The 60948-nt window shown below is 48.0% G+C and overlaps 24 protein-coding genes across 24 annotated transcripts, besides 10 other annotated features; 12 read left to right on the top strand and 12 right to left on the bottom strand.

Moving 5' to 3' along the window:
- The first annotated feature begins 37 nt into the window (after window positions 1-37).
- Window positions 38-212: a microsatellite.
- Window positions 213-1104: 892 nt separating this feature from the next.
- Window positions 1105-1162: a microsatellite.
- Window positions 1163-1775: 613 nt separating this feature from the next.
- On the bottom strand, window positions 1776-2163 carry ACLA_088070 (U4/U6-U5 snRNP complex subunit LSM6; the record flags this gene model as incomplete). The annotated part of the gene is made up of 2 exons (XM_001272543.1): window positions 1776-1999; window positions 2061-2163. 2 exons carry the CDS (start codon window positions 2161-2163, stop codon window positions 1776-1778), a joined length of 327 nt encoding a protein of 108 aa, XP_001272544.1.
- Window positions 2164-2689: 526 nt separating this feature from the next.
- Window positions 2690-3880, top strand: ACLA_088080 (small ubiquitin-related modifier domain-containing protein; the record flags this gene model as incomplete). Its single annotated transcript, XM_001272544.1, has 1 exon — window positions 2690-3880. One exon carries the CDS (start codon window positions 2690-2692, stop codon window positions 3878-3880), a length of 1191 nt encoding a protein of 396 aa, XP_001272545.1.
- A 435-nt stretch (window positions 3881-4315) lies between these two features.
- ACLA_088090 (RNA methylation protein TRM112) lies at window positions 4316-4811 on the top strand (the record flags this gene model as incomplete). Its single annotated transcript, XM_001272545.1, has 2 exons — window positions 4316-4501; window positions 4560-4811. 2 exons carry the CDS (start codon window positions 4316-4318, stop codon window positions 4809-4811), a joined length of 438 nt encoding a protein of 145 aa, XP_001272546.1.
- A 512-nt stretch (window positions 4812-5323) lies between these two features.
- set1 (histone methyltransferase SET1) lies at window positions 5324-9083 on the bottom strand (the record flags this gene model as incomplete). Its single annotated transcript, XM_001272546.1, has 2 exons — window positions 5324-5427; window positions 5489-9083. 2 exons carry the CDS (start codon window positions 9081-9083, stop codon window positions 5324-5326), a joined length of 3699 nt encoding a protein of 1232 aa, XP_001272547.1.
- Window positions 9084-12673: 3590 nt separating this feature from the next.
- Window positions 12674-15129, top strand: gfa1 (glutamine--fructose-6-phosphate transaminase (isomerizing) GFA1; the record flags this gene model as incomplete). The annotated part of the gene is made up of 6 exons (XM_001272547.1): window positions 12674-12678; window positions 12744-12814; window positions 12881-13112; window positions 13201-14594; window positions 14689-14850; window positions 14909-15129. 6 exons carry the CDS (start codon window positions 12674-12676, stop codon window positions 15127-15129), a joined length of 2085 nt encoding a protein of 694 aa, XP_001272548.1.
- Window positions 15130-15640: 511 nt separating this feature from the next.
- ACLA_088120 (lumazine synthase RIB4) lies at window positions 15641-16425 on the top strand (the record flags this gene model as incomplete). Its single annotated transcript, XM_001272548.1, has 2 exons — window positions 15641-15906; window positions 16008-16425. The coding sequence occupies 2 exons, from the start codon at window positions 15641-15643 to the stop codon at window positions 16423-16425; spliced, it is 684 nt and encodes a 227-aa protein (XP_001272549.1).
- Window positions 16426-16614: 189 nt separating this feature from the next.
- Window positions 16615-17755, bottom strand: ACLA_088130 (proteasome core particle subunit alpha 7; the record flags this gene model as incomplete). The annotated part of the gene is made up of 5 exons (XM_001272549.1): window positions 16615-16956; window positions 17011-17337; window positions 17412-17570; window positions 17624-17689; window positions 17753-17755. 5 exons carry the CDS (start codon window positions 17753-17755, stop codon window positions 16615-16617), a joined length of 897 nt encoding a protein of 298 aa, XP_001272550.1.
- A 2775-nt stretch (window positions 17756-20530) lies between these two features.
- Window positions 20531-20848, bottom strand: ACLA_088140 (mating alpha-pheromone PpgA; the record flags this gene model as incomplete). The annotated part of the gene is made up of 1 exon (XM_001272550.1): window positions 20531-20848. One exon carries the CDS (start codon window positions 20846-20848, stop codon window positions 20531-20533), a length of 318 nt encoding a protein of 105 aa, XP_001272551.1.
- Window positions 20849-22668: 1820 nt separating this feature from the next.
- ACLA_088150 (isocitrate dehydrogenase (NAD(+)) IDH1) lies at window positions 22669-24291 on the top strand (the record flags this gene model as incomplete). The annotated part of the gene is made up of 5 exons (XM_001272551.1): window positions 22669-22701; window positions 22944-23004; window positions 23075-23149; window positions 23231-24134; window positions 24204-24291. The coding sequence occupies 5 exons, from the start codon at window positions 22669-22671 to the stop codon at window positions 24289-24291; spliced, it is 1161 nt and encodes a 386-aa protein (XP_001272552.1).
- Window positions 24292-24982: 691 nt separating this feature from the next.
- Window positions 24983-25915, bottom strand: ACLA_088160 (18S rRNA methyltransferase BUD23; the record flags this gene model as incomplete). The annotated part of the gene is made up of 2 exons (XM_001272552.1): window positions 24983-25799; window positions 25893-25915. The coding sequence occupies 2 exons, from the start codon at window positions 25913-25915 to the stop codon at window positions 24983-24985; spliced, it is 840 nt and encodes a 279-aa protein (XP_001272553.1).
- Window positions 25916-26508: 593 nt separating this feature from the next.
- ACLA_088170 (uncharacterized protein) lies at window positions 26509-27358 on the top strand (the record flags this gene model as incomplete). The annotated part of the gene is made up of 2 exons (XM_001272553.1): window positions 26509-26578; window positions 26721-27358. 2 exons carry the CDS (start codon window positions 26509-26511, stop codon window positions 27356-27358), a joined length of 708 nt encoding a protein of 235 aa, XP_001272554.1.
- Window positions 27359-28182: 824 nt separating this feature from the next.
- ACLA_088180 (GTPase-activating protein BEM3) lies at window positions 28183-32123 on the bottom strand (the record flags this gene model as incomplete). Its single annotated transcript, XM_001272554.1, has 2 exons — window positions 28183-28784; window positions 28856-32123. The coding sequence occupies 2 exons, from the start codon at window positions 32121-32123 to the stop codon at window positions 28183-28185; spliced, it is 3870 nt and encodes a 1289-aa protein (XP_001272555.1).
- Window positions 32124-33788: 1665 nt separating this feature from the next.
- Window positions 33789-33822: a microsatellite.
- Window positions 33789-33823: a microsatellite.
- Window positions 33824-33844: 21 nt separating this feature from the next.
- Window positions 33845-35554, bottom strand: ACLA_088190 (mitochondrial distribution and morphology protein; the record flags this gene model as incomplete). Its single annotated transcript, XM_001272555.1, has 3 exons — window positions 33845-33976; window positions 34030-35255; window positions 35317-35554. The coding sequence occupies 3 exons, from the start codon at window positions 35552-35554 to the stop codon at window positions 33845-33847; spliced, it is 1596 nt and encodes a 531-aa protein (XP_001272556.1).
- Window positions 35555-36481: 927 nt separating this feature from the next.
- ACLA_088200 (pre-rRNA-processing protein PNO1) lies at window positions 36482-37368 on the top strand (the record flags this gene model as incomplete). The annotated part of the gene is made up of 3 exons (XM_001272556.1): window positions 36482-36560; window positions 36612-37258; window positions 37312-37368. 3 exons carry the CDS (start codon window positions 36482-36484, stop codon window positions 37366-37368), a joined length of 783 nt encoding a protein of 260 aa, XP_001272557.1.
- Window positions 37369-37613: 245 nt separating this feature from the next.
- prs3 (proteasome core particle subunit beta 6) lies at window positions 37614-38455 on the bottom strand (the record flags this gene model as incomplete). The annotated part of the gene is made up of 2 exons (XM_001272557.1): window positions 37614-38301; window positions 38358-38455. 2 exons carry the CDS (start codon window positions 38453-38455, stop codon window positions 37614-37616), a joined length of 786 nt encoding a protein of 261 aa, XP_001272558.1.
- A 1846-nt stretch (window positions 38456-40301) lies between these two features.
- pre4 (proteasome core particle subunit beta 7) lies at window positions 40302-41208 on the top strand (the record flags this gene model as incomplete). Its single annotated transcript, XM_001272558.1, has 3 exons — window positions 40302-40331; window positions 40394-40541; window positions 40604-41208. 3 exons carry the CDS (start codon window positions 40302-40304, stop codon window positions 41206-41208), a joined length of 783 nt encoding a protein of 260 aa, XP_001272559.1.
- A 219-nt stretch (window positions 41209-41427) lies between these two features.
- On the bottom strand, window positions 41428-42503 carry ACLA_088230 (fumarylacetoacetate hydrolase family protein; the record flags this gene model as incomplete). The annotated part of the gene is made up of 3 exons (XM_001272559.1): window positions 41428-41560; window positions 41648-42369; window positions 42489-42503. The coding sequence occupies 3 exons, from the start codon at window positions 42501-42503 to the stop codon at window positions 41428-41430; spliced, it is 870 nt and encodes a 289-aa protein (XP_001272560.1).
- A 1654-nt stretch (window positions 42504-44157) lies between these two features.
- ACLA_088240 (Hsp20/alpha crystallin family protein) lies at window positions 44158-44739 on the top strand (the record flags this gene model as incomplete). The annotated part of the gene is made up of 1 exon (XM_001272560.1): window positions 44158-44739. One exon carries the CDS (start codon window positions 44158-44160, stop codon window positions 44737-44739), a length of 582 nt encoding a protein of 193 aa, XP_001272561.1.
- Window positions 44740-45296: 557 nt separating this feature from the next.
- Window positions 45297-45320: a microsatellite.
- A 1032-nt stretch (window positions 45321-46352) lies between these two features.
- ACLA_088250 (uncharacterized protein) lies at window positions 46353-48452 on the bottom strand (the record flags this gene model as incomplete). Its single annotated transcript, XM_001272561.1, has 1 exon — window positions 46353-48452. The coding sequence occupies one exon, from the start codon at window positions 48450-48452 to the stop codon at window positions 46353-46355; it is 2100 nt and encodes a 699-aa protein (XP_001272562.1).
- A 1062-nt stretch (window positions 48453-49514) lies between these two features.
- Window positions 49515-49540: a microsatellite.
- A 466-nt stretch (window positions 49541-50006) lies between these two features.
- Window positions 50007-50030: a microsatellite.
- A 1077-nt stretch (window positions 50031-51107) lies between these two features.
- ACLA_088260 (uncharacterized protein) lies at window positions 51108-51516 on the top strand (the record flags this gene model as incomplete). Its single annotated transcript, XM_001272562.1, has 2 exons — window positions 51108-51260; window positions 51442-51516. 2 exons carry the CDS (start codon window positions 51108-51110, stop codon window positions 51514-51516), a joined length of 228 nt encoding a protein of 75 aa, XP_001272563.1.
- Window positions 51339-51372: a microsatellite.
- Window positions 51339-51373: a microsatellite.
- A 665-nt stretch (window positions 51517-52181) lies between the features above and the next one.
- Window positions 52182-52882, bottom strand: ACLA_088270 (U2 snRNP complex subunit MSL1; the record flags this gene model as incomplete). The annotated part of the gene is made up of 3 exons (XM_001272563.1): window positions 52182-52478; window positions 52536-52749; window positions 52809-52882. The coding sequence occupies 3 exons, from the start codon at window positions 52880-52882 to the stop codon at window positions 52182-52184; spliced, it is 585 nt and encodes a 194-aa protein (XP_001272564.1).
- Window positions 52883-53216: 334 nt separating this feature from the next.
- On the top strand, window positions 53217-54506 carry ACLA_088280 (WD40 repeat domain-containing protein; the record flags this gene model as incomplete). Its single annotated transcript, XM_001272564.1, has 4 exons — window positions 53217-53439; window positions 53508-54094; window positions 54159-54399; window positions 54466-54506. 4 exons carry the CDS (start codon window positions 53217-53219, stop codon window positions 54504-54506), a joined length of 1092 nt encoding a protein of 363 aa, XP_001272565.1.
- Window positions 54507-55065: 559 nt separating this feature from the next.
- On the top strand, window positions 55066-56342 carry ACLA_088290 (lipase family protein; the record flags this gene model as incomplete). The annotated part of the gene is made up of 2 exons (XM_001272565.1): window positions 55066-55314; window positions 55380-56342. The coding sequence occupies 2 exons, from the start codon at window positions 55066-55068 to the stop codon at window positions 56340-56342; spliced, it is 1212 nt and encodes a 403-aa protein (XP_001272566.1).
- Window positions 56343-56958: 616 nt separating this feature from the next.
- On the bottom strand, window positions 56959-60730 carry ACLA_088300 (WW domain protein; the record flags this gene model as incomplete). The annotated part of the gene is made up of 3 exons (XM_001272566.1): window positions 56959-57501; window positions 57569-58175; window positions 58230-60730. The coding sequence occupies 3 exons, from the start codon at window positions 60728-60730 to the stop codon at window positions 56959-56961; spliced, it is 3651 nt and encodes a 1216-aa protein (XP_001272567.1).
- Window positions 59836-59865: a microsatellite.
- Window positions 60731-60948: the final 218 nt, after the last annotated feature.

The raw sequence follows: 60948 nt of genomic DNA on the forward strand, positions 1-60948 counted from the left end.
GGGGAGGAAGGCCCCTATAGGCATAAGGGAGAGAGAGGTAGGAGGAGCTATAGTAATAGTAGTAGTAGTGGCAGCAGTGGCAGCAGCAGTAATAGGGGCAGCGGCAGGCCTAGTAGGGGTAGTAGTAGCAGGCCTAGCAGCAGGCAGCGCAGTGGCAGTAGTGGCAGTGATGGGTATGGGGGGGAAGGGTATAGCAGGTAGTAGTAGTAGTATAAAGGCTGCCCCCTCCTCCTTTTATAAGGACTATTAGCAAGAGTAACCCAGACTTATAAGCCTTTACTTACCTCTAAGAGGTTAGAGGGGACAGGTGATAGTAGGAATATAGGGGAGGAGGCATAGGAGGATATTTTTCTGAAAATATCTTATAATATATTAATTACCTCTCACCTGAACATTATAAATTATGGAGGGTCCCTTACCAAAACTTTTATAATAAAAACTAGGGAAAATACAGAAGATAGAGTAGAAAAAAGATTATATACTCTGCAAAAATTATTACTGCCCTAAACCCTACTCTATAGAGATTTTATATAATAAGGCTATTAAGGGATTTTTAGGAGCATCATGAGAATAAGTAATATAAACCTAAAACATAGTATAAGAAGATTTTAATAGTGATAAAGATATTATAGTTAAAGGGATCCACCCATGACTAAGCCTTTATAAGAAGATGAATAAAACATATTAAAAGAAGAGGGTAGCAAACCTTTTCTATTATTTATGGTTTTCCCTTCACAAAGAGGGTTTTTACTAAATAAAGGTTTTTACTAGTGCACCCTATCACAAATAAGGAACCTCAGACAGACCTTAGAGGCTAAGGTCTTCCTAAGGGGGGGGTAGTTATAAGGATTATAAAGGTCCTTTATATACTATAGTAAAGTTACCTTTGCAGAGGAGCCTACCTGGAGGGAGGATCCTTATAAGAGGTCATGTGAATAGTCATATAATATATAAAGATAATAACCCCACCCACAACCACTGAACTCTGAAGTTCAGTGATAATCTCTTTAAATAAGGACACCTATATTTAAACCTATTTATAAACATTCTTCTTTCACACTAGTTTCCAACTCTCACGGATCATAGATCCTTATACCATGCCCGGCTTCTGATGATCTCCCTATATCTAGCTTCTAATGATCTCCCCATCCCTAGCTTCTAATTATTTTCTTATTTCTACTTTATAATGCTCTTAATTACAATATCCTAAATTATTATTTTATGTCTCCTAGCTTATTACTCATTCTTAGCTTATCCATCCTATACTTAACTCTCTTCTTATCTAGACTCTATCTTTACTGAATAGGAATATTATGACAGTCTTACTATATTATGATGGTCTTACCATCCAGGGCACTAGATTATATGACCTATCATGTAATGTAGTAAGATATCTCTGACATGGAGGTACCATCTTACAATTTATCTTTCTATCCATCACCATATCAACCCCTACCTTTCAGGTAGAACCGTAGATGTGCCGTAACACCTCTGGCATGGCCTAGCTCAGTGCTGAAACAGAGCAAGGAACCAATCAATCAATTAATTGACCAGCTATAGTTACACCACCATATAAATCAGACAATACAGTGCTAAACTGGACCACTCAACAGACAAACAGTGAAGGATTTTAATAAAACCCAGTGCGTTCTTCTTCATATACTCCTGACTTTAGTTGCATAGTTAGATACCTTCTTGCAAGTCATAGCGAACACTCTCAAAAGCCTGCATCCTGGTAGAGGGTACCCTACACAAGCAAAACCCGAGCATTCCAGTCAAAAAGCCGAAGAACAACTACATTCTATGCTGCGATATACAACACTAAGTCCATGAGTCAGAAAGGAACAAGAAAAGGGGCATATGTATAACAGAGAGTGATACAAACCATTATTTCCACGAATGAAGGCATCACCGTAGCTGCGCCTTAATTTTCCATCCATAAATTCTTTAGACTGCTCCAGGGCAATGTTCATGTAACCATCTACTGACTGAAGTTCACCTAAGTCATGTTTAGCTTATGCCATGGATATATGATATGAGCATTTATAGATATTAATTACCTTTGTAGACAACCCCAGAGTTTAATTTAACAGTAACTGGGGCTCCAATGATTTCACTGAGGAATGCTGATGGGTCTCTGCCCTCTGAAGAGATATTTTCCATTGCTCTTGCTTTTACACTGGCAGGAACAATCCAACTCGATAATAATGTGAAAAGTAGTTGCTATTTATAAGGAGCGGTTGGTCATATAAAGTATGAATATGAGATAGACTATAAAAATTCACAGGTGAATGGACACACCTGTACGTGATGCCAAGAAGCGCATGAGTAATCAACAAAAAGAAGGGAATCAGTGAGCCTTGATACATCATTTGACCCTCATTGGCAAATCACCTTGACAGCTGCATAGACCAAAAGTCAAAGATGCACAAGAGGGGGGAAAAGTAACAGATAGGCAGGTGAGTTACCAAAAGTTGAATCGTATGTTCATGTTCCTAATATTGCTGATCCACAAGGGCAATTATCCGTCATCGAACGGGAGCCTATGACAATAATCAGCAACAACTGCTCCATACTTCATCCCTAATGCCAGTTCGCTCAGGAACATTTGAGGCCCTCCGACATCTGCCAAACCAACACCGACATTATCTGTTAAGCAGTCACGTACAACAGAGAAGGACTGAAGCCGATGCGGTCATTTTTTAAGAAACCTTCATGGGCAAGCCGCGGGGACGAAAACTCAACATCCGAATTTTACCGTCGCGCTGGACAAGTCTACGAGGACATAATCATTGCGAACAAAGAGGCCAGGGAAAACTCGATCCGTTGCAGCAGTGAAACTTTTACAAATCGCGGTCGGGCAAAGAAACGCCGTCGTCTTTCGGATGAGGGAATCCCCCAGGGAAACACACCCCCAGAATCTGATGACCAACCGAGACATATTCCCGAGCCTAGAGACGGGCAAGAAGTGGTATTGTTGACATACCGAACCCACTCATCGGGTGTCTCAGGGGAGGGAAGCAGTGGCAGCGAGCAACAAGTGGGGAAGAAAGCTACTCGTGATGCTAGCACTACTAACCAGGCTAATCACACTGGATTAGAATGTGAACGTGTGCTGGTCTCACCATGCCTCCAGGAGCTGGATATAGGATCCCCTTCTTGTATTGGATCCTGTATTAGCGCTGGAAGATCAGTCCAGCAGTATGGAGACAACCTGCAGATGACCCCCAAATCTGATTCTGCGCAATGCTCCGATCCCAAGGACAAAGATGTGATTGTGCAGATTCTCATCACTTCACAGCTAGCAAAGACAAAACCACTTATCATACACAGAAGAATGTCACAGTCTTTGCGCGATGTCCGCTTGGCATGGTGTAAACACCAAAATTTGTCAGCAGAAGTACAAGCATCCATTTATCTCACCTGGAAGGGTAGAAGACTATTTGATGTTACAACGTGTAAGAGTCTTGGACTCACCACGGAAACAAATCCATTTGAGGGCGATGATGAGATGAGCGATTGTATACCAATTGATAGCAGACACATGCGGGTCCATATGGAGGCTATCACGGAAGAGCTTGTCGCCCAAAATGTCCGATCTCTTTCGACCATGGCGCACTCGCAATTGATGGAGCCCACCCCCGGACAAGCGAGTTTGACCAGAATTATCATGAAGTGTCCTGGCTACGAGAATTTGGAGATGGAAGTCGATTCAAATGCGCGCGTCTCGCAGCTCATGAAAGCATTTCGCCATGCGAATAGTATTGCCGCAGAGCAAGATATCTATCTAGTATTCGACGGAGATCGACTCAGTCCTGATTCAAGACTGGCAGATTATGAAATCACAGATGATGATTTAATAGACGTTCTAATTCGATAACCGGGCGTCTGGTCCTGTTTCAAGTGGAAGAAATAAAATCTTGATTAGTATCTTTCCACGTCCATCTGATGCATCGGCAATATAAAGAAATGGTTCTCTTCATTTTGAGCGAATACCGCTTAAGAGTCATTTCTCAATGGTGGTGAAGGATTTTGGTCAATTGTTAAAAGATAAATGCTACTTTGTCATCTTAAATGAATGCATACTGTGTATAATGCAAGTCCCGTCATCTTGGCTGCGGAGTGTGGATACATATGGGGACTGGTCACTGGTGAGACCAAATGACCCAGAAACCAAGACCCACCCTATTAGATGGGTAGTCCAGAATCTCGATTTCAGCTATCTTATCGCGTGGCAGAAGTTTTGAACTTTCTTCTGTTTGATTTTCCACTTCATCTTCATTTCCAGTCCGTTTCATTAAAAAAAAAAATTAAGATGAAGCTAATGACTGCGAACTTTTTGACATGCGCTGTCAAAGGATGCAAGACATCACCAGCATCCTTCCCGCTTCATTTTCGCGATGCCGAGCTTGAACTTCAGGAACTTGACTTTCAACAAGATTTCATACGCAATATCGTCCCTCGTGTTGACTGGGATGGCCTTCGAGTAACAGCGAACGAAGTAGGTGAAGACTTTCTTAGAGCCAGTATAGCACGCTTATTCTCTTGACATTTCCCAGCTCGGATTTTCGCATTTACCAGAGAAGAGGCCTGAGGGTGAGGCTCTCAATGATGAACAGACATTAAAGGATTTGCACCGACTACTACTGGAGACCCATATCCTTGAAGGGAAATTGGTGTGTGGAAACTGCGGTCACGAATATATGATCAAAGAGGGCATTGCAAATTTTCTTCTACCGAGTCACTTGGGTCTGAAATACTCTTGCTTTCCTGCATTATATGCTCCTGCTAATATCCAAATTTCAGTCTAACATGCTTATTCATCCGTTGTCGTTGCTCCTACGCTTTTTGCTGGGTTCATAGTTTGCCGTCTAGCCATGATGGTATTTAAATATGAATTTTCCCATACCCGGACGGCGCGGGACAAGCCGCGGCTCTCTGCGCATCAGGCTCGGTTGCACAAGGTGGCAACAAGGATCTCATACGCCAGGTCTACTCTCGGGCTACGCCATGTAAACCCAGCACCTGCTGTTTCATTAACGGCGGATGGATTACGATGGTCCCTAAACTTTCTTTCACATGGCATCTGTAGTGATTCAAGTCCCCATCGGTAAGGGATAACTGCTCAATAAGCATCATGAAAAGATCAATAATACATGTGTATGTGTACTTGCGCAATCACCAATGAAAACGCCACCATGCCAGATGTTGGAAGCCAGCCAACTGCTCGTAGAGCCAAGATGTGGTAAGCGGGAACTGAAAAGAGCCTGTTGTCCCAGATGAAGTCAAGTCTCAGGGCAGGACTTGAGCTCTCGAGATGACCCTAATTAAGAAATCCTTTACAACCAGTTGAACCGCAAAGACATGGGATTCTGTCATCACTATCCCATTCTCTTTCAAACTTGTAGTCATAGGTTAGCTCCTCATCTGTGTATGAATGTCAGCTTGTGGAGTCAATGCGCATCTAATTTGCACGAGTGTCAGTTACCTCTTTCGATGTCCCTAAGAGCATATATGACAATCCTTTTACTACCATCGACCTTGATGATCTTGGCAGTGCAGTTAGGGGTACAGCTATGGTTGATGAACCTAGCAATACCTCCTCTTTTCGTGGCATCTATAACAGTGTTCTCGTCAATCCGGAAAAGGTAACTGCTACCAATCCCGCTTTTCAAGTACTGTCTTTCTCTCATGTCTGCAACCTGTTGCCGCACCTTTTCGCCCACATACTCTATAATCATATCATTTGCCGAGATGTTCTCTTCCGCATAAAGGCCCCAGTTGTGAATTGCTGACCTGGCGAAGCGCACCGGCTTCTTCCGTTTCTTCAACTGGTTGAATCGAAGAGCATCGCCATCTCCGCTTTGCATGGGAAGAGCCTGTTTTTGAGCATTGATGTCTGCGACCAGTCTGCGATTATTAACCCTGGTTGATCTTGAAGTAGATTTGGATATGGTCTTTGCTGCGGTGATTCTGGCAGCTTCAGCAGCTGTGGCATGGGGATCACTCCTCGCCTTAGCCTCGCGTTCCTCACGAGCCTTTTGAACCCTGATACGGTGGGGTAGATATTTGGATTTCTCGGACTCCAGGATTCTCTTTCTTCCCTCAGTTCGAGCAGCACCGGTAAAGTTGCAGACGTAGTAACCCGATATCTTAATTTCTTCATGGACAGGCCCAGTTTCATTGGGGCGACTGAGGGCCTTGATTTCCTTTTGCCGCCATGCCCATGCCGACAAATTGTCGACCTTAGACCATGGCAGTCCAGATAATACATCACGAAGAAAGCACAAGTCCTCTTCGTCTTTAACCAGAGCCTGCCAGCCATCTAAATCCATGACAATCGTTTCATCATCATCGACCGTTGAGCGGGGTTCATTATTCGATACGCCCCATTCAACCTCCGTTCTCATACCGTCATGTCTCTCTGCATTGTCATGCTCATCTGGTGATTGCAATTTCACTTCGATACCAGCATTTTGTATAATGGAATCGATATCAGGTGTACCATCCGAAGTCTGCTCGTGATCCTCGTGCGCCTGTATTGTTTTGTCGCTTACTTGGATTGAATGTTTCTGGTAGTCGTCAATGTGATCGACCGACCCTAAAACATCATGATCAACCCTTAGGGTTGACAGATCAAGAGCAGTTTCGGCAGGCAGATTCCTATTGAGATGCTCGCATTCATCTTCTTTAAGCCTCTTCCGCGCTTCAACATCCTCAGCAGGCCGCTTCCTTTTGCAGGTCAAAGACGAGTCCGGTGTATCCTTGTGTGGATATTGATCTATCGTATGTTCAGTCACGGGGGTTTGTAATACGTCCATTCCATGCTTGGCTTGTGCTGAAACAAAGCCATCCAAGGCCTCCGGGGCGGATTCGCCGTCATCAGAATCTGAAGATCTCGAACTCATTCGACTGGGAGGACGACTGTCCTGTTCATCAGGATCCACTGTGAACGGAGTGCGCGACTCGTCATCCGAATCGTCAACACTGTGTAATTGCTGCAGTCTGTGGTAGAGAGGCCGAACTTCTTTTTTCCGCATCGGTTGTTTGCGCCTTTCATCCACGAAGGCAGCATCTGCGCTGTTCAGTCGATGTGATTTCCTGATACGTGGTAGGGCAAGTATATTTAGGCCATAAGGGCTGAATGTATGTCGGCCATCTGAAAGAACGGACCGAGACTGACCAGGTCCCAGGGATGCTTCCACATCAATCCGAAAGGCAGGTTTCTTGATTCCTTCTGGATCCCGGAGACCCAACTGTTGTCTCTTAAGGGCATGTCGCTCCGGATCAAGGTAGTCGTACAAGGCTGGGGCCGCAATGCGCGATTTCACATCCTCGAGAAGTTTATCTTTCAGATCACGAACAATGAGAGCTAGGACTTCCCTACACGGGTCCATATTGATTGCCCTCTGTTGTTTTTCTTCTTCAATATCCAAATCTGCCTCCCTTTTCACCCGTTCCCTTTCAGACTTTTCTCTCCGCTCTGCCTGAAGACGCTCTGGGCTTGGGCTTCGCTCATAGTTTGGATTTCCATAAGGCTGGCTTTCCATATTCATGATGTAAGTGAAAAGAGGTTTCATGTGGCATACCTTGAAACAACGCTGAGTTTCCTCTTCGCCACGTCTGGAGTTTTCAAAGATAATATAGTACCCAGTTTTGTCGCAACGAATGTCTTTCCAGTCGAACAGTTTGAGTCTTTTCTTCAAATGGGGAACGGTCGTGCTAAGAACCGGCACGTAGCAATGTGCGATAAAAATGTAGGGCTCCCGCTTGATTTGACTCAATATAGGGGTTTCCTCGACTAACGATGGTACGGCTGGCTTGACAAAGCTCGCCCTGGGCCCTTCGGGTATGGCGAGCCCGGGGCGTGTGGAGGATCGTGAAGGACCTTTAGGCGCTGTCGGAGGCGGTTCGCTCCTCTTTAGTCGTGGTTCGAGTTTTGCTTCTTCCAACACAGTATTTTTCCTATGTCCCATCCGCTGAGACTCAATGGTCTTTGCAACAATTTTATCTGATACTGCCCCATCGCGATCAAGTTCCACTCTGATCCTCCGTGTCCCAATTCGTTGTTCTTTCTTGCACTCTAAAAAAGCTCGCCTTGCAGCAGTTGCAGCAGGAATTGACTCAGCACCCCTAAACGAATTACTGTCCTTGTACCTGACTGAGCATACTCCGAGAAATCGACCAGTAATGGGATCTGTGCGATTATTTATCTCTGAAACTTCACCGAAGCTTGAGAATAGTGCGCTTATTGGAGCAATCGGGGTTAGGGGATCAAATCCAGTGACCACTATCTGAATAGGTGGTCCTGGTCCGAGTGTTGTTGAAGCATCGTATGGCCATTGTTTCAATCTATAAGGAGCTGGCCGGTATTTCGTTTTCTGCTTGCATCCGGCTCCACGTGTGTAATTCGATATGCTCAGTCGCGGATCCGCTGGACAGCTCTTTGGGTCACTGACCACAAAATCCACGTACTGTGGTTTGCGACGCTTCTCTTTCGATGATCGTTTATCAATATCGGGATCATAAATCAACTTGCTGCCTTTGATGTCGCCGCCGCGCGGAGTTTGCGATTGTGGGGTTGGAGGTGTATGAAGAGGGGTGACAACAAGTTTCGCCTCTTCAGTCACGAAGTTGCTGGGCTTATTGTATTCTGCAATCCCACCTGCCGACTTTGACTGACATGGGCTAGACCTCTGAGGCGGAGATGACCCTGCATTAGTGAGGGGTGTTAGAGTGTCAATCTGTAATTCCTTCAACTGCGCAAGGCTAGATTGGGCAAGCGTTGAGCTCAGAATTGATGACCCCGTACTTGTTGTGTCCAGATTGATCCTCCCGGTTTCTCTGGATTGCGTCTTCTCTTGGCCCGTATGTATCGTTGTTATCGGAAATTCGAGTGTGCTGCTGTTCGTTGAGATATTGGCTATGGTGTTTTCCGGAGATGGCAGTTGCCCATCTTTTGGCTCGCTCCCAGGGCGATCTTTGATTAGGGAATGATCCCGTGGTGCTTTGATTCTCCTTTGTTGAAGAACAGATGGAGCGGTGGGGAAAAAGTCCGCATAGCCGGCTGAAGTGCGTGACATAATGAGAGAAGGCTTACAAGCCGAAAATTGACAAGCTGGAACCAAAACGCAGCATCCTTAACCGCAGTCTATCAACTGATGTGATGACTCACGGCCAGTGATCTTCTAATAATATAACCCAGGTTTCGCAGCTTGCCGAGAATGAGCAACGATAATCGCGTAGAAATCTTTATTCTCTGGAAAGAGAAAGAACAAGACGAAGCGCAGAGGACTTGCGAGGAGGGAGTCGGCAAAGAAGGCGCGTCGAGGGATATCAATGACAGAAGCCGTAGGTTCTCTCAAAAAAGCAGAGGATGGCAGCTGGAAATAAGGTGCCCCTACCAGGGCGATCAAACTGGTGGCCAAAAACTGCACGCAGCAAATCACGGCAAGAGCTTTGTGGGGTGAAATCTATGAAAGAGTCAACAGAATAAAGGACATGTGCACTCAATTTCAGGAAAAGAAAAGAGGTCAGTATAATACTGTGCGCACATGTCTAAAACTATTTGTCGTTTTCTTTTATGGTTCAGAGACTAAGTAGCATCATCACAGAAATGATGTACAAATTCCTCTGCAGACATCTCTAGTCTATCGGCAGGGATGGCTGACTACTCCATTTCCCCATTTTCACCGAACCACTTGCATACCTACCCAAGTACCCATACATATATTGCAATGTCCCCGTCATGCGAATTTTGCTGCGCACCCTACTAAATCTATCAATTTAAGTCAACGACCTTATAATTACCATCACTCGAAGCTGTCCAAGGAAAATGGAACTGGCGCGAAGTCCATTACCAGACATCTTCGCAATAGGGCATTGTGGTCAAATCTGGTCTTGATCGAGATTTTGATGATGTTGACATGTCCTCTCCTCTTTTAGGCATTATATCTCGGACTCATACCGCATATTCTGTTTTTTTGAACACCGCCTCAGTGTTCTGAACACCTGCTCTTCTTTTCAAATCATGCCTTTTCAGAATCCTTTGTTCTAAATGTAGTTGTCGGAATCATTGAATATCTGCTGTAATGTGCAGGTCCGGTTCAGGAGCTCAGCAGGAAATTTGGGGGGTTGGGGAGATGTGTTCAAGATATTTTCTTTAGCATGAACACTTGTTGACCTGTAGGCGACGATGCACGAGATGCGCCACACACGAGGAACCCGGAACAGCAAACCAGTGGCATGAAATGACTGTACTCTGATCAAGCCATTGTGATTAAAAACGGGCTATGTCTAGACGGAGGCAGGTAGCTCCTCCGTCCTCGCAATTGGGCTAGGACGCGTCATGGACTACTTATGTACGCTCAAAATCTATGCCTACTAGACGAGAATGACGGAAACCTTTTACCCAGAGACGTGGTGTCAAGAGCGGGCTCCATAACCTCTTCTGGAATGAGATAGGAAATAGATGGACCAACGATGCGAGGAGCCGATAGCCTACCGACGCTCAAGAAGATAGGGCCTGCCGACTCGAGCAATATACTTGTAGATCAATTTATACAGTTACATAGAAGGGACGGACTACCTAGGAGTCCTTTTTTTTATAGAATACTCTGTATGATGTACATTCAGCTTGAAATGGGGTACCTGGGCTACTTCATACAGAGTGGAGAGCTCATAATCTGAATTGAAGACGAAGAATAGGGAGCAACTTCAGAAAGGACATCTCGGATATGTTGGTACTTAAGCATGAGAGACACAAGATATTATTGGGAAAAGGGGGAAAAGTCTACCTACTGTCCAGGTGGTTGCCTACAATTTACGATTCTATCTACAGGTACTCGACCTGATAGAGTGGGACTCTTTCTCAAAAGCTTCCATTGGGCTTAAGTTTTCATCATTATCACCAAACAAAGTGTACCTAATCAATATCTGTTTCTATGGTATATAATGCCATACATACCTAGGTTCCATTGTCATTCATTTTCGTACTCTATTCTTCACCTCCCCTTCCCTCTGCCCAACAGTGCCTGCTACAGTCATTTGCTAGGGCGCATAACATTGCAGGAGAAAGTAACTTTGTAAATAAGGTCTAGGGTCTCATACAATGAAGTATAAAGTTACATATCAGGTACTAGCATATTTCAGCAATCAACCAGATCTGAACAGGACAATGATGGCATCTTCAGTTTACTTCTTTTACTATACTTGAGAATGTATAGACTGGCTGTATTAAAGACAAGTGGTTCCTATGAACCATCACTATAGAAATGGGGAGCTACCAAATATAATAGTAAACACTAAACAGTTTTATGGGGGTATTTATTAGTGCCCACTCATGTACTCTGTAGAAAAGCCAGAGCAACGTGGGACTGTGTATCATTGAATCTTAGATGTCAGAAGTTTAGAACCCACCTGTGAATGTGATTATGGAACTATATACCTGAAGGGTGGACAGTGGGATGTAGATAGATAGGTACTACCTACCCAACATAAGGAAATTAAATTGTCCATATAGTGGATGATGCATGTAAGGTTCTCTTTACCTAAGGTTGATGAATAATTGAACTATCTACTCCGTACAGGGCAAGGCATACAACAGTTGGTGGATGTATGGTCCTGTACCTTACCAATATACTGTAGTAAACCATGGAAGACATCTACCTTAATCACCCAGTGGTCCTGTAAAATAGCGGTATAAACTAGTCAATCAACAATTCATCTTGCATCATTGCCTGCAGTCATTTAGCAGGCCGAGAAAGATTTATCGATAGTTAGGCTAGCAGTTGGATTGAACACCCCTCAGTCATTATCCTCATCAGCTACCAATTTTCGTGCCTGATGAACTTTGTTGTACGGGCTCGGTAGGTAGTCTTCAACCAAGTTACAGGTGAGACATCTCAGAAAAACTGCAAGAGGCGCAGATTGTTGCCATAGATATGCTTGTTTGCCACTTTTCCTCTGATACTTAGTTTGGACAACAATAAGAACGATATTAATAGTACCGCTATGATGGAGTCGATCTGTAAAAATATGGATCTAATTATACTCCTACTAGTTTAGTTACCAAGGTAGTTTAGTCGTATCTCTCTAGTGACTAAGGTACCTTCCAGTCTTCCACAGGCAGTGAGGCAGAGCAGCGCCAGCTTCCCTAATCCCTGGTCCGATGGGTGGGGCACTTTCGCAACAAAAAACAAAACAGCTCCCCCCTCCTCCCAGATTGTTGAACTTGCTCAACCAGACAAGACACCGACTCCATCCAACTCATCCTCTGTTCTTTCCCCTTTGCCCTCTCAGCTGATCCCCTTAAAAGCCATCATCTATTCCCTTCTTCACCCAAAACACTCTTGTGCTTTTACCCCCATCCCTGAGCAAAAAACAAACAAACACAAACAGCATTCCCCCTCCCCCTCAGCAATTATCTGTCAACTCAATTGACTCTCCTGAACCTCATCCCTTAGTGAAAGGGAGTTCACTGTCTTGGACACACCGCATTTTTCAGAACTCTCCCCTCTTTTCTTCTTTTAGTCCTCCCCCCTCCTTTCTCCCTCCATCCCACCCCAGCCGATCCAATCTCCCAGCGAACCTTGTCTTGGATTTCCAAGTCTTTCCATCCTCTATCTTCTCCTCCAGTCTTATTTTGGCTTCTCGCTGATAACCATCATCCATCATGTGGTATGTCTATTGAATCTGGGTCCTCATGCCTGCTCATTTCAAACCGGATAGCTCACATACCACAGTGGAATCTTTGGCTATATCAATTACCTGGTCGAGAGAGACCGCAAATTCATCATTGACACCCTTTTGAATGGTATGTAACCCAGGTACATTTGATGCTATTCATATTCTTATTCATTTTTGTTTCGGTGATTTGCAGGACTCTCCAGACTCGAGTATCGCGGCTACGACTCGGCGGGATTTGCCATAGATGGTGACAAGAAGAATGAAGTTTGCGCTTTCAAGGAAGTCGGCAAGGTCGCAAAGCTGAAAGAACTCATTGAGGAATCGAAGCCCGATATGACGAAGACATTCGAGTCCCATGCTGGTATTGCCCATACCCGCTGGGCTACCCACGGAATGCCCTCGCGTCAAAACTGCCACCCGCACAGGTAAGTTGAATTCCGAGTCCCGGCGCGGATATCATGATACCCGGAGGGAAGTGTGTCTCGTGAGAGACTAGCTAACACAAATTCACAGATCTGACCCGAATTGGGAATTCGCAGTCGTCCACAACGGCATCATTACCAACTACAAGGAACTCAAGGCTCTTCTAGAGAGCAAGGGTTTCCGCTTTGAGACGGAAACTGACACCGAATGTATCGCAAAGCTCACGAAATATCTCTACGATCAGCAGCCTGATATTGAATTCACGGTCCTTGCAAAGGCCGTCGTGAAGGAGCTTGAGGGTGCCTTTGGTCTCCTTATTAAGTCGGCTCATTACCCTCACGAGGTAATCGCAGCTCGTAAGGGATCACCTCTTGTCATTGGCGTGAGAACCTCCAAGAAAATGAAAGTGGATTTTGTCGATGTGGAATATTCAGAAGATGGAGCTCTCCCCGCCGAACAGGCTTCTCAGAATGTCGCTATCAAGAAGTCGGCGACTGGTCTTCTTGCTCCTCCTGACAAATCACTTCTGCACCGGTCTCAGTCTCGCGCGTTCCTCTCCGATGATGGCATCCCTCAGCCAGCAGAGTTTTTTCTGTCTTCCGACCCTTCTGCGATTGTTGAGCACACGAAGAAAGTGCTTTATTTGGAAGACGATGACATCGCCCATGTGCATGAAGGTCAGCTGAACATTCACAGACTCACCAAAGATGATGGAACCTCGAATGTTCGCGCCATCCAAACCATTGAGCTTGAACTGCAAGAGATCATGAAAGGCAAATTCGATCATTTCATGCAGAAGGAAATTTTCGAGCAGCCAGAGTCGGTGGTCAACACTATGAGAGGTCGATTGGATGTCGCAAACAAACAAGTCACTCTCGGTGGGCTTCGGCAGTACATCTCCACCATTCGTCGATGCAGACGAATTATCTTCATTGCCTGTGGCACCAGCTACCACTCATGTATGGCGGTCCGCGGGGTGTTCGAAGAACTCACCGAGATACCAATCTCTGTGGAACTTGCTTCGGACTTTCTAGACAGACAGGCGCCTGTTTTCCGAGATGACACCTGCGTCTTCGTCTCTCAGTCCGGGGAAACTGCCGATTCTCTCGGCGCCCTTCGCTATTGCCTCGAACGAGGTGCATTGACTGTTGGTATTGTCAATGTTGTTGGTTCCTCTATTTCTCTGTTGACTCATTGTGGTGTGCACATCAATGCCGGCCCCGAGATTGGTGTAGCTTCCACCAAAGCGTACACTTCCCAATTTGTCGCCATGGTTATGTTCGCACTCTCCTTGAGCGAGGATCGCGCTTCCAAGCAAAAACGACGAGAGGAGATTATGGACGGCCTTGCCAAGATCTCCGGGCAGTTTCGAGAAATCCTGAAATTGAACGAACCTATCAAACAGATGTGCGCGAAGTTTTTCAAAGATCAGAAAAGCTTGCTTCTACTGGGCAGGGGTAGCCAGTTCCCGACTGCTCTCGAAGGTCAGTCAATCTCTCTGATCTGTATTATCTTTTACTCATCCCTCTTCCCTATGTACCACCGTGCGGTGTCTACTTGCTAACACATTCTATGCAGGAGCCCTTAAGATCAAGGAAATCTCCTATCTTCACTGCGAAGCGGTCATGTCAGGTGAACTGAAACACGGTGTCCTCGCCTTGGTCGATGAGAACCTACCCATCATCATGATCCTCACCCGGGACAATATCTTTTCGAAGTCTTTGAATGCCTACCAGCAAGGTACGTACAAGAATCCTTCCTTTTAAAAAGTGACTATTGGGGCCTAACTATGTGTCAGTCATCGCCCGCGGTGGTCGTCCTATCGTGATCTGCAACCATGACGACCCCGAATTCTCTTCCGCACAGACCGAGAAAATCGAGGTTCCGAGAACCGTTGATTGTCTTCAGGGTCTTCTCAATGTGATTCCACTCCAGCTTATTGCATACTGGCTGGCAGTTGCGGAGGGCCTTAACGTTGATTTCCCACGTAATCTTGCGAAGTCGGTCACTGTTGAGTAAATCGGCGGGCCGTTTAAGTCGTGATGTTTGAGGGCATCAGGTGTTAGGGAGACATTCAGATATCCTTTTTATGGGCTTCAATACGTATTCATAGTTATAAGAAGAACTACGCATATTATCACCTCTCTCCCCACTGCATTTCTGTACACGTCGCTTGATCGTAATTGGTTGTGGTCGACGACATTGTCTGATTCGAGAAGCACTAGCTTGTACTGTTACCACCCACTCTCTTTTGACTGTTCATACTGCGTCGAGCTCTTATTGCATTGAGCCGTGAAGGCGTAGTCACTAGAGCAGAATCTACCTTCGTTCATGGTTTCACCAGTATGTACGGATTATCTTCCCACCAAAGGCGGGGTGCAAGTTCCCCACATATCTCAGCATGACTGTTCTCTGTAGAATAGAGTGTCCTTTCATCTCATCCACACATCACCACCATTATTACTTCACCAATTGTCTTTCAGGATAGACCTACCAATAGAGAATCTGCGACAGATACCCTCAGATCAAAATGACATCACTGAAGGGGCCAGGAGCCTCGCAGATTTCTGATGGTGAGAGATTCATCTGTTCCCTCCTCGACTGTCTGCATGCTTATCTTTTTCCTGAAGGTTCCGGACTGCGGATTGCTATTGTCCACGCCAGGTGGAACATGGGAATTATAGGGCCTCTTCTTGAGGGAGCCAAGAAAAGCCTTCTGGCAGCCGGCGTGCTTGAAGAAAACATCACTCTTGAGACTGTCCCTGGCAGTTATGAGTTGCCATTTGCTGCCCAGCGGTAAGCCGCCATGAGGTTGAATTCAAGCCGGAGACACAGCCCGTGTCATGTCTCATTGTCGAATGGACACATCTGATGCAATTTTTTTCCCCCTTCTCTAGAATTTATGCAGCCTCACAGTTGCAAGCCGCCAAAGGATCATCTTCTGCAGCAGGTATCAGCGCGACGGATTTGCTTTCATCCTCTACCGCAGATCTGAGTAAGACAACGCCACAATCTCCTATCGCAGACGCACCCAGGCCGTTCGATGCTATCATCGCCATTGGTGTTCTCATTAAGGGAGAGACAATGCACTTCGAATACATTGCGGACGCCGTGTCGCATGGTTTGATGCGGGTTCAACTTGATACAGGCGTGCCAGTTATTTTTGGAGTGCTTACCGTTCTAACGGAGGAACAAGGCCTCGAGAGAGCCGGACTCGGCAAGAAGGGGATGCATAATCACGGCGAGGATTGGGGTAGCGCCGCCGTGGAACTTGGAATCAAGAGAAGAGATTGGGCCGAGGGCAAGGTTATTTAGAGCTGCCAATTCTATATGGGAAATTGCACGGGTATGCCAAACCTGGTCGAAGCACAGCGCGCCCTTGAGACAAAAGCAAAGTTGGAAAATATAGGTTGATATAAAACCGGTTCTACTGATTTCACTCCCGCCTTGGAAAGTTTTTTGATTGTTCTCGTACTATAGAGCAGCCGTCTCCGTTGGGTGATTCTATTCCTGCATTCGCTCACCTGAGCTTGGATCCTCCTTCGACGTCTCTTCCTCTTCCTCGTCCTCTCCCTCCAGAGCTCTCTTCGCTGCTTTCTCGGCCTCTTCGCGAAGTTCTCTAGGTACCTCTTCGTGCTTTCCCTTCGTAGGCCCGTCTAATGAGCTGATCCAGGACATTTCCAACTCAAACTCCTTGTCCTTGCTATCTTCGTGGGCGACATAGATAATTCGAGCAGCCTCTTTGATAGCGTCAAGAAGAGTCAAATTTTCGGAAGCCAAATCCAACTTCTCGAGTTCAGCTTTTGCAGCCTGTCTTCCCTTGCCGGTAGCGGCACCGTAGTAGCCCTTTATAGGCAGTCAGCATGTCGCCAAAGACCAGAAATTCCCCGAATATCTTACCCAGTACAGCCCACTTGGTTCGATCATATAAAGACCGGGACCGCCGGTCTTTGCACCCTCCACTTTACCTCCTGAACCTGAAACTGGTCCATTTCCGACTTGACCATCAACAGCCAGTTCGGCTTCGGAATCCCAGCCTCCGACGATAGCTGTAACTCCGAAGGGTCGTACACTCGAGTAGAGTGTGTATGCTTGAACATAACTGCCCAAGCGATTTGCTAAGGCGGAGACTGGGATGGGCCCCTTGTATACATTCCTCCAGGAAGAGGCTTCATCTCTAGCTCTAGAAACGAAGTGACGTCCATCTGGGACTAGCCCGGCGGAGACCTGTATAATGAAGAACTAGTTTTAGCAGGTATCCCTCGCTGGTTCTTGGGTGGAGTAAGTGTTTGGGGCCTTACAATGCCAACATGGCGATCCACTGTCGCAATTTTTCTATTCGCGCCTGGCTTCAAAAGCTTACTTGTGACAATCTTTTCAACGGCTAGGACAACTCCGTCCTTGCATCTGATGCCAATAGCTGTTCCTCCATTCTCGACGGCTTTGACTGCGTATTCAACCTGCCATTTGTGATAAGTAACTCCTGATTTGTCGGGAATGGTAAACCTAATACCTGGAAATTCCGACCGTCTGGAGAGAATACAGAATTCGACAGATCGTAGCCGGTACCGATGGACGTCTTGAGATGATTGGGTTAGCTTCTTGGACAACACAACGAAACCAGAATGAGGCGAGATCGAACCATAGCTGTTAGAATGAAGCAATGATCACCGAGAAGGGTAAGAAGCAGGGCCAGCTGAGGAGGACTGGCTAAAGTTCGATTGACTTGTTGAGCAGAAACTGATAAAGATTAGATTATTTTGCCGATGTGTCCAAATAGTTGCTCATAAGCCAAGGAGGTGGGAAGCTTGAAAGTGGTATCGTAGCTAGGTAGCTATCTTGCTGGGTATGTACCTACAGTCCTCTGTAGCTGGGGTCGCGTCACGGGGTTTCTGCCTATCAGGACCTATTATTAAGCCCTCTGTATCACATGACATTAACTTGGCACTCCGCTGTGTTCTGGGTTTATTACTTAGATTGATACTTATATAACTATGGTCGTCCATGAGTGGTCATTATGGAACTTGGTTCATGAGATTCTATCTGAAAAGCCACTTCTTTTTGTAAAACAGTTGGTTAGAAGTACCGTTCTTTCTGCTGTTTAGATTTCAAATTGGTTTCCTTCCAAAGCATTCATCATCATCAGCATCTCACCCAGTTGAGTGCCCAACCCTTTTTGTACAGGCTTTTTAGGCATCAAACCACATTCTGTCTCTTAAAAGACACTTCGCCCATGTCTCTCCTTGGTTGTTTCGACTCTTTCTCACTCTCAACTTCCTTTCAGTGGTAGGGTGTCCAGTCGAATTTGGCCGATCTATATCCTACATTACTTCTTGGCGCCCCGACTCTCATCAGCTGGATTAGGTACTTCTCCAAGGACTGAGCAACATCTGTAAATGAATGTGCTGTGTTGATTGCAATCTCATATTATCCTCTTCACCTTCTGCTTGGGTGATGAATGAGTGGCACTTCATCTTTCAGTCAATCAATTAATCAAGCTCCTTGTTTATATTTTCCGCAAGGGACTTTCTCACAATATAATGTCGTCGTCCTCCAGTTCGCATTCATGCTCCTTCTATGGGCAAGTCACTAAATGTCCTACTGCGCTCCATAAATTTAATGAAAGCTCCTGCTGTAGTGAGGTAGTTGCATTTTCCCAGTTCCTCTGTCCCCAGACTGACTTCCTGACCGTGTCACCTCTAGTGTGGCTTATTGGCGACCGAGAGAAATATCGCAATGCAACATGATCTTGCAGCACTCTTCTCCAAGCAGATGAGTATGGGTTCTGAGCAACCGAAGGACGAGGGGGGGCCCTTCCCGACTCGCAACCCGATCATGTACAGTATCACGCAGCACTACCATCACTCTTCACATGTGGCGCGTCAGGCTACAGTATCGGATTCTATGGATTTGCATTAGCGATAAGTAATGATAGGCAAACGCTCTCTCGCGAGGAATGATGGAATATGAGATACGCATCCGATAATACGTCCAAATAACATAGACCTTGCTATGATCAATCCTGGCCAGGTGTTGTCTGTGCCATGGAATGTTCCTGAATGGGCTTGTTCATCTTAATCGTGATACAAGGACACTCATTACACTCTGGACAAGTGTGCTGTTGTATCAATAAGCACTACTTTCCTAGTAGTGTTGAGATCTTGATGCCCACACCATCAGACGTTCGCTCTAATGTCAAAATTTGGATACATGACCCTCAGTTTCAATACTAAATCCCCGTGCTGTTGTCCGATGCGATTGAATTAGCTGCTGAGTTAAGAACCTGGTTATGACGTCACAAATCTGAGTTTTTGGTGTGCATGACTACCTAGTGTCTATAATACTGTGTTGTTGTTGTGTAGATAAGTAGGAGTCGCAGTGATGTCAAATTAGTTGTGGTTGAAAGAGACAAACAAAGGCCTTGTGTGAAGGGAAGTGCCTTTCAAACCATGTGGTTGCATCAACTGTGTTCTTGGCTATCTATCTAAATACCTGGAGGCTGGACCTAGCTCAGGCTGAGATTGCCTACCTGGCCCACTTGGCTTTTTACCTTATGTGGTGTCATGTCATTCTCCGTTCCCAATGTGGGGACTGGGGAGCCCTCGGGCCGAGTTTTTGTAATACTCATCCAAGCCTCTTAAGATGGTTGCAAGTTGCAACTCTGAGCATTTATATGCTTAGGCATTTTAAACCCCCAGCTTATTCAACAGTGGTTGTATCCTTATAACCCAGCATATGTATTGCAGAGATTACAGTGACTATCTGATGAACCAGATTTGTATGAATTCACTAGTTGTGATTTCAATGCTTGACAACAAGGCTACGTGAGAAGGATGCACAGAGCAGATTCAAAGAGCAAGATGTGTATGTTCCTCCTTAATTGATGCTGAACGGAGAAGGAATGACTGTTGAATTTCTTGGGTGGTAAGCAGAATCAGGAAAATATGTATCCATCACCTAAAACAAATAACTCAAAAGGCCGTCAATAGTCTGGCAACTGTTCCTCCTTCTTCTCACAGGGTTTTCTTGACTTTTCACATTTTCTCTGCTTATCCTGAATTCCACACACCCAGGTGCCCACAACCTAGTTTGATAACCAACATATTGATTGTCGTTCAACCTGCCACTGCCCAAGCCAGTGACCATTGCCAATATTGAAGAGAGTGTTGGCCGGAGATGGCGTGATAAATAAAAGAAAAAACTTCCCCCACAACATGTTACCTATATCTAGTCAACATCAGTTGAATCCTTTTCAGTCACAGATCTTGTCTAAGCAAGAGTTGCAGACAAGAGGTCCAGCAACCCAAGCAAGGGGAATGCGACCCAATGGAAGGATAGCGAAACGGCTGAGCCACAGATGATCAGATTGGCACAGATTCCCATAAAATGAGGAAAGAGAAAATGATAAAACTAACCTTGTTTACTCCAGATGCTCAAGAGCAGCCATAGCCTCCGCAAAGGCATCGGCAGAGCGCTTCACTTCCTCAGCGGCTTCAGCAGCACGCTTGACCTTGTGGCAACCCTGGCCGGGCAATTCGCACCACAGGGCGGCATCCGGGAAGGCTTCCGCAACGGCATCAGCCACAGCACTGGCCGAACGCTTGACTTCACCCGAGGCTTCGGCAGCGCGCTTGATCATGTAGCAGCCCTGGCCAGGGAGTTCACACCACTGGGCCATAGCACCTGCCTGGACAGTGGTGGCGGCGAGAGTAGCGAGGACGACGGAGAGGAGCTTCATTTTCTCTGATCAATTGCGAGGAGTGGATGGCAAGAAAAGTTTGGCTGTAAGCTTCTGAGAGATGCTCAGTTGATTCTTGAATGCGATGAGCTGATGAGTTGGGAGTCTGAATCTTGAACGAAGACAGGCGGATTTCGAGACCCTTAAATAGGTGGATGGTAGAAGAGCAATGCCGATTGCAGTTCACAGAAGCATGTACCCATCATTCAGAGGATTTTATTCACACTGTGGTAGGAAACAAGAGAAAAGAGGCAAAGTGTGTGCCTGTGAATAGACAGATGGTCTATTGACAGAAACTGCCAAGGCAGCAACTCAATGGAAGACACCATCTTAGTCCGGCATTCAAGTCGCTGCATCACTCCCAGGAGGCATAGAACTCTTTTGGGATCCCTTGTTCATCTAAGAGACCAATGCACCATCGAGGAGGAGTGAAGGTAAAGATGAATAGCTAGTGGATGTACAGTCAATAGGTCTAACAACTAATTGGTAACCGGAAAAGGTCCTCAATAGGAGGGGTTATCCTTGAAGCTTTCATTATCAATCTCAGAAGTACTGAGAGGCTTATTGACACACCCACACTGAATAAGACTGGCACTTGGAGCAAAGTAGATAACCAACTTAGCAGGTGATAAAGGACAAAAACAGGAGCTTATTGAGGTGGATGTATTGAGTAGATTGCTTTAATTGGCAGGCAAATTCACAACTGACCATTCATGAATGAGAGAACAAACAATGAATTGCTCAACCTTCGGAGCGAGGGACCAGCCTAAGTTAGATACAGCGGGCGCGGCCAAACTGGTAATAATACTACAAGTACCACTTTTTTTTTTTTAAAAAAAATTTAACATATAGAATATATTAGAAGATCCCTAAAACTCTGTGGGAGAGCAGCAAAGTGGTAGTTCTTTTGAATCATTTATTCCGCGAAAGGTATTTCTTCTATGTACTCCGTAGGTAGATACTAGGTTACGTAGTAGATAGGTACCTTAGTAGACAGAGCGCTGAAATGAATTACCTTCATCAGACTTGAAGACTACCATTTTTGGCAAGATAAACGTACTTAGGTATCGAGATAAGTAGTATGTATGATACTTTGTGTAGTATTACGTTAAGTGGTAACCTGAATACTTTGGTAATTTTTTAAAAGGCAAAAATTCGGGGGGAAAAAAAAAAGAGAGAAAAAAAGCAAAAAGAAGACAAAAAGATAAGATCGGGCCGTGTTTAGAATTCAGACCGGAACTCGTGGCATAAACGAAACTGGGTGCGCAATAATAATAATATTTACTGGGAGGAATGGAAGCCGAAACGATCCGCCCGCCGTTTTTTCCGGTGGCTATCACAGTTCAGGAGTACTTACACAGTACTTCATTACTCTGTGAGACTGTGACTAGGAGTTATTCTACATGTACTGTAAAAACCTACAATCTAGTCAATCTGTGTCTAAATAGTAAATACTACAAATACTACAGAGCATAGACTATCTCGACGTATCGACGAGGCCTTTCTGCCCCTTCCCTTGTGCCCGACGTCTTGCCGCCTGGACTAACTTGTCCTAGTCCCAAGTCTTAGTCTGGCTCTTACCTTGATCTTCTGCTGTACTAAACTACTTCGATACTATCATTGTTAGTAGTACTCTGTATTACATTGATTTACCGTAGCCTTAGGTACTCACTACCACCTAAAGTTACCTTACCTTACTACCCCGTTTCTCCTCCCATCTACACTCGCCCTCCATTTTTCCTCTCCAACACACTTTTCTTTCACCTCTTCCTCCACCAACCAACAACCCCTCTCGTTTTCTCGCCCATTTGTCTGCCACAATGTTCTCCTTGAGGACGGCGCAGCCTGCGCAGGTTAGTCGATAGCTTTCTTTATCCTGGCGCCCGTTCAATGGCTGCCATCACTCCCATTCCACCCGGGCGGTTTTCACACGTTTCCTCATGCTTGATTTTCCCCTTTGCTCCTCTTCCTTTTTGGCTGTCCAACCTACTTCCCTCCGCCCGGTGTTGAGACAGCTTCCCTGCTCCCCTAATATTTTCTTGCTGCATTCATGCTGGCCTCGCATCTCTCAACTAACATGCGTTCTCTGGTGTAGTCTTTGCTTCGCCGCGCCACTGTTGCGGGCTCTCTTCCCCGTTCGTCCATTGCGGCGAGATGTGCGTATTCCAGTCCGGTTACTCGAAAGAAGCTGCTCTTCCAGCGGACTTTGCTAACCTCGAGTGACAGCTTTTGCTACCATTCAGTCAGATATTTTCAAGCCCACCAAGTATGGCGGCAAATACACCGTTACACTGATTCCAGGTATATCTAAACCCAATAGCGTTCTCGTACTGTCTTCCTTATCGGTGTCGCTAACGCGGGACGTTCTTTTGTCTCATATAGGTGATGGTATCGGTGCTGAGGTGGCTGAATCGGTCAAGACTATCTTCAAGGCCGACAATGTCCCCATTGAGTGGGAGCAGGTAGACGTCAGCGGTGTTGATACCGGCAACAAGCACTCCGAGGAGCTCTTCAAGGAATCGATCGCCTCTCTGCGTCGCAACAAGCTGGGTCTCAAGGGTATCCTCTTTACCCCCGTGGAGCGCTCCGGTCATCAGTCGTTCAACGTCGCTCTTCGTCAGGAGCTGGATATCTTCGCCTCGATTGTTCTCATTAAGAATATCCCCGGCTACAAGACGCGCCACGAGAACGTCGATCTCTGCATTATCCGTGAAAACACTGAGGGAGAATACTCTGGTCTTGAACATCAGTCTGTGCAGGGTGTGGTTGAGTCGCTGAAAATTATCACCCGCGCCAAGTCAGAGCGGATCGCAAAGTTCGCCTTTGGATTCGCTCTCGCCAACAACAGGAAGAAGGTCACCTGTATCCACAAGGCAAACATCATGAAGCTTGCTGATGGCCTGTTCCGCAGCACCTTCCACAAGGTTGCTGAGATGTACCCCACTCTTGAGGTCAACGACATGATTGTGGACAACGCCTCCATGCAGGCCGTTTCTCGGCCTCAGCAGTTCGACGTGATGGTCATGCCCAACCTCTACGGAGGTATCCTCTCCAACGTGGGCGCCGCTCTTGTGGGCGGACCCGGTGTGGTCCCCGGTTGCAACATGGGACGGGACGTTGCGGTCTTCGAACCCGGCTGCCGCCATGTTGGTCTTGATATTAAGGGCAAGGACCAGGCCAACCCCAGTGCTATGATCCTTTCTGGTTCCATGCTTCTCCGTCACCTTGGCTTGGATGATCACGCCAACAGAATCTCCAAGGCTGTGTATGATGTCATTGGTGAAGGGTAAGTTCGCGACCTCACCACTCCCTGGTCATCTTTCTCCCAAATCTCTGCTAATCCTTGAACCCTCAGTAAAACGAGAACTCGCGATATGGGTGGTCAGGCTACCACTCACGAGTTCACCAGGGCCGTCTTGGACAAGATGGAGGCGGCTCTGTAATCTACTCGTGATACCACTCAATTCTTTCTGCGACTTTCATGATGACGAAAATGTTCCAGTATGGCATTCCTTGAAAGTCAAACTGGTTAATTGGATCTGTGATTATACATTGTATTATCTCTCGCCCGCCTACAATACACACACACACACACAAAAGACATCTACTGTATACAATCGAGACGTTAGACAAGGTTATGGAATAGGAAGTATGAAACAGAATTCTCGTTAACAAATAGGATAATTTGCAGACGACGTTCTTTCATCGTCTACAACAGGGCCTTGTGGGCCTGTTTTTTTCTTGCCTCAGTTTTCCATGGCATCAGATACCTGCTCCAGGACAGTATTAGCCAGGGATCTTCTGGAATCATTGGTCCAGCTTCAATTCCGGGATGGACACATTTCAATTTCCATGAGCGATCCGGGTATGGGACTCTGGCGTCCAAAAAAAAAGCATACCGCCACTTGGCTTTCATATTTGAGTGAAAACTTGTAGGGAAACTTCGCACGAGGTCGATCATCGGCAGGCACCGTAAAGGACTAGTGTGTTACTGTCACCTCACGAATGCATGATCTGCCAGGTTGAAGTCCTTGACCATTGCGCCGTTCTGGGCGCGATTGCTTCTTTTCACTTTGAAGATGATTTTGTAAATCTTGGTGAATTGTAGCATACAACCATTCGGAAAGCATAAGATCAAAATGCAGGTCGTCTTTTTCTTCCTGTATATTTGGAATTTGCCTTGACGACTTTTCCTTTCCTTGCCATCTGATCTTTCTTGCGTAAAATCCAGGCTTTGTCCCCCTTCTTGGGAGTCTGCACCTTGGTGCGGTCCGCCGCCTTTCTCCTAGCATCCAGGACATCGACATCACTCATGCCGTTGACAACACCAGTGATATCTCCTTGCAAACCTCCACCGCCGACAGTCAGCACGAGATAGAGCTTGCTATTCTTCGTGCCAGGGTCATCTTCTAAAATACCAGCCCCGAAGCCAGCCTTTATGGCAGCGCCACTGATCATGGTCCGTTGGGCGTCATTCTTTGGGTAGAACTGACATACTGCCCGTCCTCCGCGGCGAAGACTGGCATATAACCCCTCAAAAAATCGACGTAAACGACCTTCAGGACTCACATCGCTCGTCTCAGCATTGCACAGCCACTGAATAGCACTGATACTGATCGCTGCATCAAAGCTGCCTGGCCGGAATGGCACTCCCTGTCCGATATCGGCCAGAAGCAGGTCGCCTTCTACATCTCGTTGCAGCGCCACGTCGAGCATGCTGGGTGAAATGTCCATTCCGACCCAGACATGAGGTCCGCCTTGCTCAGGTGGTACCTGTGAGAGTATCTCGCCAGACAACCCTGAGCCACAACCGACATCAAGAATGAAAGATGGGGACCGGAGATCGAGCAGCTCGAGCGCGCGATGGGTCATATCCGACTGAATATTACGGATACGGGATGATGTTGTGTATTTTCGAGATTCAGTATCATCATAGAAGAGATCGGGGGGCCTTTTCCACAAGAGGTTCGAGAGTCAGCATCAAACTCAACTTACGGAAGAGATTTTCTCTACACTCCCAAACGCTGCGAAAAAGGGAACCCACAGAACATCTTCGGGACGCGACATGGTTGAAAGTGATTGACAGTCCCACCAAGTATGCTGGGCACGGTGAAAGAGAAGAGATTCTCACTGGACCTCGTAACTGCGCCTGATGTTTTTGCACTCCTTGAGATAGGAAATCCCTGGCAGCTGATAAAGTGACTGGCACCGAGAAGCTAGGGTTTAATAGGTGTATGAGTAGTTTTAATACTTGACGTTTTCTTATGAATTCTGACTTCTTCGGGATATATATTTTTTTTGGGGGGATTTTCCTCAATGAAGATTGGCCCGCAGCTCGGTGGGTAAAAGTGGGCTTGATACCTCAGGCATCAAGTCGACCAATCTGGTTGTAGGATGAAACCATCTGTTGTTGTTCTGTTACGCCCACCTACTCCAGAAACTCATGATATGTTGCAAAAGTCCGGGACTTGCTGAAAGAAGGACAAAGAGAACAGATAAAAGCAGCAGCTCACAATATTGACTACATTTCCTCTAAAGCTGTTTAGACTGCGTTGCGGAGCATCAACAACATCAACCACAGCAACACATCAAACAGTCTCCAGGCATCTCGACATACCGTCACAATCAGACAGGAAGCGTCGCTGCTTCGCCGCTTCACAATGTGGATCCTACCCTTAGTGGGATACCTGGGAGTCATTGTAGGATTTTCATTTCTTACTCTAGCTATAGGTGAGCAGTCTAGCCATGACAATTGCAATTGAGAATGGGTTACTATGGAATTGCAATGCAAGCCCTGGAATACTCTGGCCCGTAGTGGTCAACGACTTGACCAGTTCGGGGCAAACGACGCTCAAAACTAACCGGTTATTAGCATCGGGATTATACTATTTATCGGAGCTTGTGGAAGAGCATACAGTTTTCGCACGTCGGGTGTTGACTCGGTTGATATACAGCATCATCGTCATCCAGGTCCTCCTCTATCTTTTCGATGGATTTCCCTTTTTTCTCTCCATTTTCAGTATCGGCTCCCACATCGTGTATTCCAGCAATTTGCGACGCTTTCCGATTGTTAAATTATCCGATCCGCTGTTTCTTCTATCATGTGTGCTCGTGGGTCTAAACCACTGGTTTTGGTTTCGCCATTTCTCCCAGCCATTACCCTCGTCGCGAGCGAGCACCAACTGGCGTCAGCCATATATTGTTGATGTCGCGGATATGCCGACTTTCACAGAGGTGGCGTCTTACTTTGGGTTATGCGTGTGGCTAATTCCGTTTGCCCTCTTCGTTAGTCTGAGCGCCGGAGAAAACGTCCTGCCTAGTATGGGGTCGGAGTATGCGACAGGCGAACGCGTTCCCAGCGCTGGGTTTTCTCGCAGTGATTTACCTTCCGATGGGAAGACCAAGAACAAGGGTATGGCGAAGGCCCTGGTGGACGGTGTACGGGAGTGGGTTAGAGAAAATGGGGAGTTGATGGGTTTCTGGAGAGGAGAGAGGACAAGGAGATTCTAGAGAAAAATGTCCTTCATGATCATGAGATACCTTGGGCTATACATTAATCAGATATGTATGTCATGCCAACTCTACCGTTGTGCTAATTGCTGATATATTGTAATGACAATTCCACCATACAAATTATATTGCATGGAATATAAGGTTTAATGTTGGTCAAATGTATAGATAACTTGTTTCTATATTCCATTAGCACCATTGGAATTTGGAAAAGAAGATAGGTGGGATTGACAGATGGCAAGTCCTCGTGGTCTCAGTAACGTAGTATGCATTCATCTTTTGAGATCTCGCACTTACTTGAGGGCATCAGACGGCACTGGAAGGAAAGAAAGAGACAACTATGGTGTGGAGACTATCTGTATACAAATAAACCAGAACATGATTCGTGGCTTGCATTGAATCTTGATGGAGGATGGTTCTTCTTGAGCAATTAGCATTAACATTATGTGTTTCCCAGTAGCTCCTTTATCGTATGTACGTGTACTTTCATGGTTGTCATTCCACATTCATTACGATCGTAAGTGACCTTGGCCATACACTGATCCATGGCAAGGATATAGTGGGTGAATCAGCATGGACATCGGATCGCCAAGAAAAGGAAGATGAAGGATAGCAGAAGAACCAGGTACAAGAAAAGAACAAAGACCAAAAGGGTATTGGTAGGGGTAGGGAGACATGGTTTTTGTCTGTGGATATTCAAAGATGACATCAATTAATCCCAGTCTTTGCTTGCTTGAAGGGAAACGGAAAAGAGAGCGGCAAAAAAATTCGCCAGTGAAAAACTGGGAGGGGTAGCAAGTGATGATTGTAGCCATTGGGGGCCGTTAGACAGATGAGTCGTGATGGTTATATTCCATGAAGAGCATAGAGCTTTCTCTTCTTTTAGCCTTGGCTGAACGGGAGTTATCCGTGACGGGCAGTAGCATCCTGTTGGTAGATGGGGAAGAATTTGGCTCATCTTGATAGTACTGGTCCATCGTGTTATGGGGGGACTGCTCATATGTCGGCTGCATAGAGATAAGCCCTGTGTCATAATCATCGACGTTTCCTGCAGGTTTGCGAAACGTCGTTTGGTTGTAGGTAGGTGTTGGCAGGTCTGAAAACATTTGGTGGCGAGGAGAACGAATATCCTTGGGGATCGCAACACGGTCGACGTTCAACCCCACGAGCTCTACTTCCGTGCCTGGCGGTTCATCAAAGATGCTTTCGAAATCAGTGAGAAACATGGAGAAGACTGGCGCCGGGATGTTCAGTGTGGGCGCAAAGACAATGCCAACGTTCCTGATTGTCATCTTATTGACATCGGAATTGTTGACGATGACAATCAAAAACTGGACCAGCGCCCGTAGCAGAGTCAGGTTCGGCTTTGGAAGCCTATGAACAAGAGAATTGAAAGCTAGGATTTTCTTCTGACGGTCATTAAGTTCTGTAGAATGAGCTCCAATTAGCAAGAACTTCAGATGAGATCAGGGGGTAACAGAAGATGAGTATACGGACCAAGCACGCGTAAAAACTCTAGATGTAGCTCGCGAGTGAGAACATTTGTTGGAAGCTCCCGGAGATATTGCTTGAAGAGACTGGCAACAGCATGGACATCATAGTATTCATCACCAGCAAGAAAGTCGACATCACCTTCAGTATTGAAGCGTTCCTTGAGTGCTTTGACGACGACATTGGAACCGCTAAGCCTAAATATGCCTTCCTCTGTTGCAGCTCCCTTTGCTTGCAAGTATTCAATACAGCGATAGACGACGGCAGGCAAGTCGATATTTACCCCCTGTGGAGCGCAAAATTGTACAGCCTCTGCCAACGGTATTCCAAAAACGGGCCTGATAAAGTCTCTCTTCTCTCCTATCGTTATGCTGGGTGCTTGTGCTGTGGGAGATTCATAGCTGGCCTGAAGCTGGGAAGCGAGATCATATGATGACCTCGTGCGGAATCCCCAGATACTGCGCTTCTTCTCCTTGGTACTGGTGACGGTCTTATTGCCCCAGGCGCCTGCATCCTGAATCACCGCACCGTTTGTGGGCCCCGAGATCAGCTTAGAGGAAAACTGGACCGGTTCTGGACCGTGATTGCCATTTGCAGAATCCATAAATGCTTCTGATGGGAACATGGGAGATTTTGGTGGTTGCCTTTCAGTTGGAGCGCCGAGAACGGGTGGTTCGGCAGGAACAGCATCATCGTAGCTAAAGCCCTGCACGGTATCAATAGCGTTTGGCTCCGAGACGACCATCCCCTTGGGGGGTTTCTTGTTTCCACTGGGAAAGGATTTCGCAGCTGCCTGAGAAATCGGTTGTGCGGAGATCTGACCCTGACTTTGCGGTGATGTAGTGTCTAAGCCTTCACTATCCGAATGTCCTTCAACATGCTCTAGGAGTGCTTCAACCCACGCATCTCTTTCCTCGTCACTTTCGGCGCAGAGAACATGTCGTACGAGGGCAGAAGAGTCCTTCTTTTTCGGCTCTAATATGAGGAAGGCATGTCGGTATTGATTGTCAGAGTCGTCTTCAGCACCAGAGGAGGAGTTGGGTTGGCCAGGTGTAGTCTGTGATTGCTTGCCAATCTGAGCACTATGGATCTTGATGGTTCCAAGATGAGGGCCTCCCGGCGATTCGAAATACTTCAGTTCAGGTCCATGGAGTATGAAATACCGCGCTTTCCAGCCGCCGAAATTCTTGCCCCTTTTCGTCAAATAGCCTTCTTTCTTAGGTTTGCCATCCTGACCACGCTGTCCATCATAAGCGGCTTTACTATTGCCCTTCAATAAACTTGTTTCATCGTCTCGAGGTTCAATTGCATCTGCTGTCAGAAAGTGGCAGATCGCCAGGGCTGCTTTCTCGTCTACTGGAGTGTCGAGCAGGGTCTCAAAGTAGGTATTCAGGGCGGCACGCCTTGCGTCAATCTTTGCAGGAGAATGCCCGCTGAAGATGGATCTGTCCGGCAGTTTCATCCATAACGCAGACGATTGTCTGACTTGCTGGTCGAGCTGAGGCAAGGCGGCTATGACCTTCTCGACGCGCCAAAGCTCTAGGTTCTTTGACCGTGAAAAAATGCTCAAAGTGAAGACAGGTTCCTCTTCCGATGGCTTAGGTGCCATATAGCTGTTTCTGGAAGGTCGCAGTCGCGACGAAGAGACTTGCACTCGGATCAAAGGAAGGGCATTTGGTGGTAGAAGGAGATCTGGATAGTCTTCCGACACCAAGCCTTGATAGATTCTGGCTGGGTACAAAGATCGCTGATTTTCCATCTGTACAGTTGCGTCTATTGAAGGAATTGATCCGCTAGTGGTATCAATGTTAAGGGAACCGCTTGTGGACCTTGGAGCTCCTGGTCCAAACAGATTGGGTTGTTTAGCAATGCGAGGAGACAGAGCCAGGCCAGCGAGGCCATTTTCAGAAGACGTGGGCAGGAGAGCGAATGAGTTTGGAATTTCCCGAGGCATCCGAGGCAGGGGAGAACCTAGAGGTCGGTCTTCCGGTCTTGGACTGAGAGGCAAGCCTGGGCTCTTCGGTACCGTTATGGCGGGCTGATCACTGAATGATGGGGTGTGACCAATCCGAGGACTGTGGATAGATGCAGACACTCTTTGAGGTTCAATCATCAAGGCGCTATGCGATGTGTTTTGCCATGGTTCCAAGGGTCTCATCGAGGTCAATATGCCGTGCGAGTCTTTGCATGAAGGATTATCTTTCCCAATGGATCGTGAGGCATCTTGACCACCGTCCCCATCTTTTGTCACCGCTGCTTCACGATCTCGGTCATCTTCATCCCTCGTTTTTCGTCTTCCGCGTTCGATCGGTAGTTCGTCGACCTCTAGGATGTCTTCATACTCAGACTCTGAATCGTAGACATTCGAGTGGCCAATCGCTGAACTTTCTGTTTGCCCAAGGTTCAAGGGCGCCGGAGGGGGCTTTCGCGAAGGTTGCGGAAGCCTCCGTTGTTTGCCATCCTCAGGCCAGACGTCTTTCAAAGCCGAACTAGAGCTGGCTGAGGAGCTAGGGCTTGCAGTCGGTAGTTCTTTTTGAGAGTGCAGAGAAGGGTCAGGACTTGGAGATTTTGTCCATCCATTGGACTCGGCTCCTTTGCCTGGCTGCGACAGCTCGGTTGTCAGATTAGTGTCTAACATTGTAGGCCCGCCCGGGAAATTGAGACTTCTCGATGGTGCCCGGTTTTCCGCCCCAGAAGCAAGCACTGCATTTTTACGGAAGACTTGAATACTCGAATTTGGACTTGTTGACCTTAGCGCACTTCCGTGATCTGCTCGAGATTGTACAGTGATCTGATCGGCAGTAGACGGCACCGAGGGGATTGAATTCTGTAGCTCTCTGGCCTTCTTCTTGTATCGTTCTTTTTCCTTCAATGCACGCTCAAGGTCCTTGTTCAGCCCGAGAATGAGGGTTCTTTGTTTGTCCACCAGTCTCCAGAGCTGCGAGTTCTGAGAAGCAGCATGGTGCTTTTCTTTCAGCAGATGTATTATCACTGCCTCGGGCGAACCCGCGGTTGTTATGAGGTGTTCGATATCAGCCTGGCTCACCGCACTAGCGTCGAAAGACGACTTGTGAGGATGTGAAGCCGAGGATAGCGAGGATATGGCGGAATCGATCGATGAGGTGCGGGGCATAGCACGGTGCCCTAATGTTCGATCGCCAGGCATCGATTGCAGTGAGCCCACGAGAGAGATGGGGGATGATGTCGTAGACCGAACGGACTCCGTGCCATCGGATGGTTTGCGCGGGGTGACGTTGTTCGCAGGCGCACTCATACTTTTATCATATTGTGCAAGGTTATCCAACAATCTATCGCCGGCTAACGATCTGGTTGACTTTCGCCCGGCCGCAGTGGACGAAGCAGAAGGAGGTGTAGCGTTGGCTATCCTGTTCGTCGGAGAACAATTAGGTAGGCGAGCCGTGTTTGTTAATGATCTCGGTGATAGAGGGCTTTGTGACGAACCGAGATCGTCTTGGCGGTCTTGTCGAAGCCAGTCACCTGTGTTCAAGGGGGATGGCATAGGTTTGCGGGGGGTTACGGTGGTGGAATGGAAGGGCTGGGCATCAGATCGAGAGCCCAAATAATCACGAGGGATGAGGTTTCCTGTCAATGGTGAACGTGGAAAATCTCCATTGTTCCTTAGTTGCGGAGAGACGCAGTTCGTTGCCGGTGGCTGGTTGGTACTGGGATTGCTGTCGCTGCTGTCGCTGCTGTGCCGAAGTTGCGACATGGCTAATTAGGGAGTCGATGACCGACACTCAATCAGCTTGAGGGAAGAGGGACAGGCCAAACGACGATTCGACACTAAGGAGACCCCAACGGCACAGACGGGGCGCCTGGCGCCAGGGGTCGCAGTGTGAGGATTGAGATAATTTTCAGTTAGTGATGAATCTCATTTAATACCCATGTACCGATAGGCTTGTCTGTTGATATCATCCTGTCACTAAACGGGGCACTCTGTATCCCAAAAAGAGCTGGAGAATCCAACAGCGTCTCTGAAGAAAGATGGGGAGAGAGGCAAATCATAGAAGATGAGAAGATGAAGGTGCTGAGAAAAAGATAGCAGATTAAGATTGGATGGGATGGACAATAATCGGATAACTAGGAGCTATCTGGTTAGAATCAAATACTTATTATTATTAAGGGGTACAGCAGCCATGCTTGATCGTGGACTGTGGAGTCATTTCATGTACGAAGTATCCTGTCTATCGTATAGACTTGCATTCTATAGGGGATACCTACCTGACTACCTACCCAGTACCGAGTCCGAGATAGGCTCTAGATGGATCAGAATTCTGGGACGTTTCAGTTGATATCCCCGTGCAGCAATAATAACAGCACAGGTACTGTAGTTACCACCTAGACACTGTCTTGCGTCTACGTATGTCACTAGGTAGACTACAGAATCCACAAGCAGGTATTATACTCCTAGTGTACATAACTCTTAAATATACGTCCTCCCTATTGGTTACTGCCTCCAAGGCCATACTGGAATGATTCTTTTAGGACCTTTATAAGTCTAAAATTGTTTCTTAATAAATATTGGTATGCTTTACCTGGATAATTAGGTATAAACCAAGTTAAGCTCGCCCAAAAAGAACAACCCTTGGCGATAACTATTTACCAAACTCATCTCATGCTTTAGAGAGAATTTCACTCAAATCAAGATAGTCAAGGGACGTGTGTACTCGAGGCAACTGGCTTCAAGAGCTCCAAAGCTGCGGAGTGCTAGACATATAATTATGAAGGAGTGGGAGTGAAACTCATTGATCATATGTCGCGACGTCAACATGGCTCTATCTATTCTACAAGACCAACCGAATCAGAGTGTCGAGGGGCACTGCATGCATGATGAGGGGACTATCTCTATAACGCCCATTCCCGAATGATTCCCACCCCCAAAACCCGGTGCAACGCCATATAGATACAGGTAATAATCGAGAGAGAGAGAGAGAGAGAGAGAGAGAGAGAGAGGGGGGGGGGGGAAGAAGAAAATCATGCTATATTCCCTGCCATCCCCATAAATAGTGCCTGGGCAGCCAGTTGAAGAGACCAGAAGCCAACCTTCTTGAACCGCCGCTTGCGCGCTTGCTCGTCAACCACATCCCGCGCAAATGCATCGTACACCTGAAAAGAAAGCATGAGTATGTATGAGAGCCAATCGAATGATGGATGCTTACCGCTGCTGAAAGATCGTCCATGAGTCCGCTATCAAATGTCGTCCAGCTGCCATCGAAGTCGCCGACCCGTTTAACAAGGCGACAATTGATGGGAATAAAAGTACGCCTCGAATTGATGTAAGCAACAATGGGACGTATCAGCGCATTGTTTATGTATGAAAGGTCCCGTGTGAACAAAGGAACCACTGCTCGAACATTGTTCAACTGGAGTCGTAGATCAGTGACTAGAAAGCGCTTATCCTCGTTCGAGACTGGTTCTTCAGATCCTGTTTGACGATGCGAATTCGGACCATCGTATTGGCTCGATATGACAGTCGCTTCCAGACGATCGTACAGCCCAGCCATCACTTGCGCAAGGCTTTCATCATGATCAGCCGGGAACATGATGTCGGCAACGATATCGACAGTTCCCTCATGTATCCAAGAGAAGGGGCCTTGTACTCCCCGGTTAAGATGGTCAATATTCAACCCATCAATTCGTATCCTATTATGCTTCTTCCACGGGCTGGGTTTGCCATATTCCTCCAAGCTATGATCGATTTGTGCACCAACAAAATTGTGACTTTGCCGGGGATGGATGGTAAACAACGAATTATCGAACGAACCTGTCATCATATTTGCTGACATGAAATCGTAGAAAAGCCACTGCTTTCTCAATTGTGGAAGGTCGCAAGAAAATATGCTGACGGAGAACGGCCTGAAATTGTTCGGCTGGTACACAGTGACTAGGACGTCGGCCATTTTGAACGAGTCAATCTCGAAATCACCAGGGTTGTGTTCATGCCGGTAAGACTTTGGATCCAGCTCATCATCGGACCAATGCACGGATCTGCGGTCGACAACCCCTCTGATACCCTTGACCTCCACATCTCGTAGAGGCCCTTTACCATTAATCCACTTTGTGAATGACAAGGTGACATTAACAGTCTCAATCGATAAATCAAATTGGGTGTAGTTGGTGTCCTCCTCTTCCAATGCCGGCGGCTGATCCGATGAGGAATCAAGGCCGGACCTTCCACTAAAGGTAGCAGCTGCTGCAACGGCAGCTGCGGTTTTGGAGGAACCCTTGCTGACATGCCCTGTTCCCTGACCGGGCCGTCTGGAGACAAACACATTCTTGAAAGTGATAACGCCATCTTTCCACCTAGGAACGATAGCAGATTCGAAAACAACCTTCACTCCCGATGACTTTGTAAGGTAATTTCCTACCCATCCAGCCAAGGTTTCTATAAACATCAGTATTTGATGTATTTTCTAAATTGTGATCTACACCAGCCTTAAACATACCTTGAGCCATGACGGTGTTGATTGCAATAATCAGCAAGGAGAAGAACGTCGTCGTTCCTAGCACAATCCATACAACGTGGCCAAGCAATACCCAGGAGAATAGTGCGGTTATCTCATCGAAATTGAAAGGCCGAACGCTCCGAATCGAGAACCACTTGAACCGGACCTTGAGTCGGGACCAAAAACCATTTGCGGCAGCTAATAGCTCTTCTTTTGTAGGCCTATGCAGGTGCGACATATGGGGCAACCGATTCATCAAATGGCTTCTCGTAAATCCTTCGTAGTGTCCTCCATGAGTCGACTCCCTTGACTTCCCCTTCTCTGAGCAAACCTCACTGTCCGTATTTTTCTGATCCCGGAGAGAAGACACATCTTTTCCAGAACGCAGGGGATCACTTGAACGCTCTGTTCTTAACCCATCGTCCTTATTTGTATGTAGTCCTCTCTTCCACACATTTCCTGGTAGACGGTAAAACAATTTTCGCTCAAGTTGATAGCTCCTGCGCGAGATGAGTTTCTCTGGAGCAATGGTACATGTTGTACCGGCCTCTACTGCAGTTGGGCTGGGGGACACTCCAAGTACAAGAAAGCTACCAGAAGCGAATCGCTTGGTGATATGTCTCGTCCGCGGAGGTAATGATGATATCTTGCGCACATTTGCTCTGAAAAGGATTTTCCGGAACAAGTTCCCCGAGCTAGGTGACTCGAAAAAGAAAGAAGGCATGTGGCCTGCCCGTAGTCCACATCCAAACAAAGGATTTGCCGTTTCCCAGAAGTTGGTGTACAGCCTGCGTCCGAAGTTAATGGACATGACTGCCGTCACATCCTGAATGAGCCTTTAAACCAGCGTGGGGTAATATTGAGCTGTGATGTTATAGAAAGAAGATACCGCGTCAGAAGTAGGCCAGGCCAGTAGATCCATGAGCAAGAAGCTGTGAGATAAACATCCGTCGGAGAGCTTCTCGCCGCTGCACATGTTGAATCTTTCCATGAAATCATCCCGCACTGTACATGTTTGTTAGGTTTGCAACTAAAAATTCCGCCCACCCACATCCACATTATTTCCTTACCGCCGCCGGTAAAATTTGCGATAACGAGCCCAAAAAGTGTGAACATCAACGTCTACAATTTATTTCACAAAAGGATCCCAAATCAGCTCGAGAAAATGCCAGCACCAACAGCACTTCTTCGGGAGCCTGGTAATATCTTGCCGGCGGAGGAGCATATCAGCCCTTCAACTCTCGGTCCGTTGCATACCCTGATCGATCCATTACTTTGTGTCTAACGGTTTTTAGCGCAAGATGATGAAGTCTTGATTGATGCTCAAGTGTCCACCCAGGATGAAGCTCTTATGGCACCCGCTACTGAGTCTGCCCAGGATATGGACATGCGCATTGACGAGGAAAGTCGACCAGTATTTACACCAATCGCGGATTCCAAGACTGTTCTACGGGTTGAGACTCGAAAGGTGCCAGTCCCTCCACATCGGATGACGCCCTTAAAAGCGAATTGGCCGAAAATATATCCTCCTCTGGTCGAACACCTCAAGCTACAAGTCAGAATGAATATAAAGAATCGAGCTGTTGAACTACGTACATCCAAGTTTACCACGGACACGGGAGCGTTGCAGAAGGGCGAAGATTTTGTGAAGGCGTTCACACTTGGCTTTGATGTTGACGATGCCATTGCTTTGCTGAGGCTTGATGATCTTTACATTCGCTCATTCGAGATCCGTGATGTCAAGGCATCGCTGAATGGAGAGCATTTGAGCCGTGCCATTGGGCGAATCGCAGGAAAGGATGGAAAAACGAAATTTGCTATCGAGAACGCCAGCCGAACAAGAGTTGTACTCCAAGGTACGAAGATCACCATTTTGGGCAGATTCAAGGATTTGGGAATTGCACAGGAAGCTATCGTTTCTTTGATCCTGGGTAGTCCTCCGGTGAGTGATACAAGTCGTATTATTATCCCAGGGCAACTACTAACGCACAATAGGGTAAGGTTTATGGTAACTTGCGTAAAGTGGCGTCTCGCATGAAGGAACGTTTTTGATACCTATATGAAACCTCCGTTTTCCTTCTCTTCATTTGACGACAGCTTTACTTTTGGCATGAAATCGGCGTTCAGGGTTGTGGTAGCCAGGGTTTGAATGAGAAACATTGATTTGATGATTCAAAAAGAGATTAAGAGATAATTCCCACGCGAGAATCGTTCTTCCTGTTCGTGCTCTCATTACATGTATGGTGACTCGTCTGAGTGCAGCAGGTCCTAGAATAATGGTAACCAGCTGTAACCCTTTAATCTTTCTTCAAAGGGATGAAGATTTCTTCTATCCCACTCTCGGTAATCACCATCATCTGTAGGCCATCTCCAACCTCGATGTGTCTCTCCACAGCGCTGGTGAAAGCGTCCCGGACAAGTTGTTCGACTGTTCCCCTCGGCAACGGTTCTGCCTTCTTAGGCTCTAAAGCATGGCCTTCTCCGCTACCAGGAATATATTGGTTCTTGAAATTGACTTGGTTGTCCAAGAAGGGCATGATCAAACTCGCAGCTGACCCAGCTGCTCGGCATTGTTCTCTTTCGTATGAGCCTACTGGGTCGTAGCTGTACAGCGCTCCTTTGCCCTCCTCGTCCAATCCTGCGAGGATAGCGTGGACATAATAGGGGAAGAACCGCTTCTGGTAGAGAATTGTCGACAAGCGTTGAGCACAAGCTCGGACTGACATGGGCTTTCCATGCTGGTACTTGTACATCTTCACCACCGCATCCAGACGTTCCTTGAGTGCTTGACCATCTGCGGCGAAACCAACCACCGAGAGCAGAATACGAGCACCTTCTCCCGTCTCAGCATCACCACCGATCTTGAAGACCTTGGGGACATAGCGAGAGTTGATGTTGTAACCCGCAACCGAACGGGTGTCGCCCGCAAGAATCGCAAAATCCGAACCTGTGATGCCGAGAGTAGAACCGCCGTTGTCGGTATAACTATAACAAAGGTCAATACCATCCTTCCCGACGATTGAAATAGGTTTGATGCGTACGGATAAAAAGAATGCTCTTTAACGGGGACACTGCTCGCCTGGGAGAAAGAGTATCCAATAGCCTCAGAATGAGGATCGTGGGCCATGGACAATGCCATTTTCGGATACAGAGATGTTAAAAGTCGCAAGAAGTTGAAGATAGATATTAGTAAATTTCTGATGCAGATGAGGTACTGTTATTGCAGGTTCTCGGGTATTTATAAGTGTGGATTGTCGTTGATGGGATGTACGTACGTACTGGAGTACCTACCGTATCTTCTGACGCGATGCTGTAGCTGCCTCCTGCTTAGATAATTCAGATAGCTCCCGCCACGAGTGGCTTACAGTGGCTGATATCTAGGCGGATCATGTATCCAAAAGTTGCGCAGTACTCATTTGAATATACGAAAGACTTGTGATCACTTCAGAATTCAAGCCTCCATTCCCTGGAATTCAATCTCTTCTTTGCTAAGCAGTGTATTCTCTTCGAGATCAAGAAAACACCCGCAGCAGCTCAAGCTTTTCTGAAACTGAATACTGCATCTGGAAGAATGGCCGGCTTGCTTGGCCTTGGTGCCTATCAAAGCAGTAGCGAAGATGATGATGATGATGCTAGAACTTCTTTGCCCTACTCTAAGGTATCTACCCAACTGCATAAATATTGTGCTTTATTCACTGATTGTAGCTTCCAGCACACAGAGAAGGAAGAGTTACCTGAAACATTACAGACAACAGATGGTATAAGTCAGCCTGAATCCTCTCAATCCGAATATATCATTATCTGAGTTAGGTTTAATAACACGCGACAGTTCAATTAGATCATGGTAGCAACCAAGTACCTGTACTCAAGGATCCTGATCAAGAACTCAATGGTCCCGTTCTTGGGCCATTGCATGAAGAAGCCCAGTTCCCCACGGACAGAAATTCGAGTAACAGGCAATCATCGTCGGCTTCAGCAGCACGAGCGTTCATTCAAGATCTAACGCTTCCCCCGGTGCCTAATCTCGATATCCCCCCGTCTCCGCCGGGTTCACCTGAACCTACAGCAAATGCAAAATTCAGACATTTCCTGTCGTTGAAGAAACAGGGTACACATTTTAATGAGAAATTGGCCAACTCAACATCACTTAGGAACCCTAGTCTTCTCGAAAAATTGATGGATCATGCGGGCATTGACAGCCAAGCGCAGTACAGAACTTCCCTACCAACGGAGGTATGGGATCCTTCAAGGTTGCCAACCTGGGGCTTCAAGGAAGAATTATTGAAGTCACAAAAAGAAATCAATAGCAGATTAGAAGAGAGAAGGCGAACGGGGCAGAGAGATACAGTTGAATTCGTGTCATCAACGAACCCTGGCACTACATGACTTCTCTTGAATCGAAGATCGATAATGATTAAGCACAGGGCAAACCCAACCCTGTATGCTATAATGATAGGCGAAGGTCATGGATTGAGTGGTCAGTAGATGGGCGAGTCTAAATGGTGAGTTCCATTGAAGGTGCTCAGTATCATGGAGTTGCCCTGTATGAGTCTGGCTGGAGATTCCGGTCTTTTCACATTTATACAAGTGGATGAGAAATCTGGTCTGACAATAATCGCAATAATAAGTATAAACTCGACACCAAACTTGCAGTAATTACTTCATATTCGGAATGGTGTATCACTGTATCTGGGTAGGACAGCTCGCAAGACGCGTCTATCCATTCTGATAGGCGCGGGCGCATCTCCACCAGCCTGAGAGTGTGACACCATTAAGGTTGCTAACGTAACCAGCCTGAGCTCCGTAAGCTCTCCTGCCTAGCTAGACCTTCATTATTGCATTCCTGCAAGTTGTCCAAGTGTTCCGTCATTGTTTAACGACACATCTGGTCTTCCTCATCTGATATTTATCTTCCTATCGACTTCAACTGTACTGCCCGGATCATTGGCAAAATTCAAGCGGCTCTCTGAAGTACCCTGATCAACATGAACCATTTCCCTGAAGCATGGGGTCGAGTAAGTACATGTACCTGGCCATATCTGTCAGAATACTAACGGCTCCTTTTTGTTCTTAAAAGCCTAGAGACGATGTTTATGGCCCTTACGATGCATCCTACCTTCAGACATCCGGTCCTAAGACTCACACTCAATCGCCCGTCGTGACTGGCACTTCAGTAGTAGCGGTCAAGTTCAACGGAGGAGTTGCGATTGCTGCTGATAATCTGGGTACGTTGAATGAAAAGCCTGCTTTATGTACGATGTATCTGACTCCTTGCCACTTCCCATAGCATCGTATGGCTCCCTTGCTCGTTTCTCCAATGTCAAACGTCTCCGCGTATTTGGCGAGTCCGCCGTGATCGGTTTCAGTGGTGATGTGTCTGATATGCAATATATCGATCGCCTTTTGGAGTCCATCGACATCAGAGAAAACTACTCGACTCATGGCAATATGCTGAATGCAAAGAATCTCCATACCTACCTATCCAAGGTCTTCTACAAACGTCGCTCCGAATTCAACCCCCTTTGGAATCAGGTCCTTGTTGCTGGATTCGACGGCGACGAACAACCTTTTCTGAGCTCTGCAGATCTGTTAGGAACAACATTTTCAGCCCCTCACTTGGCCACCGGGTTTGGTGCTCATCTTGCAGTCCCAATCCTTCGTCGTTTGTTTCCTGAGGAACGGCCTATCGAGGAAATCACCAAAGAAGAGGCGGTAGATGCACTCAGAGAATGTCTCAAGGTCTTGTGGTACAGAGACGCTCGGAGTCTGGATAAATTTTCATTGGCAGTGATCAGCAAAGACGGCGTGGAGTTGCACGAGGACCAGAAGATTGAGAATCAAAGCTGGGCGTTTGCCGAGACCATCAGAGGATACGGAGCCCAGGTTAATTAGTTCCCAGCCATGAATCTATCTGTACAGCCTCATTTGGTAGAATAGATTCCACGGTCTCAGAAGGCCGACCAAAGAAATCTGTCGCCGGAGACGGTTTTAGCAGCTGATTGGAAGATATCTATTGAGGTTATGATGAATTATGCCATGTACCCATTACTATATCCTTTCTTTTCTTTTCTAGGCCGGTATATCAATCTGTTGCAATTTTTCCTTGGCTCCTTAAAGTTTAGCAACGGGCTTGTCAAAGACCACCTGGTTCACGCACGATCCCACTCCTTCCAGAGAAACCTCAACCTGGTCGCCGTCCTTGAGCCAGAGGGCGGGTTTCCTACCCATCCCAACGCCCTGCGGTCTGTCATTGCACGAATGGTAAGCTTCACACATGCCGAGGCCACTTCGAAATGTCCATTATCCAAAAGCAGCAAAAGAATCAACTTACGTTCCAGTGAAGATCAAATCCCCCGGCAACAATGTGGTGCCCTGGGACAAGAAAGCCACAATCTTTGCGACGTGGAATATCATGTCCTTGGTTGAGGATGACTGGACTGTCTTACCATTGAGCTTGGTAGTGATGTTTAACGAGTTTGGATCGCGGATCAATTGCGATGACACAATTCCTGGGCCAAAGGGAGCCCAACCATCGAAGCCTTTACCTAGTCCCCACTGTCCGCCACCACGCTTGATCTGCCAATCTCGATGAGAGACATCGTTACCCACAGCATATCCAAGTACGTAGTCCAACGCTCGGCTCTCGCTGACGTCCCTAGCTTCCTTGCCGATGACGATAACAAGCTCGCACTCGTAGTCCAGACCCTCGCCTTCCTGTGCCATAGTAGAGACGGGGATGTCGTCCACGGGACCTGCAATGGAAGTGACCGGTTTGTAGAACAGCACGGGATACTTGGGTGTAGGAAGATTGGACTCTTTGGCGTGCTGTTCGTAATTCAACCCCAGACAGCGTACGGTCCTGATATCCTTCCTCGCCAAGGGAGCAAGCAGCATCTTGATCTCGGAAACCTGGTCTGTGACACTATGTTGCCCGAAGATATCTCCCTGGATCACCCTGGCTTTTTTCACTTTGGCAATGTCGCTGGTGCCAGCGGGAAGAATAGCGTCACCATAGTAGACATGGCCATCTTTGGCAAGAAATCGGACCAGTCGCTGCGAGGGCGATACAAATCAGCATAGTGACCAATTGATTTTACGACAGTGATGGACATGACTGATGGAACGAAACAGATTTTGGATGCCAATGGTGAGGAGATATGCAGCACACTTACAGAAAATGGAGACATATTGATAGGTAAGTAGCAGGACAATAAAATGAGTATAGACAGTCGTAGAGGGTATTCGTTATGAGGTGCCTTATATAGAGGTACAGGTGATGCTTACAGATTGGATTTACTACTACTCCGTGAGCCGCTCCATACAAATAGTAGTACAATTGCACCATAATGCACTTTTCATATATAATCATTCGGCCGGGACAGGAGCTAGCCGCTTTCCCCCAATCCCCAGACTGGCGGGCCCGGAGTTTGGCCTAGCTGGGATATACCGTCGCGGAGGTCTGTTGGAATTTGGAGTTATGCCACCTGTGCCTGTGACTGTGAGAGCTCAGCTTAATGTATTTGACTCGGTATTGGCCGGAAAGAAAGCACATGCGGTTACGAGACTTGCGAAGAGTCCAATGTCCAAACAGATCGCAACCTGAAGATGTCTACCACTACCTACTTTGTCTTATCAACCATTCCCATCTTCATCGGCATTCCCCCGAGTACTGCGGAGTAGCATTGAGAAACAAGAATAGAGATGCTAAACCTCATTTGGAAGAACTCGAAGAGCTCGGCTGAGTAACCGTGGTCCATCCCGATATCGACGCAATATGGAAGTCCGGCAATTAATTCGACCTCGGGTTTACATTTTTGAAAATTAGATACTGGACTGCAGATTCCTATCCTGCTGAGGGCGAATCCACGTCAACTGATCATGGCCCGTCTATCTGGTCTTCAGCGAGAAGTCTTGTCACTGTATCGAAAGTGCTTAAGGGAGGTCGGAAAAAAGCCTGCTGTAAGCTTCCTCCAAAGTTGTGGTGATATTGATACCAAAGACTTGAGCCGGCTCACATATTTCTCCATGACATCTCTTGGCTGATTAAAATCGAACCGACGCTGTAGGAAACGAGGAGTAACTTCAAGGCGTACGCAAGGTGTGTCAATTTCGGTTTCTGCATCTTTCCACAAAAAGAGAACTCCATTGTCTCTTGACGACGATCAATGTGCTGACTCTTCCATAGAGCAGAATTTCAGAAGCATAGGTCCCTTAGCAAGAAAGATTTCAACGCGATAGAATATCTGTTGCGCAAGGGAAACAGACAATTGGAGATCTACTCATCCCCGGCGATACGAAGCATCCGGTGATCGCTGGATCGCCGCACGGCGCACACTTCCAGCTTTCCTCAGCTGTTGACTTGACACATTTCTAAATGAGAGATCTGGCCATTCATGAGCGAGTCTTCAATGGGTGTTTTAATGAAACCCAACTGATGGCGTCCTGTGCTGATGGGATTATTGACTTCCCACGAAGAAGATCACGTGATATCCCCGAAGTCATCGAAGGTTCCGGTTCTTTCCAAAAATCATTAACAAACCTCCTGATTATCGAAGCATCAAGAGCTGTTCAGAGATCTCATCTCGTCGATTCCAGAAACAACCCGTATATGCCGTTGTTTGTTGAGTAATGATACCATGGATATACTAGGATATTCTAGAAGATCATATCAGGAATTTAAAACCACATCCAGGAACTCGTTCCTATGCATTCACTTCTCAGATTCCCCAGACACACAATCAGTCAAAGAACCAAGCAAGATAGTTTAGTTTACCATCCAGGCTCCTTCAACTCTCTTAACACCAATCCTCTACTACTCCTTGCCAATTTTTACCAATCAAGATGCCTTTCTCGCACTTGTCAAGTGACTTGGCTCCCTTGTTCCACCTCTTGGACGACTACGATACCCATCGCTCCTATCGCCCCAAGAGCAAAGTGACTCCCGTCCGCACATTTACACCAAAGTTCGATGTGTGCGAGCTCAAGGACGGATACCGACTTGACGGAGAACTTCCCGGGGTTAATCAGAGTGACATCGAAATTGAGTTCAGCGATCCCCAGACTCTTGTGATCAAAGGCCGCGTGGAGCGCAACTACAGCAAAACCAACTCCGAGATCACCGACGACAGCTCGTCGTCAAAGTCTCGTCAACCCACAGTCGAAGACGACACCGAGGACGGGGATGCTTCATCCACCACCAGCTCCCCCGCTGAGCCTTCTGAGCGCGCCGTCGCCCAATCCCACTGTCAGCCCGCGTTCAAGTTCTGGGCCTCCGAGCGCTCAATTGGCGAGTTTCAGAGAGTCTTCTCCTTCCCAGCCAGAGTGGACCAGGAAGGCGTCAAGGCAAATTTGAGAAACGGAATCCTCTCGATCGTCGTTCCGAAAGAGCCCGCCCCGAAGCTGAAGAAGATTCGCATCGAATAAAGGTCATACGCAGCAGCTCACGACTCTTGTCTTTGTTCTTCACTGCGGTTGTCCTCGTCCAACATCCTTGGCTGGCCTAACGATGATATGCAATGATTGACATGCTGTGGTTGTTTCAACTTTCTCATGGATTATGTTCGCAGCGGCACTGTTTCTTACTCGGGATTCTTCTGATTTAACTGGTTTACTGGTTGGTAACACGTGGGATGTATAATACTAATTGCTATGACCTCGACACGGAACAATTCATATGATGATATTACTCTATTCCTGAAATGGCTGTAGTCGTACCAAGATTATCCTGCAACACGAGGGTTCTCCCTATACAAAATATCCCTTTAGACATCCTAAATCCACCTAAACTAATCAAGTAGTATTTGTCTTGTGTAACAAGATGTATGAGCCTCTCAGGACATGATTACACATGTTGCAAGTACATATAGATAGATACCTGATCCCCACTGACAACAAATAGTGTCGATCTGGGATCAAATTGCGCATGTTAGGTATCAAACACGGCTGGCTGAAGGGTACGTGGGACATGAATCCCTTACTTCGAGCAGAGTGAGCAGAGTGAGCAGAATTATGGACAGAGGTAAAATAGGATTTTCCTAAGGCCCGTATCGTCTTTCCCTTCATCAAAACAGGTGGCTTACCGTTTCATTCTCTTTTCTTCTCTGCAGTCATTTTGATGGGCGCAGCGGCACACTTGATGCGCTGTGTTGTTGACACGTCTGAGTGCATGCCCGTGTTGATGTATCCGGCTGGAGCGAGGTCTCGAGCATGGATGTTCGCCCCTCATGCAATGCATGGAAACGTCTCGCTAGAATTATGCATTCTTGGGAGATCTTGAGGTCTAGGGGGACCTTTTTAGCCGATCTGCGTCACATACAGGAAGATTCAGTGCATGGAACTTTAATTCATAGAGCAACTCATACTACATATCATGCTTCATACTATTCGTACATCATCAACAGGTTATTTTTCTTAGATAAGTCCGTTCAAACATGAGGAACAGCGTACTTCACCGCTATATCACAGCTTTCCATATAAAAAAAAAAATAAAAAGAAAGGAAAAAGAAAATTCCCAAGATGGGGAGGGTATCGTCAGAAGGTCACAGAGCAGTAGATCTCTCAAGGATCTGTCAACCATAATTTTGCTCTTCATACAATGAAGAGTGAGAGGGAGAAAAAAAAAATCAGTAAAGGCAGGAATAGGATGAACATAATGGGAGAAAGGAAAACATAAAAAATCTTGCACAATGTGGACTGGGATCCATAGGATATGTATGACCTATATAGGTTGAAAGAAATGAATGAAGATAAATGACCATAGGGCGTTAATAGAAGTAGATGAAAAAAGGAACAAGGAATGGAGAAATAATAGCAGATTACCACCATGATATCAAAGGGTATTGAACTCCCAAGAACATAGAAAATTGGTCCGACGTATGCAGGAAATAAAGAATGGAAAAAATGAAAGAGGTAGTCGAACTGGCTCCGATTGCCAAAGTCATCATTCAGAAGATCAAGGAAATCCATCAAAGGAATATAGATGGTATAGCATAATGCATTCACCGGCTCAAAAATGAATGGGTAAATGACTCAAAGAGTCATTTGAACAACACAGGCGAGTTTGCCAGGTGGAAGTCTGGCCGTTTCTGGGCTTGCAGTTTTGTCATCTTGCGATGCTGGAACTCAATGCTCCGGTTTCGGGTTCTACCGCGTGCTGGTTCCATCCCAGAACTTTTCTCATCGTAGCTTTCCTGATCCTCAAACTTCTGAGGGATGGGAAATGCTGGTAGTGGGGGAGCCTCGATCCCCGGCCGCTGGGACCACACTCTGGCTGATGTCTTTTTGTATGGACGCGAAGCACGACCTTTTTTGGAGTTGAAGCTGTTCTGTGCAATGTTGGTTTCTGATGCGGACTTGAGAAGCCCGCTCATTTGTTGGCCCTCCTCTGTTCGGCGTATGGGAGAGCAATGCGTGTGATCTGTAGCAGGATGGTTGTCCCGCAACTGCGCACAGTATTGAGGTTGATAAATGAACCTTGCGGGTGGGTAAGGACCAGAGTTTGATAAACTTCTTATGCGGCCATTGTAGATAATCTGCTGGGGTTCATGGCACAGTGTACTTGTACTCTGCGGCCAACCATTCTGTTCAGTCACGAAACTCGTCCTGGAACCTTGAAGACTGAGATGGCGATGCATGGGAAGCTGGGTTCCAACTTCGCAAGAGTCATTTTTGGAGATGTTCCCGAATGTGGACCAGCGATAGTCAGACGATTGACGGGTTGACCCTTGTGAATCAGTAGAGGCGCGAGAACGGCCGTCTTGCAGCGAGCGAACTGATGTCGCAGAACTATAGCCACTATCTGCTTTTTTGTGTAACCTTGCTGGTCTTGCTGCGAAGGAACTTTCTGCAATAAATTCCATTCGCTGGTGGTCAAAGGCTTCTTCCTCATCCAGGACCGATATGCCCTCATCCTCGAGGAACAGAGATGAGTGCTGACCAGAGTGAAGAGTAGTTGTAGGTGACTTCTCAAATGAGAAAGGACTTGCGGGAACGTCTTCGTATTCTCTCAATTCAGAAAGAGGTGAAATCCTTAAGAAGGATCCGGAAGGCTTCTTCGCTGAATTTCTGGCTGAGGCATTTTGTAAATGCGCCACATCTCCACAGCGAGAGTGCATTGACATATCTTCCGCTGCTTTCGAGACTCGATCCTGGGTGATTCCATCTTGATTGGCGCGATGGAGATGCCGTGAGTCTGTGGTCTGCACAAAGCCGTCTTTGATCTCTGGGCTTGTAGTCTGATCAATCTGAGATCGATCACTTGGGCACGGTGATACAGAACCATTCACAACTCGTAAAGATCCAAGCTTTAGATTACCCAGGTGTGTATACTCCGATTCGGTGGGAGTAGGTGGGCGAAGCTGGGTGGTGGAAGGCGCCCAAACGCCATCGTTCACATTGGTGAGTGGCGATTGAGGGTATAAGTGAGAATAACCAGGAGGCTGAAAATGAGACTCGTGTTCCTGGTCAATTGGAGGCGGAATCCTTTGTGTTGCACTTCTTGTAGACCGTCTAGTCGCAACACCGGGTCGTGTAAGAAGCGAACGCCGGCGCATCAGGGAGAATCCTTGATTATCCACCATAAAATGTGTGTTGGAGGAGGTTGCGTCTTCGAGGGCCTGGTCATGCATCGTGCCCGCGGCCTTGGTAGGAAGCGAATGCAGTGAGTAGGATCTCACCGGCTCGTCGGATCGAAGCTGTGTCGAATGGTGGTAACTGTGGAGTGTTGCTGTGCGGAGTGGCGTCTGCCTAGAGGGTCGGAATGACGCACGTCTGTTCGGGATTGTTGAAGCATTGAAGTTCGAACCCGGAGACTGAGGTAATGATTCGTCTGTCTCTTCGATGACAATCGAGCTTGTTCTGGTCCCTTTCGCAATGCTCCATGGTACTTCAGACTGGGCCGAAGCGGACGGGAGTGATCGCGACCTCTGCGCGTGATAGTCATTGCTCGGAGGACTGATTGGAATCGTGGTTCCGGTCCAGGGGTTTTGCCAGGTAGGGGATTCGGCCGCAACCGCCGCAGCCGCACGGGGCGAACTGGAGGTCGTAGAGCTTATGACGGTTTTGCTGGTTGGGGGTTTTGAAAGACGATTGGCGCGCCGGCGCTCATCCTTGCTCTGAATTGAATGGAAGCTCCCCATGACTTGCTGGTCGTGAGAAAGCGTATAGGCCGAGAAATGCTTCTCAGAATTCAATAACGGCGCATAAAAGACATGGATAATTTCGGTTGGAAAGGGTCAGGCAATGGTTTGATGGGGTTCAAGACAGCTTGTCCCAGGAAGCTGGGTAGCTTTTGGAGATAAATATCGATTTGGAGACGATCGAGCCAAAGCGATGTCGTAATCGTGACAGCAAATAAAGAGAACTGGATTCTCCAACACCGATCGTCCCTGATCTCCACAGCTCAGAGCTGTCAGGGAAGCCTAAAACGACAACCAACCAAGCTAGCAACAAGCCAGTAAGCCAGCAACACTGGGGGCGCGATGGAGTCCCTCAGTCAATTTCGTCGCCGGGGATACAATGGCTTGATCTGGAAGCCGTCGCCGTTATATGCTTTAGCAATTTGGCGCCAGGCCGGGTTCAAGTGTCGATCCAAATCTGGGCCCACTGCGATCGATTGATCACCAGGTTTCGGCTGTCAAAGAAAGAAGGACAACGATGAAGGCTAAACAAATATTTATAGGGGGGGGGGGGGCTCGAATTGCGCGTGTCAAGAAGACACGACCGCCCGACTCTCGAGGTACAGAGACGCACAGATGCGACCAAGAAAACAAGATCCAAGCCGAGCTATCCGACAAAAAGAGAAGAATCCTGAAACTATTCGAGTGTGAGGCAGGGAACAGGGTATCAGTCAATCAACCAAAGCAGAGCAATTCATCAACAAGGACCAGATCCAGAATACTTTTTGTACACGGAGGACCCCTTGTGTGTCAAAAAATAAAAACAAGCAAACGAAACAGACAAAGGACACCGGGGAGAAAAGCAGAGAACAATTGCCCTGCAATGATTGGGAATTAGGTAGTTGACAATGGGGGAGTAGGAGGAGAGGATCTCTTAAGATCGATAGACGAGGTGGAGCAAGAGATGCACTGCCATCAGTCGCCATGAGCACAGAGGATGCAAAGAATACACAATCATGACGAATGCGTTTAGAATTTTAGACCCGGTCGAGACAGTTGTAGCAGCAGGTTGTACTTGAGAGTATCAATTAATCAATCAATCAATCAATAATAAATATTATTTATTTATTATGCGGGCCACGGATTGGCAGTACTCGCATGGAGTACTTAGAGAGTTAGTAGTTAGTTCGTTGGACCCAGTCGGAGAGCGTTGGAAAGGCACTGTCTGACAAGTGACAAGGACATTGTATGATTCGGGATTATTTGGGCTAGGTAGATACAACCTAACTAACTGGGTAGGTATAGTAAGTATGGTACTGATGGATACGGAATTGAGGTGGCTTTCCCTGTAACCAAGGGCAAGCAAAGTATCGTGGGATTTTCATCAATTTCCAGGGAAAAGTCCGAGGTGGAGGGGAATTTGATACTGGACGAGATTTAGTCTCAAGGTTGTTGGGGATGGAGAAACACGACATCATCGCCGGACGCGGACGGACAATAGAGACTACTGGAGGCTGAGAGGCTGAGAGCACTTGAGTATCTGAGCCTTCTTGACTTCTGAGGCTTCTAAGTTCTGAGGCTTCAAGAGGCTTCAAGAGGCGGCCATGTTATGGTACGCCTAGTCTCCTAGACTCCTAGTCCTATGGACAGGGGAGTGGATCCTTGGTAACGACTATCAAGTATCAAGAACATCCAGTTTGTTCTGATCGAATCAGAATCATGCACCTCTCACTAGTTCTCCGGTACCTTGATAGGTAGGTAGGGGCTTTTAGCCCTTTACTTGCTTAGAGCCTACTAGGACTCTTGGGACTTGGGACTTGGGACTCTCTGAAAGTTGGAACTGGCGGTTATTGTTCTCTACCAAGTCTTGTTGAGTGGACACTGGATTTTCTGAAAACTGGAGGACTGAGAGAGTTCGGCCAACACTGTCACCCAGTTACTATTACCTATGATCTTAGAGGTGATAAAAACATATCTCTACCTTACTTAGTAGTAGTATGTATCTGTATCCGTACGATGTAGTTGAGTTGCCGCAAACAGCAGCGCAGGTTGACTGACTCAGCTCATAGTCCATCAGTCCAATCATCTCGTCAAACCCATCACACAATTACCTAGGTACTTCCATAGACAATACCTATGTAACTACTTCCGGTGTGCTAAGTACTTGCTATCTACGTAGTAGTAAGTAGCATTAGATAGTACTTTACTAGGTAGATACATCCTTGAGATGATCATCCCATACTCCATAGCCAATTATTTCTACCCCATGAGATAGATCACTAGGTACTAAGTTGGCTGCTTCATGTACCAACCAAAACTTATCTCATTCAACACTTACCGCTCTTGAAGATTCCCTAATCCGGAGTTTACAGTACTCACATACGCGCTTCTTGAAAAACTCTGGTGATCTCGCTTGAGACATACGGCCCAAGTCCACCCATCTGCAAACAATAATAAGCTTTCTAGATACCTATCGACTGAGGTAGGGATCGGCCTGAAGCTCTGAACGCGTCCTAGCCAACCGAGTCGGTGTACCCGACAGCTGGAATTCGCGCTGCAACGTACTAGTGTAAGAGAACTCCTGCAATCGTCCTGGCTCGGCATACAGGTAACCTCCCTGGTGGTAAGGTACCACATCGGGATACACCGCGTCCTCTCTGCCAGCTTGTCAGCTGAATGGCGATATCCTCCAGCTTGGCCACCCTGTCGGCCTTTCCTTTTCTCACCCTCGAGGAATTCTGGAGCGCCTGTTGCGCTTTGTCGAGTCGACTTGATGGAATCGCCGACCCTGCCCGTCTGGGCTACTCCTCCATCAGGCTTATGCAGCAGGTAAGGACTGTCTCTCTGTGAGGATGATGCTGAGCGCGGATCGACCTATCTTCAAAGAGAGAACCCGAACGTGATCCCTTTTTTTTTTTTTTTTTTTTTTTTTTTTTTTTTTTGGGAAAAAACAAAGCTCTCTTCTAACCTCATCATTTTTGCCGGCTCTCTCTTGCATATTAGGCTACAGGTGGCGGTCTCAAATTCTCCCGGACTCTTCAAGACACCAGTGCTGAACAGACGAACAATGTTCTACCAGGAATAAACGTCTCTGAAGAACCGGAATTGAGCGAAGATGATCCTGTTCGTCGAGATTGTACTCCTATTTTCTATCTGTGCGATGATCTGACAGGCGAACTTAGGAAGCTCTGGTTCGTACACTCAATCTCAATTCCAGCCTACAGGTAGAATATGATATCCTTCTGTCCCCTGTATATCGCGTCCCCGTTCTATACTTCATAATCCGATCGGACAACCCTCCACAGCCGCTAGGAATAGACTCAGTCTATCAACATTTGGTACCGGACCAATTTAGGAAGCAAATGCAAAGTGTGGGTGTCATGGGTGGTATTAGTCTCGGCGTATGTGCAGGCGCTTTCACAGAACAAATCGTCGCAGAGCTCACAATTCCGTAGTATCATCCTGAATCTGGTGGTCCGGCTTTTTTTGTGCACCCGTGCAACACTGCAGATGCCATGACGCAGATTGCAGGGTGGCGGAAGGTCACTCCCGAGATGTACCTCCTCATCTGGCTCGGCTTGGTAGGCAATTGCCTCGGTCTTCATCTGCCGTACGAAATTTTCGCAAGCGCGGGTGCTCAAGACTTCTCAGGGCAATGATCAAGAGCAGGTTTGGAGCAGATAGCGTTTTTGGGTGGTTCCTTGAGCCCTACTCCCGGACCCTCGGCCTGACCGCAAGTGAAACATGCGTTTAATCTTCATCAGATGAGGCTTCCATAGGGACATCGCTATCCTCGTCCATGGGTGCCTCCTCTTCGTCGCTCTCTTCCTCACGGGGTCGCTTGATCCCATGGGCTGCTGGGACCTCGCCGTTAACCTCTCCCGTAGGTTTCGAGGGCAATGCCGTGGATCCAGGCGGACCGCTGAAGATCGATTTCTGGAGATCCGTGGAGGCATTGCCAGCCTGGGCAGCAGCTGTTGTCGGGGCGTTATAAGTCCCTCGTAATCTGGCAATGACATCCGAAGAGCCTTTGGCATAGACGATTTTCTAAAACCCCGATTCGTTAGCAACAAACGGCAACATGATCTCAAGTGGAACTCTCACCATCTCCTTTCCAAAAAAATCAAACCCTTGTAGCGCGCGCATCGCCTGTGTGCTTGCTTGGACATCCTTGAAGACAATGTGTGCTTGACCACGCATTTTCTCTGTCTTCATAGCCACCACATCCAGGACAGTGCCGTAGGTGGAGAAAAGTGTATACAGCGAAAGTCGTAAGTCATACTTGCGAAGCTTGTCAGGGAGGTTTGTACAGTAAAGCCTATCTTTCCTGTCAGAAGATGCGAATCGCAAGAGGAGTAGGGGTTCTCTAAGACTAACGTTTGATTTGGTAAACCAGCAGGGAGAGATTTGCTTTGGTTAACACCACGCGCAGGAATCGCTTTTGTAGACATTGTTCAATAAGCCTAGAAGAACTGACGCAAGGAATGCAAGAAAAGTATTCACAAGACGAGGCTATGAGAGGACTCGTGATGGAATATCTTGAGCGCGTTCTGTTGCATCGACACCATTCGCTCGCCTTTTTCCACCTAGCTCTTCCAAATCACGTGAACTATTACCTAATGGTTCCGCCCGCGTCATCGGCCCAAGCCCCCTGGTCCTGCTCGGGGTTGAGCTCCCATCTAGACAGACATAAATCAACTATCTACAACGAGCCCAGGCCCCTCATACAACCAGAAATTCAAACTTATACGACAGTAGAGAGCTCCTCCTGTCATTCTTTATAAGATGGCTGCCCCTGAAGTCCATCATTTGTTTCACAGCCCAATTGCGGACCACTCCTTTTCCAGCGACCGGAACACTCTTGCTGTTGCACGGGAGAACAATGTCGAGCTTTATCAGCGGTCAGGCAACAAGTTTTCCTTGACCGACGAACTCAAGGGTCATGAGAAGATTGTAACAAGCGTTGATATTGCTCCCAACAGCGGTCGCATTGTCACTTGCTCGCAGGGTATACCACATCTACACCCCGCATCCAATTGAACTATAGCAGCGGCTGACCGAGCCTTCCGATTACAGACCGTAATGCCTACGTTTGGGAGCATACTCCGTCAGGCTGGAAACCCACTTTGGTTCTTCTTCGTATCAACAGAGCTGCGACATTTGTGCGCTGGTCACCTTCGGAGCAAAAGTTTGCCGTCGGCTCCGGAGCCCGTGTCATCGCAGTATGTTACTTCGAGGAGGAGAACGACTGGTGGATCTCGAAGCACTTGAAGAAGCCCATTCGAAGCACCATCACAACTCTCGCCTGGCATCCGAACTCTGTTTTGCTGGCCGCCGGATCGACAGACTCTCACGCCAGAGTGTTCTCTAGCTTCATCAAGGGAGTCGACACTCGTCCGGAGCCAAGTGCCTGGGGAGAACGTCTCCCGTTCAACACAATTTGTGGAGAGTACCTTAATGACTCGGCCGGATGGATTCAGGGCGTCTGTTTTTCCCCAAGTGGAAACGCTCTTGCTTTCACTGCCCATGATAGCAGTGTCACCGTTATTTACCCCAGTGCCCCCGAACAGCCTCCTCGGGCTATGTTGAATATCACTACTCGTCTTCTGCCGTTCAATAGCTTGATTTGGAATGGAGAGAATGAGATCATTGCGGCCGGTCATGTAAGTCCCCAACGAACGATTCCCGCCGCAGAAAACAAACGCATTGTGTGCTAACTCTCAAAAGGATTGCGAGCCATTCCGCTTCCGTGGTGATGAGAATGGATGGGAACTGACAGGAGCTATTGAGAGCAAGACAGGAGGAGGTGCCGGCAGCGTGCGAGAGGAATCTGCCCTCAACATGTTCCGTCAAATGGACCTCAAGGGTCAGGCTCAGGCGGACACGCAGCTCAAGACTGTCCACCAGAACACCATTAACACGATCAGGGTCTACGAAGAGGCTGATGGCGCTGTCAGCAAGTTTAGTAGTAAGTTATGCAGACTCTTCTAACGTGGTGATACCGTGCTATAGAAGACTAACAATTATGCCATAGCGAGCGGTGTTGATGGTCGTGTCGTTGTCTGGGCCATCTAGGCTTGGTGAACTGACTCGGGCTAACTCAACTATAAGGCTGAATAATACTCCGTATCTGCACCTTGCCCACTTCTCCGTGATCAAAGTCTGGCACTCTGATCAACTGCACAATGGTCACATAGAAATGTTCTTGAACATAATTGATTACACACAATTACTTGTCCAACTCACTGTAGTAGAAGATCAAAGCTCCCATTCGACCGCTCAAGTCTGTAGGACTTTACCACATCCTCAGGAACGCCCATCATTTCCCTTTTTCATGAGATAGACTTTCAAGGTCTGGATGCCTGGGTGCCTGGGGAGTGGTACGTGGCCTAGATCGGTAATCCAAGCTGTCACTAGTCCTAATTGGGGATGCAAATCACCTGACTACCCCGGATTCTTAACGTCAGTGGCTGACTGGCTCTATCACGCGTTGCATTTCCTTGTTCACCGACCCCGTGAGTCTCGGAGCATAAGGATTGCGATTATTGCAGTGCAGTGATGCAGCAAAATTCCAGCGAGGGCGCTGCCTAGTCTCCGGGCTTCAGATATCTGGTATGAAGATACCTATTCGACGATGATCTGTTCATATATCGTGTCTTCTGTTATTATTATTGCCTGCTTAATCTCTCTTGCTGTAGGCGCATATGGCTTCTCCGGCTCGGACAACCAAGCTAAACGGCACCCCTCTAGAGAACTGTTTGACTCTCTGGAGGAACTGTCGCGTATTGTTGACATCGCGTACTGTGTTGGAACCACTGGGGTCTGGGAACCGTTTGAATGTCTCAGTTATTGTAAAGAGTTTCAACGCTTTGAGCTGGTCACTGTAGGTCCACAAATCTCCAATCATCCGACGAGAGAACTCGGCATTGATTGTTTACATCGCCTCAGACATGGAATACCGGCCCTTTCCTCTCCGATTCCTGTGGCTACATAGCTTTGTCCCATCACCCATCCGCAAAGCGCATCATCGTGGCGTTCCGCGGTACCTACTCCATTGCAAACACGATCATCGATCTATCCGCTTACCCCCAGGCATACGTGCCATATAACCCCGGCGACAATCACCAGTCTGTAGTACCGCAATGTTTGAACTGCACCGTCCATTCTGGATTCCTGGCCTCGTGGGCCAACACTCGCGCCACCGTTCTCGAGAACGTGTCCGCGGCGAGGCAGCAATATCAGGATTACGACTTGATCCTGGTAGGCCACTCACTTGGGGGTGCGGTTGCTGCGCTGGCCGGTGTCGAGATGCAGCTCAGGGGCTGGGAGCCGCAGGTGACCACGTTCGGCGAGCCCAAGGTTGGGAATAAAGCGTTTGCGCGGTTCCTCGATCGAGTTTTCGGCCTGGATGTCGCGAGGCAGGGGAGAATGCTCGATGATCAAGCACTGAAGTTTCGAAAAGTCACCCATGTCAATGACCCTGTACCGCTCCTCCCACTCCAGGAATGGGGCTATGAAATGCACGCGGGGGAGATTTTCATCTCCAAGGTGGATCTCCCGCCAGCCATTGAGGACGTGGAGCTCTGCCAGGGCGATCATGACGACCGGTGTATCGCAGGAGCAGAGCAAACGATCGATGCGATGATGGACAAGGTGAATGTCATAGTTTCACAAACACAACCCCCACCCAAACGAGGAGACTCGTCTCTCCAAGCCATTTTAGCAGGTAGCGAGAGCCCCCAGGATAGTACAATCTCCGACAACAAGGGTCGCGGCAAGTCGGAAACACCGCCCAGTGTGTTCTGGAACCCCATTCCCTCCAGATACCGGCTGTGGGAGCTGTTCTTCGCCCACCGCGACTATTTCTGGCGGCTTGGACTCTGCGTCCCAGGCGGTGATCCAACGGGCTAAGGCTTGCAATCCCTGGTTCTATGACGATACACCTCAGACGGATAATGTTTCTACGTATGTCATGACAACGATTGTGTTTGTTTCGGGTTTATTTCTTGCTCATGCGACGAGGTATGGGCGATATCGAGCTGGCCCAGTCTTCCTCTGGGGGAATAGTGCTGTCTCTTCTTTTTTTTTCTCCTTTGAGCACTAAATTGCATTTTTTGATCCCTGGCTTATTCTCGTTTTCAATCATTCTCATGTATTTTATGATGATGGCGATCGGACTTCAGAGGGTCGGTCATATGAGACCACACACGTTGTGCGACGCGCTCAGTATGTTCCGCGATTTCGGGTGTATTAAGTGATATCCAGTGTCGCGTTTGACAAACAGAGATATCCAAGAGGAACGCATGGCTGATTCAAGATGTAGACTTGAGAAAATCTAAGCTCGACGCTATGAACACATGGTATATCTCAACACGATGATGGAAGAACAACAAATAACACGAGCAGTAGAGCGAAGAGAAAAAATAAAATAAAATAAAGAGACTGTCATCAACGATCATAAGACCACATCAATAGACGAAGGGGGGGAAGTTAACGATCCCTGTACCACCGACTGTCGGCACCGCTCTCATTTCCCATGCTCCAGGTTGGGCACAATGACCGGTCCGTACTTGACCACATTCCCGTAGGTTCCCTCGCCCTGCACCATGAAATCGACGGCCAGATTGAGCTTACCGCCGGCATGGCCCATGTTCTGGCCATACATGGGATTCACGGCGTCCGGGTCGTAGGCGACGATGGCGATGTAGTTGCGGCGGCCCATGAGCTTGCGGTACTCGCGCGCCTGGCCGCCGACGTCCGTCTGGAAGATCTCCATCATGTCCTCCTTGGTATCTGTGGGTTGCGAAGGGGTGGAGCGATGCCCGTTGGCGGGGACGTACAGGGGTTTGTGGCTGCTGTGGAGGAGCTTGATGATGTACGACGGGGGAGGACTGTTGACGACGGCCGACGAGATGAGCTGGTACATGGATTTGTGGTCTTTCGGGTGTGCCGGATCATGGACGAGTCCAGCGCCGCAGACGTTGACCGCGCCGGAGAGGAAAGTCATCCGGAGAGATTTCTGGTGGGCAATGCCTTGCAGGGTGCGGATCAGGTATGTCCTCTCCAGGTCCTGTGTTGTCGCATTAGCACCGAAATGTTCAACCCCGATTCAAACAGACGAATGCTCTTAAACGTACCTTAGACTCATGCGTCCATTGATCACGCAGCTCCTCGAGCAGATCGAATTCTCCAAACGGGCTCAGAATCCCACCCATGAGGCCGGACTTGCCCACAGCCCGCTTGACCGAGTCGAATCCGGAACCGACCATATCCTTCGCGCCCACCACGCCCGCCACAGAGCTGGTAACCTTGCCCAGCACATTGTACGCACCGGTGACCGCCCTCTTGCCCGTCGCGACGGTGTGTGCAATGTGCTCGGCAGTTTCCAGTCGGGGATAGATGATGGGGACCGAGAGCATCCAGATGCAATGCTGTACCGATGGAGGCAACATGGCGACCTTGGGGAAAATGCCTTGATACGTTGGTCCCGCGATGACCTGGTGTGGATTCCGTTCTGACCGGCAGTCGGCACCGACAACGACCACCGCTGGTCCGAGGAACTTGACAAAGTGCCAGCCCGTTCCAGTGATTGTGAAGAGATCCACATCCGTGCTAACGTGGCGTAGAATTTCCAGCGTCGTGTGATGCTGGAAGAGTAGGTACATCTCAATACCTAGCCGGCCAATGTTCTTGAACATGTTTGAGAACTGCATGTGCTCCGGATACGATCCGAATCCATCGAAGCTGACGAAATTAGTCTGCTGTACGGCGATCAGAAACCCACCCAGGGATACTCACATGTCGTGGTCATCAATCTGGCAAACATATGGGATCTGAGCAAACGATTCCCTTAGATACGGTTGATCGAAATGGCTGGTGTAATAATGGAAGTAGGCGTGCGAAACATCCTCCTCATGTGCTGCCGTCCACGGGGCGTTCTTGCGCGCCTCCTTGCCACTAATCCCGAGCCACTGCTTCAAGGATGGAATCTCCTTCCACATCCGGTCGGCGTAGATCTGACCTCCAAGGCACAACTGCGCATGGAACCCCCCAATCTCGCTATGTTTCTGCATGATATCCTTCCACATAAACCCGACTCCTCCAAGGCGAGACCGCTCATTCGCATTCACATTGAGCGAGAAGTCGTTCCCGGAGGTGGCAACGAAGCGCCAATTGGTCTCGTAGCGGCCAGCGATCAGGAATTCATACCGGGTGCAGCCCAAGTGCGATGTGATCGCATACGTCCATTTGGCGGGACCAGACTCCTCCATACGCAGATCGACCTCGTACTTGTAGAAAGTCCAACGCTGGTGCACCGCAATGTTCAGCGGTTTCAGTTGCCGGGGGTTGGGCGAGAGATCAAGACTTTGGTGGATATGGATTGTTGGCGGTTGTGCAGCGTCGGTCACCAGCAGAATTGAACCAAGCCAGATACCGCGCTCCAGATCCATATTTGTATACCGCAGATAAGGGCCAAAGTAAACGCCGTTCGTCGGAGCAGTCTTGTAAAGGTCAACTCCACTGCTTGGTGGCGGCCCACTGAAGACAGCCATGACGGGTGATTGCAGGCTCTCATAGCCAGGTGCCAGACCTGGAGTGAGAGGAATGCCCGGGGAGGCCAGCGGTTTCCCAAAGGCAGACAAGCCGGGAGATGCCAAGGGATGACTGCTATAAACACTTCCGACAGGCGACAGGGGAGTCTCATTCAGGTTCAGGGGTGTGGGCCCCTTGGGGAACTCCCATTGCGTTGACTGGGTAGGAAGATGAATATAGTAGTATTGCCCGGAATTCGCATCTAGATGGGCTATCCAGCCCTCGGGCAGCGGCGGCGGAGACGCAGGAGGTAAGGTGGATGATCCAGCCAACGCGGCGGCTTGGGCGTTCTGAATAGAGACTGGTAAGTGCCCGACCGGAGTGCTGTTCTGTGGGGATTGCCCAGCCGAGGACTGCTGGCGAGGATCATTGGCAAATGCTGGATGATCCTGTGGCGAGACGGCCGGAGGAGTCGCGGAGGTAGTACTAGGAGGAGCCACGCTTCCGGCACCATTGGTGGGAGGCATGGACGCCGGATGGGCGGGGGCAAGAGCTGGAGGGGCCACTGAGGTTGGCAATCGCTGCTTTTCAATTGGATAACTCTGGGGAGCGACTGGTCCAGAGACACTGGAGTACGCGGGCGGAGGCGAGGAGCTGATGCGCATTCTTTCGAGGTCCTGCTCCAGCGCGTTCAGCGGTACTCTCGGCGGTTGTTGGCTTTGCACTGGGGGAGGAAGCGCTGCTGCGGCTGGCGGGGGCGGATGGAGTGGGCTCGCAGGCGGATTCGGTGCGCCTACGGCTTCAGCACCTTGGTAAACGGTGGGTGGCCCATGAGGCTGAGAACCCGGCTGCTCCGTTGGTGTCCACGGCCGCTGGACTGGCTGGACTAGCTGGACTGGCTGCTGAAGCTGAGTTCTCGGCAGCTTGCCGGCATACGGTTCCGCCCGTCTCTGAGCCGCAGCGCTCTGCGCGTGCAGTCCTGCGAGCGTCGAAGTGCCCGCAATACCAGAAGCCGCATACCGAGCCTCGATATCAGATCCAGGTTGCTGACCAGGCCCTACGATAGGGGTTTCCGGGGGTGGAGGCGAGCCTCTCTGGGCACGGGTTGTCGAGTTGGATGCAGTCGAACTGAATCGATTGATTGCACTGTTGGGGGGCTGTAGACCCTGCGACGTCGGTGGCCTAGGTATAGTCGAGGTTGCGGATGGAGTCGAGGGTTGCGGAGGTGGCCAGTACTGTTGTCGGTAATCGGCATATGCATGACTTTCGCCCTGGACGCCATTCGATGCGGCCCCTAAAGGCGCGGGCGCACGCTGGTACATTCGGGAAAAGAGAGCATCTCGGTCGGGCGCTTCAGGACCCGGCGATTCGGGCAGTGGTTTGGGGATGCTGTTCCCCCGTCTTTCCGCCAGAGTGGCAGGCTTAGGCTCACGACCGTCCCGCGGTCGCAGAGCTGCTGGATACTCCGTCGGTCTTGTTGCGCTAGACCCCGCCGGCATCGACGGCCCGTTGTTTACGTATGAGACGGGAGATCCATGTCGCCCAGCTTCAACCGTTGGACTCGAACCGGTAGAACTCGACGAACTGCGCATGTGTGACACACGGGGACGGTCATCGGGATATGGGAGGGGCGCGGGTGAGGGAGTCTCTCGTTTATTGAACCGCAAAGGCCCAACCACAGGTGACTCTGTTGGCGGTCGATTCGAGGTATTGAGGAACAGCTCTTCCTCAGAAGGGTTATCCTGACGGGTATAGCTGGGGTTCATGGTCGTAGCAGATACACGGTGAGTATGACTATTTTCCTGCGATCTGTGTGTTCTGTGTGTTAGGAGGCGGAGCTATTCAAAAGCGAAGATACCGCTGCACAGACAGAAAGAATACGAAAAGAGAAGCGCAAAAGACCAAGAAACAAGGAAAGATAGAACCGAAGGAAGAGAAAAGGAGAGAAGGGCAACTTTACCTTCGTGCTACCGACAACGACCGG

This window comes from Aspergillus clavatus, genomic scaffold, assembly GCF_000002715.2.
Source record: "Aspergillus clavatus NRRL 1 1099423829798 genomic scaffold, whole genome shotgun sequence".
Lineage (NCBI taxonomy): Eukaryota > Fungi > Ascomycota > Eurotiomycetes > Eurotiales > Aspergillaceae > Aspergillus > Aspergillus clavatus.